The sequence below is a fragment of the Haliotis rubra genome, unplaced genomic scaffold (genome assembly GCF_003918875.1).
Source record: "Haliotis rubra isolate DU_JTF1 unplaced genomic scaffold, ASM391887v1 Scf1015, whole genome shotgun sequence".
Lineage (NCBI taxonomy): Eukaryota > Metazoa > Mollusca > Gastropoda > Lepetellida > Haliotidae > Haliotis > Haliotis rubra.
Genome location: NW_025764910.1, coordinates 97517 through 169605, shown reverse-complemented (window position 1 = coordinate 169605; position 72089 = coordinate 97517). Strand labels below are relative to the sequence as shown.

General features: G+C 40.2%; 1 long non-coding RNA gene across 1 annotated transcript; it reads right to left on the bottom strand.

Moving 5' to 3' along the window:
• Positions 1-35700: 35700 nt before the first annotated feature.
• On the bottom strand, positions 35701-53360 carry LOC124269565. Its single transcript, XR_006896540.1, has 3 exons — positions 53280-53360; positions 41159-41161; positions 35701-35710 (listed from the first exon to the last, which is right to left on the bottom strand). It is a non-coding gene; the product is annotated as an uncharacterized LOC124269565 (long non-coding RNA).
• Between the last annotated feature and the right edge of the window lie 18729 nt (positions 53361-72089).

Genomic DNA, 72089 nt, shown 5'->3' with positions numbered 1-72089 from the left:
GAATCACTATACTTTGGTAGAATCAAACAGAAATATGAATTATTGTAAATGCAATACATTTGTCGGGATTGTATTTTCAGAGTAAACAAGCTTTGACTTTTAATCAGATAAGGAGTTATGAGCAGCATGGCATAGAATTCGATGTAGAATGCTCAAGTCATGTTAAAAAGTAAAATTGCACAACTCGGCAACATTCGTTTTACTTAATGTAGAAACGTAAGCTTTGATGCTAAATCTGGAAACCCATGAACACCAAGTATTCCCTGTAATAAAAATTGTTTATCTTAAGCATGTGATAAACTGTTTCTAAGCTTATTTTAAATCATGGAACAGCACTGAGTGAGTATTGTTTTACGCCGCCTTTAGCCATATTACACAATATCACTGCGTTGGACACTAGAAATGGGCTTCACACATTGTACCCATATGGGGAATCGAACCCAGGTCTTTATCGTGACGAGCGAACTCGGTACCTATTACTCTACAACACTACCCCGAAACACCAGTGATGATGACTCTTTCAAATGAGCAGAAACGTCGTGGACTGCATGGCCTAAATATCCTATTTCTCATTATACACTACACTGTTCGTTTATTGCTTGGGGCGGTAGGGTAGCCCATTGGTAAAAGCGTTCGATCGTCACGCCAATACCCCGGGTTCGATTCCCCACATGGGTACAATGTGTGAAGCCCATTTCTGGTGTCCCCTGCCGTAATATTGATGGTTCATTGCTAAAAGCGGCGTAAAAAACAAACCCAGTCAGTCAGTCATCTTCCCAAAACTTTATACATTTTACAATCAAGTGATCTTTGTTCAACAACTCACTTCAGTTCTATAATATTTTACATTAGGTAGATACATTTTAAATCTTACATAACAGTTTTAGATATACTACCCATCAAAAGTTTAGACTCACTAGAGTAAATGTAGCCAATTGCTACAGTCAACTGTTACAAACTAGATTTTGCAAAATACTCCATACTGTTTAAAAGGCCCCGTTTACACATGAGGGGTTCTGGACCACTTTCAACCAAAGCCTCTGCAAAGCCTTATTTCACAAGTAAGGCTTTGGTCGGGCCCTTAGCTCTTGCTACCATTACCCCTACTATGAAAAAGTTTGGGGGGCCTCCTAGCCGCGCCGGGGTATGGCTGGAGTGTGTTGGTATCCTGGGATTGCCGCTATGCTGGAGGTAACACTGTGCCGTACGGTACGATCAATAATTCCGCTCTTACAAACCCCCTACCTGGCCCATCCCTCAAGTAGTACAAGTTAGGCTCGTCTGCTTTGATGTCCACTTTATCTATGTTGTAAGTTTTGACTGACCATATAGGATCGGTGGCTCGCTTACGGCTATCACCCTCGTGTTCCCCCGGCTGGTATAGATACCTCACTAGGGCCCTATCTGGTATCTGTTTCTCCTTCCCACGCAATGGAGCAGCCGGCTCTGCAACTATTGATTTTAGTTTGATAGCGTCTGCCGGTTTCTTATCAGTGAGCCGGGTGACTTCATGGTTGATTGCCGACACCACCTTGGGTAACCTCACGACCCATTCAGTCGATCGTTTTCCCGGGGTTGCCATCTCCCTAGCATACTGATGTCCGAATAAGCGCTCAGCCAAAGTCCTATTAAATCTCTCAACTATGGCTTGGCTGCGATGGGCTCCAGCCGTGCCACGCCTGACCTTTGTATCGTGTTTGGCTAGCAGTTGTGACATCGCCACCCATGAACTCCCGTCCGGGGTCAACTTGCAGCTCTGTTGGCCACGCCAGCGGACTGCGCTTGTATATGCGCTCGAATCCTCTGGCTACCTGGGCCGAATCTTTCGCGTCAAGGGCTCGGCTTCCTTTGTAGCGACTGGCTACGCCCACTACGGTTAAGGCATACTTGTACCTCTTGTCGTGGGTAGGAACAGTAGGTCTGCCTGGTGAACGCTATTAGGTATGTTAATACCGAACCTCCTTCTAGGCACGTAGCGTGGTGCCGGCAAATAGATCTGCCACAGGGCTTGTTTTTCAAGCCACGCTTTGGCCTCCTCCGGGGGTACTCGCGCCATTTTAGCCAGCTTATCTACAGCGCTAGCTCCTTTCCAGTACCCACGCGGGCTATAGTAAATAGCCTCAAACTTTCTCTGATTCCGTGACATGTTCAATTTTCTCATGCCCATACGCGTACGTGTTTATCCCATCAATAGCTATCCAACGTTTAGTGTCCATAGGCGACAGGGACGTCTTGTTTATAGTCAGTCCGTATATCTTATGCCCATCACTTCTAAGCGTGTTCATTTTATGCCTAAAGGTACGGGTCTTGAACAGGGCTTCCTTTGAATCTGGCGTGTTTGATGTGTTGTTTCACCACGTACTTCTTAACACCCTTAGCCTTCCGGATCTCACCATTGTCGGCCTTCAGTATGGAGTACATCTTAGGCCTCAACCCTATGTACTGGCTATGGGCGTGCCAGCACACTCATCCTTCATCTTACCTAGGACCTTTTTATTTACCGTATTCGTGTATGGCATGGTCCTTGGGGTAGTCGCTGGTGTCATACAAATCGAGGTGTTTTTTCATGTCCTCGTACACGTCCTCGGTTCGAATCTCCATCAGCAGGAAATCCGTGTCAGTGTACAGAACTTCACACCTGTCGCCGCATTGTTTCTTAAGTTCGTTGTAGTAAAAGTCGTACATCAGGTGTTTGATAAATCGAGGATGCTCATCCCCACGTAAACAGGCCGGTTGAATTTTATGTGGCTTTTCTTCATGTGTAGGGCAACTAGGTCATCGGTGAATATTTTGCTACGGTTGAATGCCGGACTGGCTATCAGTCTCCTGAGCTTGTCTTCCTCATTCGACCGAACCAGCTTCACGGTCACGCTGCTTCCTCAGGTTTTCCATAGTCTTACCAAACACCGAGTTGTTCATGAGCTTGTAGAGATTTTTCTCAAAGTCACTGGTAGCAAGCTTTCGGAGGTCTGTGTTCATTCTGATGTAGTATTCCATCCAGGGGCTCTGGTTGAACACGAGCACCCTGTGTATTTTGGTCAGCCTCATACCCAACGACAGGTACAGCTGTAGGTTGCGATAGTGAACGATGTACTTGGTCTTATTCATTAAGTTAGGCACGAGTTTTTCAACGTCCTGCCACCCGCCCACCTAATAAGTTATGTTGGTACTCAGACATCCAGTTCTGCTTAACCCTCATACGTTCGGGGCCAGGGGTAGCTGTTGTGTGATGTGTATAATGCCTTGGGGTATTCCAAGTCAACCTCGAGGATATAACCTTTATTCGAATCTGGTGCGATGCTCATAATATCGACCTCCTGTGACGCCCATTCGAACCCCCCTGTGGGTAGATACTGGCTCATGGCCCAGCCGTACAGGTTGTTGGCGTCGAGGTAGAGAATGTGATTGGTTGGCTTGCGAGGGTCGTAGCCCTTCAACGTATTGATTATTTGCTTTCGCAGATCGCTTTGGTTGCCATGGAGATCCCACCTCGCAAGCCTTTCTCAATGAATAGGTGCATGTCATAATCTGTGAGTAATTCCAACTTAACTCCGGTCTTTTTAAGCAAGGCATCCCAAGACAGACCTGGGCTGGTGTAATACCATGCGGGGTCGAGTTTATACTGCTTGAAACACGTCCGCCTAAACGTTTCAAACACGTCGGCTAACAGCAGTACATCTGTCCTCAAGTACAGGTCGTGATAATCCCCCAGGTTCTTACAACCCAGTTTATTCCATACATTAATAGCGTGTGAGTAATCATCTTGGGATATTGCTGAGTCGGTCAGATTGCTGTAAAATTCTCTGATGGGGGGTAGTCTGGTCTCGGCGAACTTGACCCAACTATCCATGTACTCATAGGGGTACACACCCTTCCTCATAAGCAGGGGTCTAGTCTCGGCGTCTGTGTATCGGTCGGTGATAGGGAAGGTATCGTTGGCCTTGACCAGACTGTCTAATGAAGACAATAGAAATTGTACTGAATCTATGAACCTAAGGCCGTTTAAGCTGAAGGAGATGTATCTCTCCATGTTGTTGGGGATGCACGCTATATTACCATCGATTTTCGCGATGGCCTGCATGATTAAGTGAGAGTCGTACCCTCTCAAGTTGTGAAAGACCACGGGGATGTTTATTGTCTTAGGGATGATTCTAAGCTTGAGGTTACACGCTCTGTGAGCTGTGAGCGGCACCTCTATACTTACCGGTTACGTGGCAGTGATCTCTCACCGAATCACCATTCAGTGGTGAGTCACACACGTGACAGTTAGTGCTACAGGCGTGAGCTAGCCTGTCGGCTCGGGTCATACGCATGGGAGCGACTCTATACAGTGCATTCCTAATAATTTTTTCTTCTTCCTGCAAACACTTTAGAAACCTTTCAGCCGCGTCAGGGCCCCTATACACTACCGGAGCTTTCGTTTCCCCATCACAACGGACGACAATGTATCCAAACCCACAGGCTTCATGCTCTTGTGTTTTGAGTGTGGTTGGGGTACCCCCAACAGCCTCAACAGGTTTAACCAAGGCTTCAAAGTCGGCGTATATGATATAAGGCACAGACATTTGGTGCTTGTGGTTGCCGAATTTTAGGATATTGTCACCTTCCTTAGGCATGTCGACCCGTATAGCCGTCTGCCCCACACCTTGGCAATCCTCCCGGTGGGATTCTAATAAATCAGCTCGTGTGAAGCCATGTAGGCACCTTTCGCAGAAGTGGGTCTTTTCTCTGTGTGCTGATTGGTCATACAACAGCCTGCTAAAGTGTTTTATCCATGTGTAGTGATACTTGTCACCTCGCTGGATCATGAATATATTGATAATGGGTTTCCCCAACACTGGGCTGCCCCTGTGTATTATTGTTGTGTTACCTTCGTGCCCAAAAACATTTATAGCTAGATTATTCTGTTTTTCGATTTTAGTGATCTGGGATATGGGGGGTTGGTTCATCTATACCATCCCAGTTGAGCCCATCGTCTTGGGGATAGCTAGAAAGCCTGTCTGAATGAGTGTCAGCTGGAAACAAGGCTGACCTGATAGCTATCCTCAGGCAATCGTCTCCTCTATTCTTGACATTGACCATGGCATGTTTTTTCCTATAGTAGGGAGGCAAGTCTAGGTATGACCCGCCTCTGAACGGCACGTAGTTAGCTATGTCTAGATAGACATTATCGATTTTATCTACAGTCCACCCGACCCCAGGTGTGTAGCGCTCTAGGTATTCCCGTATTCGCTGAAAACTGGTATCGATTGATGCGTCAATGGTCTCTATATGGGTCACGACCTGTTGTTTGCCACGGAAGTAAGGCTGAACGTACTCAGTGACACCTCCCCCCACCTGCTTATCGAGCGACATTTTCACTGTGATTTGAAATTTGATACTTCCCAGACTGTTTAGTTCCTGGTTTATTTTATCAGCTATCAGAGGCTTGATATCAGTAATGTTTATATTCCTATCAATATGCATGCGCCAGCCTCTCAAATAGTTGCCTACAGCGCGCTCAGTGGGTACGAACTGTAGGTCGACAGCTCTATTCTGCCGTAATAGTTCTACAAGCTGTGGCTTTCTCATTCGGGAATATCCCCCTAACCCCAAATCACGTGCCTGAACTTTCAGTTCTTTTACAGTGGGAGGTTTTGCTACGGGGGCATGTGATAACAATGCCATTAACCCGGCTCTCCCCAGGTTTGAATAACCCGTGAATCCAAGCTGTTTTGCTTGAGCTTTTAATTGTTTTACCGTGGAGGGGCTTCTAAACCTAGTAATCTCAACAATGCTGGCTTCCGTGATTCGAGAATACCCGATCACACCTCTGCTGCCTGGCGACCCGCTTTAAGTTCACCAACAGTGGTCATAGTTGCGCATACACACCTAAGAGAACCAATGTCTAATTGGCCCACCGTGAAGGTAAAAAATCAAGATACACCTTATCGATTATTCCCTCAACCCACCCGAATATGCGCAGCATAGTAGGGTGTTTTGTATTACTTGCAACGAGTCGTCAACAAGTATATCTATATCCCCATGCACATCTACTCGCCCACCATCAAAGTAATTCCAAGTGTGCCCAGCCCATGGCACATCAAACCCTACTTTTACAATGATTGTAAACGAGCACCCCTTATATAGTTCCCTAATAATCATGGGTTTGAGGACACTGATATCTATACTTTTCCCCACATCCATCTGCCAGCTGCTCAGGCAACCTTCCCTGGGCTCAATTTCCACAAACATAGCTATACGTAGGTGTGTATAATCTCTAATTGGGACACTACACTGCTATCTTGAGAAGTCGCCTACGCTCTTTTATGTAGGCCTTTTATTCTCGTAGATGAGGTGATGTCTGACTACGTCGCCTGCGAGCTTTACATAGACAGTAGTGCCCTTTAACCCCTATATACGCACACAGAACACACGTAGTTAGGGCTTCCCATGTGGAAACAACAGTACCCCTGAGTCCTGCATTTCCTACCACAGGCTCGGTCTTCCCATAAGTATGTATTCGCATCGGTATGGAGCAGGTCTCATGTTTAGCATACTTATATGGGTATTTAGTCTAATTGTTTCAAGCAACCAACACAGTCGCTGCTATACCCAGCGCTTATGAAGCCCAGTTCACGGTCCATTTGCCCCTTGGATGGTGTGTAGTACTGAGCGAGTGTGGGTTTATTGAGTGGTTGCAACCGCTTACCAGTTAGTAAGTAGTATTCTTTTCGCAAGGCCGTCAACATCGTGGAATGTTTGAACGGCATGGTTTTCACGCCTGAGTTGTTCGTTAATGTAATCGATCCTCTGGAGGCGTTTTTAGCGCACTCAGCCTGTGCTGTTTGTAAGTTCTCAATAGCGAGATCATGCCGCTTCCTCTTCCTGTATTTCAGCCGCGGTGACTCTCGTAGTTTCGAGAAGAGGAAATTACTCCCGAAAATGCTAGGGCATTTACTAACGCCCCACCAACCATCATAGCTATCGTGGCCATCTTTACTTCATAATATTTTCAGGTAGTATCCCTTGTTTTACTAGGATGTCTTTTGTAGCCATCGCCATACCAAGGTTCATTATGAGCATACCCATATCCTGCAGGTTGAAATCTAGCTTGATAGTTGGTTGTTTAAGCACCATTTTGGTCAACCGAAAGCGTATCCTACGGCTAGACTGGCGACCACTGTGGCGTGGTATGCGTCGTTGACGAACGTTTTCCCCTCAGACATTATGTATATGATATAAAATATTAAATTATAACATGATATGCGGGTCGACCTCTAATTGGGGGACCGGATCACCGGGATTGTGAGGATTTCCCTCACTGTGAGGGCCTCCCTCCTTTGGATTCCTGTGTCGTGTATATAACCACGAGATAGCCACGGCAGCAGTTACGCATACAACCAACAAGAGTCGCTCCGGGTGAGTCACCCTGATAATTTTATGTTGGTTACACCACCGTTTTTTACCGGCAGCTACTCTCTTAGGATTCTTCTGCCTGGTTACTGTTTCCCCCAACTTTGGGGTCTCCACCGCCACCTGTGAAGGGGTCTCCTCCAGTTGGGGTTTCCCAACGTGGGTGGGGGTTTCCCCCTGGGGGTTTCCTCCAGTTGTGGTGTCTCCTGTGCAGCATCCATCTATACTATTATTATTATTTTTCCTCTCAAATTGACAATGCTTTGCCGTGATAATCGCCGCCGTCACTGGGGCTAACAACATACCATATTTGTGGTACAGCTCGCAGCTAATAGAGCTCAAGGCGTGTTCGATAAAAGGGTCGTTCTCGAGGTCTTCCCACAATCGGCGTTCCTGGGGAATGGGAAGGAAGTATGACGCAATACCAGTGTATATCTGGGTCATAGCCGATCCTATTGTCTTTGTCATTTCTGCTCCGAGCCGGGACTCGTATCTAGCGTACAGCTTATCGATTTCTTCGGCTGACATTTTGTGAATTTTATCATGAGTGTAGTCTCCAAAGTAATGTTTGGCTTTGCCACCAACAGCCAACGCCACCAGTTTCTCTCGCTTATCATCATCCACCTGGGGTGACTGGGGTACCAACAATTGTTCAAGCAATTCCTCACACTCCATCTTATAATGTAACAAGTAAGTTTTAGTTTTAACAATATAATACCCGATGCAGGCAAAACACAGCGAAATAAAGGTTAAGTTGCACACGACGAACACTTCAAATATCATAGCTATAACTAAATGCTAAGCATTATACTAAGCTTTTGCTAAGCTTTGCTTAGCTTTGCTAAGCATTACTAAGCTTTGCTAAGCATTTACTAAGCATTGCTAAGCATTGCTAAGCTAAAACACCCTATAGGCTACTGGTTGATCGGTCTTGAGCACGAGCTTAGCGTGTTTAGTTTCAGCGAGCTGTTTCTTCACCCGCTCCCCGCTCTAAATTTACTCATCACATCGTTCTCTCTCAAACACTCTTCGAACGAATCCCTGTCCTTGCAGTGAAATAAGGCCACCCATCGCGTCTGCTCCCTGAGGTCTTTCAACACCGAGTTGAACTTCTGCGTCAGTACCCATACGCTGTGATTTGCGTGCTCGGCCGGAGAAGGCCAGGTACGATAGCATGTCTCTCTTTTTTGTTATCTCGCGATTAGCGCTGCAGTCATCCAGTATGAACAGCGTAGACTCCCTTTAAATTTCATATGGTAAGCTTTCAACCAGTCCTGCAGACGTGGTCCCGGTCGACTCTGTGTACGTCCGGGTCCGTCATCACCCAAGGTCTTTCCGTACGCGTTTTATTCATGCTCAGAGTAGGGCACATGATAACGATGTTATCAAACACATCCCTGTAGTACCCTCCAACATATCCAACACGAAAACGGTCTTCCCACAACCAGTCTGCCCGCACACTATGGCACAGTGTGGGTCGCGGGCAAATCAATGCCACTGGGCAAATCAGTAAATGGCTTGCACGAATCTCCCATTGTCTATATTAAGTTGCGCTGTCCATAATCACGCATAGATATAATTTCAACTTGCCAGCGGGTTGAGCCTTCTTGGTAATCTGGATGGTTATCCCCGCTGCCATTGTCTATGCGCGACGGCCGCTACCATGCAGTTTATCATCATCTGTGGATCGCATGTCCAACCATAGGGCTGCATTTGGTGGTCAGGTATTCACCGATCTTCACGGAGGATAGGTCCAGGTCCTTGGTTATGTGGTGTTGTTTGGCTGGTAGCTTTTTATCTCATCCCACTGCTGGTATGGCCTCATACCATGACTGAACAGCTGGTTGGGCACGCCCTCGATGGTCACTTCCACCTTTTCAATCTCGGGTTGAAAACTTCGCTGTCCCTCTCCGAACGGCTCGTAATCCTCCACGGGGACGACCAGGATGCCTTTCATTGATCGCTACCGCACGCTCAGGTTGATATTCCACACAGTGTCGCTTTTATCTCGCACGACTGATCTATGCCTCAGTATGCGATCGTATTGCGGGATGGCCATCTTCCCAGAGTACTGGCTTCGAACCTGCCTGGCCAGCTCCGGCTAGTGACCATGTCGAACTCCAGAGAGATGTTGTCTATGGCGTAACTGGCCTCATCACCGCTCGCTCGCGCGACGCACTACTTTGCTGTAGTCGCTAAACGCTAGCTCGTATTCAAGCCTATCACCCAGCTGCCTGGTAAAACGGCGCGTCCCCGTGAGCAACTCGGTCGAGCGCACGCAGAACCGGTTCCCGTGACGCTTTGAGCGATGGCCTTTCACCGTCCGCGTGATCTTGTCTAGCTGTTCTTGCGTGAAGGCATACCCTATGCGCCGACCGGGTTGATTTGTTGATACCCTGGTACACGCCATTGACACGCTCTCCCTCGCTTCCAGAGATCCCCGTAGCAGTGAAACACGCCGCTGTCGCCGATGCTCAGCACCTCGCTACCGCTGATCTTGATGGTGGTTTTCTTGATGATGGCTCGACCTACGCTCCGCACTAGCTCACGCTTTGTCGCTGGTGGAGGTCAACGTGAGGTTGAACGCAAGTCGAACCGTGCCTGGTACAATGAGGTCATTCTCGCCAAGGTTTGGAAATCTAACCAGCAGAGTTTGATTCTGGTCTATCTTGCTGGGATTGTTGGTGATGGTCACCGACTGGCGCACGGCTCTGGCGCCTAGAGGCTCTCTTTGATCTTCTGAAAGGATCTAGTTTTCTACCGTACATTGTTATATAAATGAAATATATTTTAATACTAAATAATGGCAGAGTACATACCTATGGATGATATGTGGGATGATAGTGCCCAGGCATTCGAGGATGACACCACATTCACTACCCCCTTAAGTACTGAACTTGTACAGCCTGCTGTCGACGATTATTACAACGCAGTTGAAAATAGAGACAACATCAAGCCGCTGGGAAGGGACTATGCCAAGTTTACCGTCCGATAAGAAGGGCACGCTGCGATTGAAGGCTCACCCGGGGTCGATATCATAAAAAGACGGAAGCCGTGATGCTTTGTCAACACTCACCAGTCGCCATGGGGCCAGCTGATCCGTGATGAACTAGGCTTCATAGATTACGGTGGCGCGCGGCCAAAGCTTCCCCGGAAGGCCAGCCCAAGATCTGCAAGCAGCCAGGGCCAATACTGGGATGCTAAAGAAACGCCGGACAGTATCGAAAATATTGACCACGCACCATGACAAACCCTTGCCGGTCTCGAATTTCCCCTGAGGGAACTGGCGAGGCCTAGACGGCCTTGAAACATGTACGCTGAGAACTCGTGAACAACATGGGGAAACTTAATGAAATCGATGAGCACATCGCCATGAGAAAATAAAACTCACCGGGCGGATGGTGATATGAAACGTCGATCGAGGATAGAATAAAAACTTGGAAGACGAGACGGACTCGTTGGAATCCGCTTCTCTAACCGGAAGCCCCCGATCACAGATCAGTAGAGTACGGGAAACCATCGATCGAGTCCTAAATGAAGACACCACGCTTAGCTGACAGGATTCGATCCTGTTCCGAGCAAGGCATCACCATCGCCAGCATTCTGACTGCATTGGGCTTCATCATATCAACCCTGGTGGTGTCATTGACGCCTGCCGGCAGCGGGGGGTAGCCCCACACCAACACCCACAGGTGGTGTCAAAGAGTGGATAAAAACTCGGGAGGCCCTGGCTAAACTGGCTGGTAAGGCTGCCGGGCCCTACCCGCATCCTGGGTAGCATCGCCTCGCGGGTTGCTGGGCTCTTGCTAAAACTGCCACGCGGCTTAGTCAAAACCTGTGGGCAGCCATCATCGCCGCCGGCGGGTCTGGTGTACGAAGCGCTAAGGAATTTTAACCAAATAAGCCCCAAAGCTACCCCACCAACCACCAGGGCTGTTTTACGATCGATGTGCTGCTGATTGATTGTGGGGTGACCCCACAGGGGCGTTGGTTGAGCCCTAGGCCCGGGGTGGCGCCACTATACCCGTTTCACCGGGTCGGGTGGTGGGACGTGGGGACGTTGACATCGAGGTTGACGCCCAACTTTTGGTCCGCCGTGGGCTACAACTATTTCGTTGTTGTAGCCCACCACTTTTTTACCTCAGTTGCATATCACTGGAGCCATGTACAGCCCCACATCGAAGACGTAGTCGACTTTCGACCTGGCATATTCCAACACGCCTTGGTAGCGCTTTGATGGCACTCGAGATCAACTGGAGCATTGATAGCATCCTCAACGCTGGCAACGAACTGTTTCTGAGCCGCCGTAGCAGTCCCCTTTACCGATAATACTGGAACGCGTTTGCGTCTGCGCACCCAACACCGCCCACACGTACGTTCGAATCGAGTCGCTTAAGCGCTCAGTGCCGCACGAAAGTAAACCCTTTCGACGCGGTCCAACATAAACTTTTTCCAGTCATCCGCTGCCCCTCCCTGATCAAACCTCCAGACTCTGTACTTTTGTTGGCATTGAAAGCCATGTAACGGTCATCCCACTCGTTGGTTGTGAAGAGATGATACGACTTGTATCCCCAATCTTCACCAGCAGTTTGCTGGCTTCCACAAGGGGCATTTGGTGAACGATGGGGATACCCAACCCGCGGTTCGCCCCGCAAACGCCAATCCGCCTTCGGGTTTAGTTCGAATTCGTTGCAAATACGTTCAGAGGCCCGCCTATCGTACTTGTTGTTTAATGGGTTCCATGCATTGTCCTGTGGGAGCGGGACGCTGATTTCTTTAAGGATACGCCTGACCTGGTAGTACACGGGAACTTGAACACAGACTGACTCAGCGTCCACGCCGCAAGTGTCGGTCAATGTCACACCACACCCCGCTGTAGCGCACCACACGGCGAAGTTGAGTTGATTCTGCCAGAACTGCATCGGGTTGTTGAACCAAGCATGAACTACCTTAGCTTAGTCACCGAAAATTTATACAGGCTGAACACATCTAAAAGCTGGGCGTTGAAATACATCCCATCAGCAACCGCGATCTTCATGGGTGAGAAATCTATGTCCAGTTTAGGGTAAAACACTCCAGGGAGTAAGACACTCCTTGGCGAGGATGCTCCTCCTTGGGAATACATTTTAAAACTATTATATAATGAGCATATATACTCTAACATGTACATAACACTTCCAGGAATAACGAAATGCGGTGAGGCCGTTCAGCTGACGACGCCGATCGATAATACGTCCGTCAACTCGAAGTCGCGACTCTGCGATATCACCTACCTACCGCAAATGGACTAACATCAACGCCAGCAACAATAAGCTGTTCGTTAGTGGAACTCGCAGCCAGATAACTGACGGCTACTACAGCGCAGGTGCTCGCTAAGCGATGAGGTCTTCAAACCCTGGGGAGCCGAACTCAAGATGAACGACTCAAACGGCACAGTGGTGTTAATCAACAACGGAAGAAACTCCTTGAGGCTCGGCCGCCATTGGCGAAGACACTCGGTATGTCACCTGACGAGATAAAACCAACAACAACCGTCCACAGGCATCGAAGTTACCCGACCTAGTACCGCACCGAGAGCTGTACATTCATCTAGGTCAGGTGAGCACAACGCATAAACATTCAAGGGGTCACCCTTCCACTATACTGAGAGCCGCGCCGGTGAAAACGGAGAAATACAACGACGGTAGAACCGAGTCGCTTTCACCGCTGCAGTATAAGAGGTTGACTCAGGGCAACATACCTGAGCTGATAATATCGGTGTTAGATATAAATCATAATCCCGCGAATATAGGATACCTCAGCTTAACGCTTCACATAAAATGACCAGCGACAAGGGCCCGGGTGAAAAATGCGCCAATGTGGGGATCTCCGACCTCGGGGACACACGCTGCTTTCGACGCCCCGGAGTAGATGGTAAATTGTACGCCTTGCAACTGAAAACAACATTTACAAACGCTGCTGTCCTCTCCGGGGAGCCCTAGGTGATATAGTAGATACCACAAGAGCGTAGTCAACACTAAGTACACCCTAGTCACCACCGGGATGATAAATGGATAATATACCCATCGCTCGGGGGTAAGCTGTTCGACTTAGACGATGTTGAGAGCACTACCGTCGCCCGAAACAAGCCATATACGCTTAGTCTTCACCGAAGATGACAAGTGGGTGTTGATACCAGATAAAGACGACTGGTTTCTCAATATTAGGCTCGGCTCCCCCCTACGTGTTCACGGATAACAAAGACAACCACCTAAACAAAGTCGCTAACAACGGAACCCTGCTCGTGGCTTACGCCCGACTCAGAGACGAAGCGTAGTCATCAGCCCAGTCGCCAGTATGGCAGCCCACATGCTATCGAGTAAAGCGGCATGCAAAACGTGACATTGCAGTTGGTGTCTGAATTCGAAGGCGGGTCAGGATACTAGAGAGTCTACCGCTTAACTCAACACTGATCATCAAAGTCTACCTAGGGAACCATCGGGAATAATGTCGAGATCGTGAAGGGGTTAAACTCGGGTGGGTGAAACGACACCAGTATCACGCTTGCACAGTTTACGCGGCGGATGGGTGTCGGCTCCAACACCAGTCTGCAGGGTGTCACCGTGATCGTGGAAAACACGATATCACTAACCAAGATCTTCCTACCTGACAACATACACTTCATGGGGATTAAGTTCACCCCTGAACTATTATCAGAAAACCAGTTGGAAATTATATCGTAATAGTATTATAGCAATGACCAGTCATCGTCCCAACGCTACACTTAACGACCTAGGGGACACGGAGGGATTCGACCAGCCTGGTGAGGAAGGTGGCTCATACATCCTACACTTGAAAGACAACGTGTATAGGCGGGCAGCAATAGCCGATCATCTACCCAAGCCCACACTCGAGGGCCTAGGGGACACGGAGGGATTCGATCAGCCTGGTGAGGAAGATGGCTCATACATCCTACACTTGAAAGACAACGTGTATAGGCGGGTGCCGTTATTTTATTTTAAAGAGCCTGAATGGTTACTCAACTTAACCCTCACCACCTTATATCTCATTAGACAAAGATGGTTATGTCTCTGAAATTAAGAACAACGGTACCTTGATCACGCCTTTCATTCCAACTGGAAAAGTGATACTTTCTGACTCCGACTATTTACCTAGGGACACCCTGTTAATTTCACCCAGGCAATCCCAGTTAATAGCCACCCACCATCATAACATAGTAGGGTTAGGGCTATGGAACCAGGCTCCACACTCATCGTAAAAGTTGCTCACAAGGGTAAGTTTAATTCGAATGAACGTGTCCCATCCCCAAACTTGCAGATTTTACCCGTGTAACAATACGCTGGAGTGACTTAACTGCAGAAAGTGGTTTTACACGCTTGCAGATTCGTTATAATGATTTGAAGCTCCCAACAGGGATTACTACCCCCAATAATATACGGCTTTGGTGTTGAGATATACCAAAAGTTACCTATTGACCCTTCCCTTATCTACACATACGAGAATCTCAGTTTTATAAACCCTCAGGTACATTGACCGACTACTAAATGAAACCCAATTAAAATATCTTTTGTAATATATATTATAGGATGGGGCTATACCCAGTCGTAGAGGAAGTAGCGAAGACACTGGAAACCGTGATGGGTTCCGCTTTGAGGCAGTTATGTGATGTAAAACGTCAACTAGAGCAAGACCAAGGACACGCCGGAAAGCACTATGTAAAAGTACCATAGAGCTTTCAATATCGTGGACGGGCTGACACTGCCCTTATGGCAACCAGCATGGGGCTGGGAGCCGCAGGTGTTGGGTTGTTAGCTACCATCGTGGCTACCCCCGTAGAGTGCTAGGTATCGAAATAACAGCTGGGGTGGCAGGTGTGTTAGGGTTGGCGCTTAAGTGGGCATCACGAGACTGCATCGTAAGGCATTGAAACACGATGAGATCAGGGTTCTGGCCGGCAAAGCTGAACACAGTAAGTGAGCCGTATTTCCACGGCACTCACTGACAGTAAGATCTCAGAGGAGGAGTTTAGTTCAATCCTCTCTGAACTCACAAAATATAACAAAATGAAACAAGATATTCGGTCCAAGTCTCGTAAGTCTACTATCAGCGAGGACGAGAAAAAAAAGTACATAGAACAGGGAGTACAAAAAGCCCGGCAAGCCTTTATTACAAACACCAAAGAGATTATAGGCGATTCACATTAAACTGTTTCATCGAAGTAAACATGGCATAGTGCCATAGCGGCACGTTAGACGCAGCCCATGCAATCCCAGGATACCAACACACTCCAGCCATACCCCCGGCGCGGCTAGGAGGCCCCCCAAACTTTTTCATAGTAGGGGTAATGGTAGCAAGAGCTAAGGGCCCGACCAAAGCCTTACTTGTGAAATAAGGCTTTGCAGAGGCTTTGGTTGAAAGTGGTCCAGAACCCCATTGTATATACTACCATAACATACCGTGAGTGCTTTAAGTGAGTCTAAACTTTTGCTTGATAGTATATATACTTCTTCTTATATACAGTTCGTCACTGTCCTGAGCTCAGGTTTAATACTTTAAAACGTATTATTAATGCATAACTTGTTTTAGTCACGATATGGCTGGAATATTGCCGGTGTGACAGTGAATATTGACTCACTCAATGTTGATGTGGTCAACGTTCTTGCAGACTCAATATATGTCATAAATAGAATATCACTTTCAACCCAAACAGATTGGTAATAATGCAACCAATGTCTACAACGATATGTTTCCCACGGCTGTCTATAGACACACTGTCGATGTAGAATTGGTCTGGCATTCAACATTCCTCAGTCAAATATACTAACGAACTTATAGGATGGGGCTATACCCAGTCGTAGAGGAAGTAGCGAAGACACTGGAAACCGTAGATGGGTTCCGCTTGAGGCAGTTATGTGATGTAAAACGTCAACTAGAGCAAGACCGCGACACGCGGAAAGCACTATGTAAAAAGTACCATAGAGCTTTCAATATCGTGGACGGGGCTGACACTGCCCTTATGGCAACCAGCATGGGGCTGGGAGCGGCAGGTGTTGGGTTGTTAGCTACCATCGTATAAATTCCCTCGTAGTGCTAGGTATCAAATAACAGCTGGGTGTGGCAGGGGTGTTAGGGTTGGCGCTTAAGTGGGCATCACGCAGACTGCATCGTAAGGCATTGAAACACGATGAGATCAGGGTTCTGGCCGAAGCAAAGCTGAACACAGTAAGTGAGCCGATTTCCACGGCACTCACTGACAGTAAGATCTCAGAGGAGGAGTTTAGTTCAATCCTCTCTGAACTCACAAAATATAACAAAATGAAACAAGATATTCGGTCCAAGTCTCGTAAGTCTACTATCAGCTGAGGACGAAAAAAAGTACATAGAACAGGGAGTACAAAAGCCCGGCAAGCCTTTATTACAAACACCAAAGAGATTATAGGCGATTCACATTAAACTGTTTCATCGAAGTAAACATGGCATAGTGCCATAGCGGCACGTTAGACGCAGCCTATGCAATCCCAGGATACCAACACACTCCAGCCATACCCCCGGCGCGGCTAGGAGGCCCCCCAAACTTTTTCATAGTAGGGGTAATGGTAGCAAGAGCTAAGGGCCCGACCAAAGCCTTACTTGTGAAATAAGGCTTTGCAGAGGCTTTGGTTGAAAGTGGTCCAGAACCCCCATTGTATATACTACTGATGAAACTCAGCAAAAATTGGAGAAGTCTTAACAAAGCTTTACACCAAAACGCAGCTGTTCACATGCACGATGTTTGCACGTGCTTTTCAGGAATTTGATGCATTATCCTCGTGCTCTCATCTACATAAGGTCATGCAGGTGGTTTCACCCAAGATAGAGAAATTCATCTTCGATGTATCCACACATATATGCATAACATACCGTGAGTGCTTTAAGTGAGTCTAAACTTTTGCTTGATAGTATATATACTTCTTCTTATATACAGTTCGTCACTGTCCTGAGCTCAGGTTTAATACTTTAAAACGTATTATTAATGCATAACTTGTTTTAGTCACGATATGGCTGGAATATTGCCGGTGTGACAGTGAATATTGACTCACTCAATGTTGATGTGGTCAACGTTCTTGCAGACTCAATATATGTCATAAATAGAATATCACTTTCAACCCAAACAGATTGGTAATAATGCAACCAATGTCTACAACGATATATGTTTCCCACGGCTGTCTATAGACACACCAAGTCGATGTAGAATTGGTCTGGCATTCAACATTCCTCAGTCAAATATACTAACGAACTTATAGGATGGGGCTATACCCAGTCGTAGAGGAAGTAGCGAAGACACTGGAAACCGTAGATGGGTTCCGCTTGAGGCAGTTATGTGATGTAAAACGTCAACTAGAGCAAGACCGCGACACGCGGAAAGCACTATGTAAAAAGTACCATAGAGCTTTCAATATCGTGGACGGGGCTGACACTGCCCTTATGGCAACCAGCATGGGGCTGGGAGCGGCAGGTGTTGGGTTGTTAGCTACCATCGTGGCTACCCCCGTAGTGCTAGGTATCGAAATAACAGCTGGGGTGGCAGGGGTGTTAGGGTTGGCGCTTAAGTGGGCATCACGTAGACTGCATCGTAAGGCATTGAAACACGATGAGATCAGGGTTCTGGCCGGAAGCAAAGCTGAACACAGTAAGTGAGCGTATTTCCACGGCACTCACTGACAGTAAGATCTCAGAGGAGGAGTTTAGTTCAATCCTCTCTGAACTCACAAAATATAACAAAATGAAACAAGATATTCGGTCCAAGTCTCGTAAGTCTACTATCAGCTGGGACGAGAAAAAAGTACATAGAACAGGGAGTACAAAAGCCCGGCAAGCCTTTATTACAAACACCAAAGAGATTATAGGCGATTCACATTAAACTGTTTCATCGAAGTAAACATGGCATAGTGCCATAGCGGCACGTTAGACGCAGCCTATGCAATCCCAGGATACCAACACACTCCAGCCATACCCCCGGCGCGGCTAGGAGGCCCCCCAAACTTTTTCATAGTAGGGGTAATGGTAGCAAGAGCTAAGGGCCCGACCAAAGCCTTACTTATGAAATAAGGCTTTGCAGAGGCTTTGGTTGAAAGTGGTCCAGAACCCCCATTGTATATACTACTGATGAAACTCAGCAAAAATTGGAGAAGTCTTAACAAAGCTTTACACCAAAACGCAGCTGTTCACATGCACGATGTTTGCACGTGCTTTTCAGGAATTTGATGCATTATCCTCGTGCTCTCATCTACATAAGGTCATGCAGGTGGTTTCACCCAAGATAGAGAAATTCATCTTCGATGTATCCACACATATATGCATAACATACCGTGAGTGCTTTAAGTGAGTCTAAACTTTTGCTTGATAGTATATATACTTCTTCTTATATACAGTTCGTCACTGTCCTGAGCTCAGGTTTAATACTTTAAAACGTATTATTAATGCATAACTTGTTTTAGTCACGATATGGCTGGAATATTGCCGGTGTGACAGTGAATATTGACTCACTCAATGTTGATGTGGTCAACGTTCTTGCAGACTCAATATATGTCATAAATAGAATATCACTTTCAACCCAAACAGATTGGTAATAATGCAACCAATGTCTACAACGATATGTTTCCCACGGCTGTCTATAGACACACTGTCGATGTAGAATTGGTCTGGCATTCAACATTCCTCAGTCAAATATACTAACGAACTTATAGGATGGGGCTATACCCAGTCGTAGAGGAAGTAGCGAAGACACTGGAAACCGTAGATGGGTTCCGCTTGAGGCAGTTATGTGATGTAAAACGTCAACTAGAGCAAGACCGCGACACGCGGAAAGCACTATGTAAAAAGTACCATAGAGCTTTCAATATCGTGGACGGGGCTGACACTGCCCTTATGGCAACCAGCATGGGGCTGGGAGCGGCAGGTGTTGGGTTGTTAGCTACCATCGTGGCTACCCCCGTAGTGCTAGGTATCGAAATAACAGCTGGGGTGGCAGGGGTGTTAGGGTTGGCGCTTAAGTGGGCATCACGTAGACTGCATCGTAAGGCATTGAAACACGATGAGATCAGGGTTCTGGCCGAAGCAAAGCTGAACACAGTAAGTGAGCGTATTTCCACGGCACTCACTGACAGTAAGATCTCAGAGGAGGAGTTTAGTTCAATCCTCTCTGAACTCACAAAATATAACAAAATGAAACAAGATATTCGGTCCAAGTCTCGTAAGTCTACTATCAGCGAGGACGAGAAAAAAAAGTACATAGAACAGGGAGTACAAAAAGCCCGGCAAGCCTTTATTACAAACACCAAAGAGATTATAGGCGATTCACATTAAACTGTTTCATCGAAGTAAACATGGCATAGTGCCATAGCGGCACGTTAGACGCAGCCTATGCAATCCCAGGATACCAACACACTCCAGCCATACCCCCGGCGCGGCTAGGAGGCCCCCCAAACTTTTTCATAGTAGGGGTAATGGTAGCAAGAGCTAAGGGCCCGACCAAAGCCTTACTTGTGAAATAAGGCTTTGCAGAGGCTTTGGTTGAAAGTGGTCCAGAACCCCCATTGTATATACTACTGATGAAACTCAGCAAAAATTGGAGAAGTCTTAACAAAGCTTTACACCAAAACGCAGCTGTTCACATGCACGATGTTTGCACGTGCTTTTCAGGAATTTGATGCATTATCCTCGTGCTCTCATCTACATAAGGTCATGCAGGTGGTTTCACCCAAGATAGAGAAATTCATCTTCGATGTATCCACACATATATGCATAACATACCGTGAGTGCTTTAAGTGAGTCTAAACTTTTGCTTGATAGTATATATACTTCTTCTTATATACAGTTCGTCACTGTCCTGAGCTCAGGTTTAATACTTTAAAACGTATTATTAATGCATAACTTGTTTTAGTCACGATATGGCTGGAATATTGCCGGTGTGACAGTGAATATTGACTCACTCAATGTTGATGTGGTCAACGTTCTTGCAGACTCAATATATGTCATAAATAGAATATCACTTTCAACCCAAACAGATTGGTAATAATGCAACCAATGTCTACAACGATATGTTTCCCACGGCTGTCTATAGACACACTGTCGATGTAGAATTGGTCTGGCATTCAACATTCCTCAGTCAAATATACTAACGAACTAACCAAGTAAGCCAAGAGCGCTCGTAGAAATCTATTCATTTTGATTACACGCCCTCCGGTTAATGCACGAAATACATACTGACTCTCCCAGACTCGGTGTAAACGGAGGACCCCGGAACATGTTTTAGCATCAGTGTGAATAGTGAACCATTTGATTGGCCGCAGAAAGGAGAGATACGTCTTCACACAGATTTCAGCAGGGAGAGGCGGTAGGTCGGACATTCTGGCAATGGTGTAATTAAACCGACTGGTGGTCATCGCCCCTAGATATTTGAGAGAAACCCCTAGTGATACAGAAAACAGTCCAATCTAGTTTGCATCTCTACAGCTAACTGTTCTGTTTTATTTTACGTTCATTACATTCTCAAACCACCAGATAACTACACACCAGCTGGAAGTGCTTTTGAGAAAAAAAGGACAAACATAAATTGTCGTCGCACCGCATGTTGGTTGTACGTCTGCAGGATGTGAAGGCTCTAATGAGACAGATTGATGGTGATCCCCACTGGGGATGCAGGAGACTATCCCCCGTAGATAGACTACAGCACAGTCGTATCTTGTTATCAGCTATGTACTTTCCTGACCTAGTTCACACTCAGTAAACTACTGAACCCTTAAACCACTAAAACTATACAGCTGATATAATTACTTTAGTGAAAAAGGCAGTGCAACGTGGCAAGCCTATTAAAGCGGCAGGTCCGACCGCCTCGTAACATCTTTCACCATTACAATTGGGGCGTGGTGGGCGAGCTGTCTAAGGCGCCAGGCTAATGATCCAGCGAGCTTGAGGTGCCGGGATCGAGCCCACTTGTGACAGGGTGTAAAAACTTTGAAGTCAACTTTGTGTGCAGACTCTTCACAACCCCTAGTGTACAGTACACAACGCTGTGCACTTAAAAGAACCCACGAATGCGTTGGTAGATGACCAGATGGTGGCCACATGAATACGTACAAACACCTAGTTGCGGGTACAGTAACGTGCAGTAAACTTGGACAAGGTGCCGTGACTATGTGTCCCAGTCCACCCAGCTGTGAATGGGTACCTCGCAAGCATGGGAAAGCCACATTAACTCGGTCCGCCTAGTGGCTGCAAGAGTTGTATGATCCCCAGGGAGTTGAGATTGATAATACGATGAGCCGTTTTAAATGGACATCCAATGCTCGAGGTGAAGGCAATAGAAATGATTGTCTAGAACGGTTCAACTGAAATATGTGTTGACTTCGTGAGAGTGAATGGTTCTTCATCCACAAAGTCTCCAAACCCATGCAGTGATGAGCAGAAGAGGTACGAGATTTAAGACGATGACTCGCTTATGACTATTTTCCACGTATAAAGAAACAGGAAGATGAAGCTTGGTCCCGCCAGAGTAAATACATGGCTTCTTTGACAGCAGTCATGATTGGCAAAGACCTGTGACCACATTTTCAAAGTCTCTCTAAATTGCCTGTCAAAGGGCACTTGGTGATAGACGTAATTGTCGATCATCAATTAGCGGTTTCAGTAGATTGTTATGCATATTCTAAAAGTATTTCCTTAGGGGGCGGTGGGGTAGCCTATTATTTAAAGCATTCGCTCGGCCTGCTGATGATCCGGGTTCGAGTCACCATATGAAGCCCATTTCTAGTGTCATCCGCCGTGATATTGCTGGAATATTGTTAAAAGCGGCGTAAATCCATATTCACTCACTTACTCTTTCCTTAGGCCGTTAAATTCCGTCATCGCTACAAGTGGGCTTAGATTTAACATGAATTGGTCTTTACGAATCTTTAGATACACCGAATATTACCGAATAGTCTCCAATGTACGTTTTCACGTACTTTCAATGTGTTATTAACAAGTGTATGAAAACACTGAGAGTTTTAGTTAGTCATACAGCGAAAAGCTATTGACATTTTACACCAGATTCACACATTTTGTGGCAAAACGGGATTGTCAATTTTTATATTAACTCTATCATATAATAACTGTTGCAGAATTAGCTGATTGTAAACACATAAAGACTGAAATTGAAATTGTCAATATAATAATCCGAAAATATGTTCATGGCCTCCATAATACAGTTTTGTCATGCATAACAAGTACCTTGTTTCTCATTGGATGGTTCACACACGTGCATATGTACATATACGTATGTGTCCAATGTACGTTAGTGTCCAATGTACATTAGTACGTACTTTCATTGTGCTACTAACAAGTGTATAAAGACACGCAAAGATCTGGGAATCAAACAGGGACAAGCTATTGACATTTTGTATCATATTCACACCTTTTGAGGCAAAACGAGATTGTCAATTTCTTTTCTAACTTTTTGATGTAATAACTCTTACAATATTAACAGGTTGTAAACACATAAAGATTGGAGACTGAAATTATAAAAATAATAATCCGAAAATAGGTTCATGATCTCCATAATACAGTTTTGTCATACATAACAAGTACCTAGTTTCTCATTGGATGGTTCACACACGTGCATATGTACATATACGTATGTCTTTAAACAAATAGTATTTACAAAATATTGTGGAGCTGAGGATATCAGTATGGTGATCTACCTTCAGTTGTTGGCAATCTGTAGCCTGTTTTTTATATCGTATTGTCTTCTATAGTTAAAACGTTTAAGATTTTCAAGCTAGTTTTATATCTATATCTGTGATCTTTTAGTTGTGTTTCTGTCCTTCGTGGACAGCGTTTAATTTTTTACTTCATTTATTATGAATCTGTTACATGTTTTAGTCACGATACCGTTGATGTGGCTTAAAATTTTAACTCACTCATCCACTGAGGATAGCAGGTCAGAGGCGTGTGTGTGTGCGTGCGTGCGTGTGAACAAGTGATGGAAAAGGGGGGATGCGATTTTGTTGTGAAATTGGATAAGCGTGATGTAGGTTTGTTGTTTATGTTGCATTCAACAGTATTCCCAAAATATGACGGCGGTCTGTAGATTGTACCAGACAATTTAGTGACTGTCATCATGAGTATATGTCTGCGAGAGTTACGATGACATGCATATAAAAGTCAGCGAACCTGACCACCCGATCACGTTAGGTCACTGAAGATCAATTCTAACCCGAATCCGCACGTATGGTCAATAGTGTCACGTTCTACAATAGACGGAAAATAGCTAGGAGTGTGTCCTAAACCACTTACACTAGAAATGGTGAAGTACGTAGACCTGCAACCTCTTCAGACGTGATTCCTTGTTGTCAAGACCCAATGATAATTGGGTTCGTTCATTATTGCATGTTCTCCTCATGTTCAGACGGGATATAAATCTTCCAACACGTTCATGCTCACTACTTATCATTTTTGTTCCTTCCAGTTGATGATATGGTCCAATGTCATTTGTACAAACTTCCTGTACACGGTTTCCCGGTGTTTTGCATTTATCGAAACTAAGGTAACATTGTTTTTATTCCATTCATATTGGCATAACATTATTATGTTGTGTAGATCATACGAAGCGTGCATGTATGTATTTGAGCAATATATCAATTTCAGAAACTACAGGCCAGTGTCAAATTTGTCCTTTCTGTCTAAATGTCTCGAGAAGATTGTTGCAAACAGAATTGTGGAACACCTTCAGCAACATGACTTGATGGAGCCCTACCAATCAGCGTACAGGTCAAAGCACAGTACAGAGACTGCGCTAGTCCAAGTACACAATGACATCATGACTGCCATGGACCAGCGTCAGGTGACTCTCCTTGTTCTTTTGGATCTCTCCAGTGCTTTTGATACTAATGATCACCAAATTCTTCTGCAGCGTCTGAAGGTCAGAGTCGGTATCGATGGAATTGTCCTTGACTGGGTACGTTCTTACCTATCTGATAGGTCACAGTCCGTCAAAGTGGAATCTGTACTCTCCACTGCATCACCACTCCACTATGGCGTTCCCCAAGGATCTGTCCTTGGACCTTTACTGTTTAGTCTGTACATTCTTCCCATTGGTGACATTGTCCGAAAGCACTCACTGCAATTTCATCTTTATGCTGATGACAATCAGTTATATCTGTCAGCGGAACCTAACCTTGCTTAAGGTTGTGCACTGATGATACAACAATGTATTGCTGAAATAAGAGACTGGATGACCTTGAACTTTCTGAAATTGAATGACACAAAGACTGAGTTCTTAACCATCGGATCCAGGCATCAACTTTCCAAAGTGCCTGACAGTTTATCTCTTGAAATTGGACAAGATGTTATCACGCAGTCCGACTCTGCAAAAAATCTTGGTGTCATCTTTCAATCAACAATGTCATTAGAAAATCAAATCAAATCACTCAGCAAAGGATGTTTCTACCATATCTTCAATATTAGCAAGATCCGAACCCTCTTAGACTTCAACACCGCCCAGCTTCTAACGACCAGCCTTGTTCTCTCTAAACTTGATTACTGCAACTCCTCTATTACAACATTCCTCAACAGCTCCTTTCACAACTCCAACGGATTCAGAATTCAGCCGCCCGTGTTGTTGCCCGTGCACCACGCTACCAAACTGTGACACCTATCCTCCAAACTCTTCACTGGCTTCCTGTATCAAGCAGAATTCAATACAAACTTCTTCTTCTTACACACAGCTGCATCTATGAAAACATGTTTTCTCAATATCTTAAAAGCCTCATTCATCTCCATGTTCCAAGCCGATTGCTCCGCTCATCAAACTCCCTACTGCTTACACAGCCTCACGTCAAAACAGCCATGGGATCAAGAGCGTTCTCTGCTGCAGCCCCCTATCTCTGGAACATTCTACCACTCACCCTAAAAGAAATAGAATCTGCTGATGCTTTCAAAACGGCCCTCAAAACTCATCTGTTCAAACTCTCTTTTCCATAGACATTGTCTACAATCTTTTCTCTTCATAACGCCATTGAGCAATATCTTTTGGAAATAGGCGCTCTATAAATCAATTATTATTATTATTATTATTATATGCAACAAGTTGCTGTATTATAGAGTAGTCAATCTTTATTTCAGTACTTAAAAGGCCACAGGCCTGTAGTACATTTAGAGTTTACATGAGTAGATAGAAATCATTTATAAATTCTTTTCTGTAACAATACTTTTTCTTAATCTCATAGCGAAATAGATGTACATTGCCAGATTCTGTAATATTGATGTGGTAGTATATGTTAATAGTGAAATTAATGTTCTTATACTTGGATGCTTATAATAGTATGGCTTTAGGTATTTTGTTCGTAGAGTCGTATAAACAGGACAGATTAGAAGAAAATGTAGTTCATCCTCAACAGTACTCATATTACATAACTGACATATTCTGTTTTCTCTTTGTATACCTGCATACCTGCCAGTTTCAATACATAATTCATGGGAAGAGCAACGAAAACGAGAGAGAGCTATACGGAACTTCTTTACGCCGATTTTTGCTAAATAGTCTTCAAAACGTATGTCAGATTTCCATTGGTTATAGTATAAACATTTTGTGGACAGAAGTAGTGATTCCGACCAAGACTGGAAATAGATATCTTTCATTCTTTGTGTAAATGATATGATAAAATTGGTATGCAACTGAACATTGTGATCACACCACACATAACCATAACCAGTTTTGTACAACAACTCCCTAATATCACTCACCCAATTCCTTTTCCCATTTTCGTCATACAATTTCATTATGTCATAACATTTTTGCGGAAACCTATGGCATGGCATATGCAGTAATCTTACCCAATACTTTATGGCTTTAATGGAAGAGTATATAAACAAGGGGAATCTACCTAATTCTCCGTAAACCATCCTGTTACATGTGTTCGGTTTTACACCAAGAAACTTTTTGCATGCATATAAATGAACTCTTTCAATACTGTTATATTGTTGTAATCCCCATATTTCAGAGCCATATAGAAGTATTGGACTTATCTTCATATCGAATATTTTAAAGAATGTGTTAAAGGACATTTCACCCAACGATCTCATATTTTTACAAACACCGATAAGGATTTTCAGGGCTTGTGCTGACGCTTGTTTTGTGTGTTTGGACCAGGAAAGGCTATTACAAAAATATACACCAAGATACTTATAAACACTGGTAGTTTTGAGTAGTTGCCCTTTATACTACCATTTTTCTAATTTAGAGAGCTTTCCACCTTTCTTAAAGACGATAATTTTGGTTTTGTCTCTGTTTACACACAATTTATATTGGTCAGAAAATTTGTCTAATTCATCTATTTGTTTCTGTAAAAACGCTAACAGTACTAGAGAATAGTACAATATCATCGTCAAAGAGTAGCAGAAATAGTTGTATTGTATCTGGGTGTAGTTGAATCCCATTCGTATATGTGTCACATATTTGTATTGCTAATTCATTAATGAAAAACGTAAAAAGGAAAGGGCTTAAAATACAGCCTTGTCTAACACCTAGTTCACTAATGAAAGGTTCAGATAATTCATGCTGATTCCTTACACACACTTTAACATCTTCGTATATACTCTTCAACATTTTATTCATTTTACTACTAAGACCGTGCGATTGTAGAAGTCTCCATAGTTTATCCCGCTGCACAGAATCGAAAGCCTTTGCAAAATAGTCATTAATGCGGTCGATTAATTTTCCGTATACCACCTCAGGCAGTCATGTTCTATTTCATATAAAACTAAAAAATGTATATGTCGAAGGGGACATAAACCTTTAAACATCAAGTGTAATTTGCATATTGATCAAGGATGTCAATGTAGATTGCAATGTGAATAACCATTCGATATTGCCATTGTTATATCAACATGACAAAATGTTCTTATACTACTGCAATATTTTGAAACTCAACATCTATTAATAGATCTTGTGCTTCTTAATGCAAAAGATACTATTTTCTTGCGGCCAGAATAGACTTAAAGGTTCCCATGAAAGCCATGGTCGAGAGGGTTAGGCATAATGTGCATTACAGAATATGTATTTATTTAATTTATTAGTGACAAAAACATGAACGCCACATCTCAAGTTGATAACAAGGACGGAGTCTTTCTATAGATCGTTATAGCAGTTACATAAATGGGAGATAATCATCGTCCACTAGAATTCATAAATATTGTCATTGCAACTTCACAAGGTGTTTTTCAATGTCCCCTCTGTTATAAACAATAATCTATCACCAGGCCGCAGGGAAAGCCATGAAGCGTCTTTAATCAATGCTTTGGCTGATTCCTTTAACCATTATTGCCATACACAGCCTGATATTATTTTATGCAGACATTGATGTATATGTTAGACACCCAATACGTGTTTCTTACACTGAAGAATAATATTCCTCACTGTATTCAAATATTCTCTTTATATGCCGTGATATAAGATAATTCAAACGCTACGTTCTGAATTTTTCTACCTAAATACATCTCACATCAATCCGAGAACGCTGTAGGCATGAATATTCAAACAGCTAGCTATTTTCAGTTTCATGCTACCGACTGGGCATAAGGTTGGCAACAGAGGGCCAGGGATTGCATAGTGATTGTACAAAAATAATGAAAGGCGTAGAAAGTTGGAGAGATGTAAGGTTCCATCCAACGTGTTTGAAGTACTGTAGTTTGGGATTGATGCTTGTCACTCTATCATAGCACAGTGAACGGTGGTGTAGTCTAGTGGATACAGCGTACGCTCGTTACGCCGAAAACTCGGGTTCGATTCCCAACATGGGTACATTGTGTGAAGCCCATTTCTTGAACACTCACTCACTCACTCATTATCATAGCACAGGTTGGACATGGATCAGTTCCAAGTGAAGATACGGAATGTGGATGTACTGACAGAAGTGAGAATCTGTTTTACTTGCATTCGCGATGAGGAGCACCATTGGTCCCCACTTCTATATATTGTAACAGTAGATATTGTTCCTTGTCTGCTGAAAAGGAAATGCATCTATGGTAAATAAATACTTAGCTGTATTTTTATAAGCAATATTACTTCTGCAACTGAGTAGGAATCATAAGCCGATGGCTTGCACTATTGATTCCGTCACAGTTGAAGACCATAATGGTATGAATATCGAAGTAGGAAACATCATATAAGTTTGAATGGGACCATGATCGTGTTGTCATGGCCTCTTGAAAATGTACAAAAGACAGAACAGAAGGAAATATACTGAATACAATCACATCAACTATTTAGGATGACACTTCATGAAATGGAATAATTTACTAACCTGTTCAGTAGTTTGAGTGAGTGAATGAGAATATTGTTACTGTTTTAGTGATATATTACCTGGGACATCATAATGGTGAGTCCAGAAATTGTTTTCACACAATACAGCAATGTGAGAAATCAGGTCATGCTGAGCAAACGCTTTTAGTACTAGGCTCCCCAAATACCGCAGATAGTTTAAGGATATTCTGAATATACTCTTTTATAGATTAATTGACAGAATACGTTGGCTCTAAGCACAAGCGATGCTAACCGTGATCAGGCAATGGTACTGTGGCCTAAGGGAGACTACAGTATGATCCTGTTGGCCGTAACATGAATCTGTGACAATTGTAGGGGTTCCATATAGGGCAGGACACAAACCTGATATTCCTTCAAAAACCATTTGTTTTTTATATCTGAGAGAGGTATACACAATCTATACATGAAATGAAAGCTTGTGATCTGAGCATTAAGAAATAAAATGATGTGGTGAAATTTATGTGGACATTTTCTTATAAAAACGTTTTTATGTCACACCAATGAAGTCTGTAGAGAAACTCTGCCGTAAAATGAGTCATCAAGAAAACAGTACTACCAGTACTCCCTGCAGTCTGCTGAGACCACTTCCTGTCCTAGCAGTGTTGACATTTGGAACTTGACAGCTTGTTAAATCCTTTTCCAAAGATTTTCATTCGAAGCATTGACAAGTCTTCAGATTTCTTCAATATCATTATTGAGGTAAGTTGTTTTCTAATTGTGTACATTTCCACAGAACCTTATGTTTCAATGATAGAAATTACAGAAGATTACCAGTGGGTTAGTTATGCACTAATCTTGTTTGATCATCAAATTTTGAAATGCATTTTAAATAGGTAATTTGTTATTTTACCTGATATTCTTAGGTATTTTCATGGCATTTTACATGTTTAAAGTCAACTGTTTCATTGACAGATTTCAAGATAACTAACTCTAAAGTTTTAACTGATGAAACTCCTTGAGAGGCCATTTTAAGGATGAAAATATTCATCAAATCCTATTCAGATAATCTTATGCTTTATCTTTCTATTATTGGTCCAATTATATTTCAGATATTATAAAATTATGATTTTATTAGGTTTTTGATGATTCTTATCAAAGAAGTTTTGAAAAAATGTACAGATAACATTCTGAAACCCTGAGAGGGCCACCCTGTATAAAATGCCTTGTCAGTGTAAGCAATATTTCCCTACAACTTAATATTACCCGATTGTGATCCTCAACTAAAAAAACCCCCCAATTTTAGCAATAAATATGTTTTGAAGTGATTTTTAAAGAAGATATGTTGATTATAAAAATTTAGAAATGAAATAATTTCTTTCTTAACGTATATAATTTCCCCAAACATAATTTTGTTATATATGTATTTTTTTTTCCACCAAAATATAAACACTATCTTATAACTTGACAGGACAATTTCTTCAATAGATTGAATTATATTTATAAACATAGATATAATTCAATATGTGCATGCTGTCCAAAATTATTTTCACTAAAACACCTTTTAATTTATATTTGAATTTTTTTGGTAAAATATAACAAGAACATTGATTGCAAAGGTTTTTTCAAAACTGCGCATTAGATTTCTTTATTTGTTAAACTTTTACCTTTAATAGTTTCACATACATTCTTTTTTTTATTAATAATATCTTGATTTTTTTAAATACAATGTACATATTTAAAAAAAATTGCTATCATTTTCATGTAGCATCATAATGAAAGCTTGTATTTTTTAAAAAGACATTTCCGTTTTTGAAATAGTTTTTCTATTGTTTTTATTGATACTTTACGAATGTAAACAAATTTAATGATTAAACTTAAACTTATACAGATACATAAGTGCCCAATTCTGTCAAGATAGGTCAAGTCCAAAATTGAACACTTTCACGTACCTTTTAGGTATGTATGTATTTCACAGTAGTTTCGCATACAGTCACATATATTCAGTGAGGAGATCCCAACTTTTTTTTATAATGAATATTAAACATAACAAAAAGCTCTTATTTGGTTGTGTCAAAATGAAATTTTGTGTTTAAGAAGGGCATTTCTTTTCATGAAATGTTTTCATCCCTGAAACAATGATATATTTTAAATCTTTGAAGATTTCATGTTTAATTTTTTTTTCATTCAGGTATATTTCTGAAAATCTTAAGCAATGGAGCCAAAGCCAGTGCAGTATGGACAAGTCCAAAAAAGATCACTCTCTCATGAGCCTTTTAGATATGTATATCTCTATATATAATATCACAGAAGTTACACCTACGTTGACTTATTTATTGATAAAATCCTACCTTTATTTGTAAGACGTATTTACTTTAAATGTTGCTCTTAACCCAAATCATAATGACCTTTCATGTTTAAGAAAGGAATTCTCTTTATGAGTGAGTTTAGTTTTGCACCGCTTTTAGCAACATTTCAGCACTATCATGGCGGGGGACACCTGAAATGGACTTCACACATTGTACCCATGTGGGGAATCAAATCAAGGTCTTCAGCGTAATGAGCGAACGCCTTAACCACTGTACTACCCCACCACCCACTCTCTTTATGAAATATGTTCTACTGTTAATAAATGTAAGAAGATTTAATGATGAAACTTTCCTTATTTCAGGTTAACTTCAAAGAGAAATGGATTTAAAAGGACCAAGTCCAAAAGGGTAAACATTCATCTGCCGAGTACTGCATCATAATTAGTGCTCGAACAAATTTATCACCTGGAGAATTACAATCACTCCCCAATTGAGCCAAGACGATATTTTTACCAGACTTGTGCAGTTGTTTGGAAATGACCTTTGTGGTCAGGATTTGCTTTATCATAGATGTTTCTTAGTGAAGATGGAACTGTTCGACTTTGGACGCAGAAATGGTCTTTAGAAGACCATTATGTCTGACAGATTGTCGTGATGATGTCACAATGGCTAAGGTTCTCGCACATCCCACAGGATCAGTTCCTACATTACTTTTCAATGAAGATGGATCAAGGAGGAAGACATCCAATGCCGATTTGACAGACAAATTAGAAGAAATTGTACAGAATGTTGACACTTTACCAGACTTTGACAAAAAGACACTGTCCACATTCGCGATAAAATGGCAATATTGATAAGTATGAAGCCTGCCATTCCCTCCGCGTTGGATAGTGTTGCTGACAGTTATATGCAAAATATGAAGCAGTGTTTCACAAGGGCTGATACTGTCATAGATATGTTCGACCAGTATGACAATCGCAACTCCACTAAGTCTGCAGAACGTTCACGAAGGGCTGACCTCAACACCGGCAAGAAGTATCAAGTGTCATCAGGCAGACAGATTCCACAGTGGAACAAGTTTCTTGGTGTATCTGAGAACATGTCACAGTTAACAACGTTTTGTGTACCAAAGTCCAAGTTGCTACAATGTCAACAGAACAACAAGGAGGATTGTATCTCTCAGGAAGATATGAAGATGGAATGGTGACCAAGTTGATCCCTCCCACTGGCGATGCTTGCATTGATGCACTTGAATGTTCTCAAGAAGAAGTTGATACATGCATGCTCTTCAACGCCATGTACTGCAATGGTGAGTTTGAAGAGAGGCATTTGAAGGAAGTATCATCATCAAGTCCCCTGATACAGATGTTCTCATACTATATATCTGCTGTTGTCCACAAATGGAGCATGTCCGTGAAAACTGGAGTGTCTTCTGAAGTCACGGACAAGCACTGGTTCAATCATGTCCATAACATCTGCCATCTTCTTGGATCATCAATGTCATTTGCTTTGCCAGGAATCCATGCCTTTACTGGCTGAGAAACGTCATCAGCATTATTTTCATGTTGGCAAGAAGACAAAGACAAAGATGAAAGACAAAGATCTGTTTTCAAGTCATCAAGTCTTATCTTCAGGAAACCTTGATGCAGCAGTGCTGGTCTGCAGGCAATCTAACGTCAGCCTTGTATGACCCCAGGAAGAAGGTTAAACCATGTCACTCTTTGAATGACATGAGATTTCAACAGACATTGAGCTTGCCAAACTTCCCTCATGCGAAGACAGCTTTCGACAGCTTTCGAAAGCGTGTGATGCGGCAAACTAGCATCTGGACAAGTTCTCATTGTTGTAAACCAGAGGTTGGTAACCTTGAAGATTTTGCCTGGACTAGGGTGAATGGATTGCTCAACCCCACATTGTTTGAACATCAAACTGCTTCGGAAGTTCTTGACTGCCTTGTTTGCACCTGCTGCAAGTCCCCATGCTCCTCGGTGTGATGCATTTCTAGACAGAGCAATCTGTATTGAACTGTGTCCTTGCAAGCGTGGACAGAATTACACTAACACCATGAATGATCTTGGTGAAGATAACCAGTGACAATGAAGAATGGCTTGTGTAATAATCATATTCCTTTTCCAAGTTGTTAGTTATTACAATAACCTTTAACACAAGACATACTATTGCTTTACAAAAAGAACAGCAAGTGAATCTAGTTTGAAGGATTGTTGGTTCCTAACACATTACACTTATATTTCAGTATCTTTAACAATGTTCTATTTTAGAGATATTAATGTATCTTTACCTGTAATATGATGATAGTGATGAGTGATTAAAAGGTAATTTTGAAATTATACCAATAAGATTTATTATTCTTCTACTGTATCATACCTGACAAAAAGGAGGACCGAAAATTACATTTTTTACCCAAATTTTCAATCATGCAATGAAAATTTTATGTCTAAATATTGCAATCACTATTATTTTTCTATTGTACAGAGAGCAACCTTTCATTTGATGGTGAATTTGTTTGAATGGGGTCAATAGTTTGAAAAAATAATAAAGATATTTGGAAAATTATGATTTTTAGTGTTTTTGACCCAAAATCCGGTTTTACCAGAAAGTGTCCTCGCGAATATTTCCACATCATGTCTAATATTATTCTATAGGTCTTCAGCTTTAATTTGATATATAGATGTATACCTCTCAATTTGATCAAATCACTCCCCAAAAATGGGTTTGTTACTTCCCCAATAATAGTGCAACGAGTACGAGGAATGAAGAAAGTTCAGATAAAATTACGACATTTTTGTTCCCTTAATACAAAAGATCGCAATAATCAATCCTATACCGTGCATAGCTATGATACTTGTGGAATGTAATCCCTGCGTTAATCAATCTTCTGTAGCGCATTAAAATCGACCACACTTTCAAATAAAAAATGAAGTTTCCATCTCTTTGTTTGCTCGCATCAATTCAGGACAAAACAAAATTAAAATCGTGACATGCAGGGTTTATTTAGTCCGAATACTGTTTCCTCCCCCGTAAATGACGCAATGCATTTACAAGCGGACAAACGATGCCATGCGATTAAAGTTTGATGCTTCCAGATTGAACATCTACTTCAGAAACAGGCAAGAGTCTGAAACGCATCTGATATAAGGAGCTCACTGTTCAATTGTCCCTGGCGATAAGGCTTCAGATAAGAGAGCGTCAATTCTATGAGATATATCGGATATTATGAGATGCCTGTTCCGTAAGGCCTGAGGGGGTGGGTTTCGATTCCTCTTGTTGGGTCCTACATGCACCAACAGTCTGCCCAAAGGCGTACATTGCAAACAAGTGTGTTGAAATAAATCTTAAACACTCGAAGAATTGTTATTTTCAAAGTGGTTCTAAACAAGTAGTAGTGTATTTGATTTTAGTATACAAATGTTAAACTTCTTCTCCAAATCAATTCCAGAGATGATAATGAAACTGAGCAACATAAAGGGTATTTTCGCGATCAACTCTCACTTTTATGATGCTCAGACCACAGGATAGCATATTCTTTGACACAAGGGTAACACAAATTCAAAATAATACATGTATGAGTGAACAGTGATATTTGCAAATTTTGATTGCCCCCATTTAAGGCTTCTCATCAAATCTTTAACAACTTTATAATTGTTAATTACAATCGCAATTGAAAAGTTTAGGAAATTTAACACATTAAAACCATCGTTAGTTGTAGTGAATTACGTAAATCGTGATGTTTATCATTGAAATGATAGTACTGGGCATTCAAATATGAGGGGTTCATCCTCGGTATACTTGCTGTCAAACCCGTGAAGGTCCCGCTTAGCATTGGTCTTCGGTTACCTATGCTTGTCGTAAGAGTCGACTAACGGGATCGGGTGGTCAGGCTGGCTGACTTGGTTGAAACATGTCATCGTATCCCAGTTGCGTGGATCGATGCTGTTGATCTCTCGAGTGTCTGGTCCAGCTTCGATTATCAACAGACCGCTGCCATATAGCTGGAATATTGCTGAGGGCGGCGGGAAATAATAAACCAACGAACTTGCTTTCATGCATTTTACATAGATCGCTCAATCGTACAAAACCTTATTTTGTTGTTACATCGCAATAATACAGAATGTAGCGTAAGGAGACATATACATCATCTAACAGTTAATTTGTTTATAATGTTAGAACTGTGGAATATCGATGTTATTCATCTTCCCAAAATGTTATGCATTTTACAATCCAGTGATCTTTGTTCAACAAAGATTGATGTTGTTTTCCACTGGCTACTTGTTTAACCAGAAACCCCACACCATATGAATATAATGATTTAAACCAGGTATTTCTTTCTGCAGTTAACATTGTTTTGGATAATGATCCTGAGATACGGTCAATAATTTACATCAATAAGTTACACATTTCAAAGTTGTTCCTATATGTGTTATGTGGATAGTGGTGAAATCTGGTGTGGAAATATTGTGTTGATTTACATGCTCATGACTGGAGACGGTGGACACTATCCCTTCCATGTACGCTCGTAGCTTCATTGAAATAAACCATATCACTTAACTGGGTACTTCCTGGTCAAAAGAAAAGGTATTGGGAGTATTGAAGCAAGTTCTTTTTGTATCCAAAAAAGCCTAGCCAAGAAGCTTCAGAAAGTTTTCAGAAGAATAACCATTATCGTTAAATGTATGTATATTGCAGTGATGAGAGGCTCTTATTGATGTGGCTCGGGCAGACAGTTACCATCTCCAGGACGCAAAAGAGCATAGACAGTCAGAAGCAGTCAATGTTTCAGGTCATGGTGACCAGTGAGCCCATTATATAGAAGATATATGTCAGGCTACTCTCAAGTAGATGTGACGTCTTCCTGCGTTTCTTGCCATATAAAAACGCACGTCTTGTGGATGCATTTTGTCACATTGCCATATATATAATGACGTATCAGTAAAGGATTGAATATAAACTGCATATGACAAATATTGATCTTATTTTGAATTGGTGATTCTGTATATGAGATTCGGAAACATTCATCTCTGACAAAAATACGGTCGATATTGACTTGAAAGTGTGCAGTCGCTACATCATTTGTATAGATAATGAGGCTTTATTCAAAGAGTACGATACATGCTAACGTTTAGTAATGCTCTGATGGTTTCTTTGAAAATATAAACTTTAGAAAATCATTGAGGGAGTGTGTTTAGATTTAAGCCGCACTCAGCAATATCCCAGCTCTATTGCGGCGTTCTGTAAATAATAGCGTCTGGACCAGACAATCCACTGATCAACAGCATGAGCATCCATCTACGCAATTGGGATACGGTGACATGTGTCAACCAAGTCAGCGAATCTGACCACCGGATCCCGTTAGTCCCTTTTTCACAGCAAACATGGGTTACTGAAGACCAGTTCTAACCTTGATCTTCACGGGTCTTTAGGAAATCAAATATCGAAGCTCAGGATTTCTCGAAATACTTTGTTGTGTTAATGGCTTTATCGTTGAATCAATGAGTAAAGTGTTGTATAAATGCATACTATGCCAAGATATACCACACTACCAGCTAATACAGACAGTAAAGACCTGTGGTGAGTTCATCAAGTCAATGAGGTGAGGTGAGGTGAAATTGGGTTTAACGTCGCGCTGGAGAATATTTCGCTCATATGACGACGTGCATGAGTGTGTATGTGTAGGTGCAGCTGCTTGTACTAGCCCAGACTGAGGCTGGTTTTATAGTGCTAGCCCACTGAGATACCAAGCCGCAGTGAAGCATGAATACCCCACTCAGACACATTATACTGACTCCGAGCCGACCAGTCCTTGTTGTACCCATTAATGCCCTCAAGTCGCTCATACTACATGATAATGGTGATTCCAAAAGTAAACACCCCTCTTGGCGTGTTGTAGCTGAAGTTCTCCTTATATCAAAAAAACAACACATGACTATCTGTACAATGTATTAGTAAGAACCATCACAGTGATATAGCTCGATTTTTTTTATATATCAATAAATTAATATGAATAGGTATTACTCCTTAATGGAAATAAGGTGTCGCAAGAATTCATACATGTAAATAGCCCTTGCACAAAACTGATGTATGTGTTCAGCATTCACAAACACAGTATAAACCATATTAACATGTGTAATACATTTGTCACTAGAATGCCATTGCTTTTATGCACATCAATCCAGTTACCTTCAACTTGATTATGTACACGTTACAATCCTAAGATATTAATAGATGGATGATTTATGCAAACGTCCTGCATATAGCTCCTTATGGCACAGAACCGTACGTTACACTTGGAATAACGTAGAATTAACAAAAACTGAATTAACATGAACATTTTTTTAACAAAACTATTTTCAGGACTACTGATCTCATATAAGGATTCATATATATTCTTCCCTTGGAAGCAATCGATACTGCTTTCAGCAGGTATTGGTTATAATTATGGAAAGAAGTTGTTATTCATAAAGTTCAATATTGGAACATATAACACTACAGCAAGTGGGAGCTTATTATCAAATACCTGCCATGACAGTTCCGGTTCATTATTTGCGATTGTGTACAATATGTCAGGTAGAAGTGTTACGAGTTTGTAATTCTTATTATAAATGACATATACTAAACGAGCGGTTATTAATTAGATATATGAAGTCATCAGTGGCGTCAGAACATAGATGTCTCGCTGGGTAACTGTGTTCGATGCTTGCAAGTGTAGTGCATAATGTGGTTTGTAGAAACAGCCGCCAGTGTCCATAACACAATTGGGCGACGACATTAATATTAATACATACAAACTGAATTAACATGAACATTTTTTAACAAAATTGTTTTCAGTACCACTGATCACATATATATACTGATCACGTGTAAAGGCACGTCTGAAATGATGTTATATGGAATGGAATGTAAGATATTAAATTTCCTACAATATACGTCCGTTGAATATACAGATATTATAACTCAAGTCGTATGTAGAAAGACGTGCATGTGATATATGTTGGCATAACTGAAAATTATTAGTGTTACGTTTGAAATTAGACTACGTATAACATCACAATGGCAAACTTATTATTTGCTGTCCTTGTAAGTTAATCTGTAGAGGTGTATACAGATTCTCATTTGTATATATATTGTATATCAACCATTCACTATTTTGTCAAACAAGGGCCCAGAAGTAGCCCTGGGGCGTTGCAGTTGGCATTGGAACATTTTATACATATGTACAAAAATCGACATCTTCAAGTCATTCTTTAGGTCCATCGTGTACTTATAGATTAGATAGATAAAGTCATCAGTGGCGTCAAAACATACATGTCTCGCTGGGTAACTGTACGCGATGACTGTAAGTATGGCTCAAGATGCAGTTTGTAGACACAGTCGCCATTATCCAACACGATTCGACGACGACTTTATCAATGCCTCGTAAGTTCGCAAAGCTAGCGGACAAGAAACAAAGTATTCTCCACACAGAAAGTATATTGGTAGTTTCATGGGAGTTCAGGGTTGAACTAAGAATATTTTTGATAGTTGAGGGTAGGCTTCAGGTACAATCACCAGCCAGAAATGTGAGATGTTGGGTTAAGCATATAATTATCATATGAATACAAATAGTCCCGACGCTGAAACAGCAATAATACTTCACGTAAGTTATCATGTTTCATTTCCATTTCCAGGTTCAATACATATCTGGCATCCAACGTGTCTAGTCACCTAAACTCAATACAAGTGGTGGCGATGGACATGAATGTTCTCTTATTCAACAGTATAATGGAAAACAGATGGAGTTCAGATCCAGACAATAATGAATTTCCACTTTCTTGCCACCATATTTACATTTGATACTCAAACAGCTTAACCTTTGTTACTCCCAAACCTTAATCAAATTCTTCTATTTGTACAAGAAATTGCGTAAGATGTAAATAAGATACCAGAATCCTTCTTCAAATATGCTTGTGATCAATCTTCAGAAAGCTCGAAGCATGTGTATCTAGCATCTCCATTGTATTTACCATATTCGTCTCTTATTCACGAAGATCCCATCCCCCTACAGTTATTTTAACGTACACAATCTTTATTTACGGGTTATTTCTGAATGGTTGTAAAGTATGAGAGTGAATCTGTGAATTTTAATCTGTGAATGTGCTTATGAATCACTAGAATTAGCAATAATACGATGTGTTCGTGAAAAGGTGAAAGTATCGTGCTGAACCAGTGGTACTCTTGCTTCACGTGGAAGGGAAAGTTCCAGGCTAGTGTTGTACGGACTACTCTCTCGTACTGACAAATACGATATAATCTCTCCGGTTAGACATTCTCTGATAAAACAGAACGCTGAACATTACTACGATCTCAATGATGACGCCTTTGGTCCCTTTAGGATCCACGTAACTTTCGAACATCTGAGGTTCATCGAGTGATAATAGATTCGGCGTTATTTCTCCCTTGCGTCTGTACATTATTACCTCAAATGAAACACAGAGCACAACCAGACCCGGAAAATCAGCACCGTCGACAATCAGGTCTGCAGCAACATTTGAGCACACTTAGACCTTTCGAGTAGTTTGTGCCCGTCACTATGGACACACGTTATGTGTTGAATCTGATTCCATATTCTCATCATGTAGGAGTGACTTGGGCAGACATTGTCAGTTTTAGTATTGATTGCAGCACTTACCACAACGCTATATCAAGATCAGTTTCACCAATTTCGGAAGCTACTGGCATGTTTGTTCCAATGATAGGCTGACCAAGCCTAAATAGTGTGTTGTATGAATAGTCATATACTCACTGTCAAGGGGTCTAATGGAGAGAAACGAGAGCTTTAGGACGTGGTTGCCATGATGAAGTAAAAATACACCTCACTGTCTCCTTTGGGTTCGATCAAACATGCTAAATCAACGCGACTATTTAAATGGACATTTTATCAAACTGTTATCTGATAAATTTGACTGTTTCGTTCTTCAAAGACCCATTATGGAATTGGTTGTACAACCCAAGAGGTCGGAGACTGATCTGGCAGGCTATTGTTCTGCTTCGATGGTCTGAATAAAGACGGGGTGGCTGATACGGGAAAACATAAAAATGCTTTTGGTAGATTGTGATGGGAAAGGTCATGGTGTGGCATACAAATACAAATCATTGTTGGCAGGTGTAGTCTGTTCGTCTAGTATTTTGTGAAAGGCCCGTTCGTTCTATAAGCGTTCACTTATAGGTTACAATGTTTCATCAGATTGTTTGGATGTATAACGGTCATGTTCAAACATGCAATATAGAATCAAGATACAGTAGCCCCACATTCAACTCAAACAGCTACTAGTATACCTAAGTATTTCACGTTGATATCTGTATTTTTCCTATCTATGGAGACAGCTGAGGAAACGCTCGGACCAATGATGTCAGCAATTAGCCGTACTCACGGAGGTTGTTGAGTTTGACTGGTGCTGGGTCCGCGACTTTGTCTTGAAAAAGAATGTCAAGAACTCGCAGCTATTTAGAAGACGTAAGTGAATATCACTCTGACCACTAAAACGATTCAATAGCGTCTAGGGACCCACGAGGCAGACGCCTCTTCTTAAGACCACGTTTTCTAGACGCACAACGTCGTTAACGCCGGATTAATACCCCAACTAAGGATCAATCAGACGGTTTGCTCGTGGCTGTTCCAGTGACCGACTGACATCAGGAAACCATTTGTGATACTCGTAATTATTTCCCATGCCGTATTTGGTGATGGGTACCTTCTTCAGACAATCTGTGATAATTGTGATGAAAAGTCAGTTACTGTTGAATTTATAACAATTAACAAGTGAATTATTTGAACAAAATGCATGCTTCACTGGGTTACTATTTATAACAATACAGCTAATGAAATGGAACTATTCCTGTACGTTCTTCTGTACCTAATGCTCGCATTGCAAAATATAGGACTGGAGTTTGTGATACTTGATGTGAACATTTTCACACTTTGTGCTAAGGTGTCTAGCGAAGGTTGAAAATTTAGGAATTGAACACACGTATCACTAAAGCAAATAATGAATAAACTAAATACCGAAATTGGAAAATAGATGCTGTTGACATTAGAAAGAAACCGTATTAATGGATGCACGTGTCACTATAGTTAGATGGAACCAATCCACCATGATAAACATTTTTGAGGGGAGTAGAAAACACCCTTATCTTCTACCTTACTGATGTTTTCATGTAGTTTTTCATGTATGAAAAAATCAACACCTCACAAAGGTTTTTGTTTCGTATACGTTTGTACACCTTACACAAGATCAACACAAACGTGCTTCAACTCATCGCCCATGCACTTTCATGCTGTAGTTGCCAATCTTCGTTTTTTCAGACTGACACATCGATTTCATTGGTGAAAAAACAGGAACAGAAATGTCAAACCATCTTTACATCGGCAAGGAATCAAAATCAAATCATCAGCTGTCATCGTCATAACTTCTTCACAGTTCGCAGTTTGTTTAGGTGATGTTATTTAAGTTACCATGAAAACAATCATGTTGCATATATCGAATTCACATTCAAGAGGTTTATCTGAGACACCCAGCCCAGGTAAACATTTTGATATTCAATACTGATATACATAATTGTAGAATACATACATGCATGCATACATACATACATACATACATACATACATACATACATACATACATACATACATACATACATACATACATACATACATACATACATACATACATACATACATACATACATACATACATACATACATACATACATACATACATACATACATACATACATACATACATGGTATAAGCCTCAAAGAATGGAAGTAACAAATTATTCAACTTTTCCACTATCGTCCACACATATTTCACGTGTGGCCGATCTTCACTGGCTCAGTTATATATAGAGTTTAATGTAAAAGGTAAATCTAACCAGTTTCAGTGGCAGAGAGACTAGTGATGTCATTTAGTTGTGATGTCATGATATCCGATGAAGTCATATTCGTTGACATATTCACGTGATGTAGTTTCTTTGCAGCAATATCCCAAAGGAAATATCGATTTATCTTATTAATGAAATATCTTCTGTGACAGAGGCGTTTGGGTTGCATATGTAGTTAAATATTTACAACGTTCACTCTGACGACAGGTCACCTTTATATTTCATTAAGAGTAACGTTATTGCACCTAATGATTGAAACATGAAGTTTCATCCTAAATGTGAAGCTTTCTGGCTCTCATGGTGATATTCTTTTCATGTTCTAAAGCTCATTTTGGTACACATGTGATACATTTGAGATTCAACGAATTATAAAATAGAATATTCTTATGGCTTTCAATACAGTAATAAGCCAAAACTATTTGTTCACGATTCACCAACTATTTAGCTGCAACGTTCATTGACTCTAATTCACACTTCACTCCTATTGTAGTGATTGTGATACACGGCCTTTTCACTTGCCGCAGTGAATACGGATTATATTACAGTGACAATCAATGCAGATAAGGAACACCATCCTGATTCTTTAGCACTTTGAGAAGATCCATCGTGTGGCTCTGTAAAACTTCCCCTACCATTACTGACATTTACTGCACAAAAATGTACAATAACCCAAACATATGTCATCTACAATGACATTGCTAACCCCCCACACGAATATATATTCAGAGTGATTGAGTTTAGTTTTACGCCGCACTCAGCAATATTCCAGCTTTATGGCGGTGGTCTGTAAATAATCGAGTCTGGACCAGACAAGCCAGTGATCAACAGCATGAGCATCGATCTGCTAAATTGGGAACTGATGACATGTGTCAACGAAGTGAGCGAGCGTGACCACCCGATCCCGTTAGTCGCCTTTTATGACAAACATGGCTTACTGAAGATAAATATTTTAACCCGGAACTTCACAGGTTAGATATATTCAGACGGTGACTAAATGTGCACTGCAAATATCCAGTTTCAGTTTGGTTGAACAAACTATTTGTCTCAATGGCCTCTGCCGAAAGAACATATTGGGTTTCATCTGCTGGAACTGTATATACAACAAAGTGGGGCTCTGTTTCAATATACTGCAGCTATTCCTCGCATAGTATGACTGTTATTGATTAAATTGTTGAACTCGTGGTGCCTCTTTTATAATTCTATTTTGAGAAGCCATTTTTCAGATGGACAAAAAGCGCATTAACAACAATAAGACATCTTTTCGCAGAGTAAGTTCAACCACTATAGCATGTATGGGCCATCATACGTTCCGAGTCCAGAGTAATGTCTTTATCATAATGGTTGTGAAGGGACAATAAATCTGGCTTATTTCTACAGAGTTTTTTTGTGCCTTTATAGCATATCAAAATCGAAGCAATCTTGGATAGTACCACAATGTCAGTCACAGTATCGTCTCAGAGGCTAAAGGAGCGGAGTGTCACCTTTCACCTCCCAGTATATATTCTATTAATCTACTATCTTTTGGTTATGGTAAAACAGGGTCACTTGTAGAAAAAGACATATCAGTCTCAGCAATATAGCATTAAATGGATTACTGGACCATGTTTCTCTGTTTTGTTTTCTTCATAACTAAAGACATACGTCTTACTGAATAAAAATTCTTTTTTGAAAGTGTTTAGGGTAGACAACCTTGTCTCAGCAAGTTAATTGTTGCATTTTCGCGGACGATGAAATTTCTTTATGGAGCTCACAAGATGTTTTTACATGAGTCCATTTTAGGTCGTGTAATACGTGTATTTTTCTAATACGTCATCTGTACTCTACCAATGGCACATTTTAAAATCTATATTGTATTGTCATTAACAAAACGATATTTGAAATAAATGCAACCCTTTAATATAAAGCGCCCACATTTGTCTGGAGACGTAAAGATCAGTTTTTCTTGATAACTTGAAAACAACACTTTATTTCCTTTGCTTAAGGAACGTGTGTAGACTTGGCGTCTCAGGAGCAGCTCACTTGCTCGCTCATTAAAGAAATAACTTGATGTTTAGAACTAGTTTTGACGCAATGACACGTAAACCTTATCAGTATCCGGTTTACGTTAAATCATCAAGGCCATTACACAAATCATTCAAAGTGCCTTGCATTTGATTATGTACAAATTACACACTTAAGATGTAAAGTGATTGATGATTTATTTAACTTTCCTGCATAACTTTTTTTACGAGAGGACACAGAACGTTACATCACATACACAAAAACAACGTTGAGAGGCAGCTGAGATGTAGAATTCAATTGGATTGATATTAATACCTCCTTCATCTGAAATATATTTTCAAGACCACTGATTACTACTGTAAATCATCATGTAGGCTTAAAAGTGGCATTGATTTGGATTCGGCGAAGGAAAGCAATCCTAAATCAAGAGAGAATACTGGATGTGTAAATACACCACTGACAGGGTGATGTGAGAAAAAAAGGGGGATAAGTAGGGCCTCTTTTTCTGTCTCCTCATGAAATGTTCATGTTGAAAGTTTTTACATTGACAGCTGACAATTTTAGTATCTTTTAATGATAAAGGTTTCCGATTTTTCAAACCAAGTTGAATCAGATACGGTTCTGATCGCATGTCTTCGGCTGAATACATCGTTGAACCTCACACGTTTATTGTAGATTGTCATATTGATAATGAAGGACGGATCATATTTCCTAAAGAACTCAAACGAAGAGTTTGTAATGTCTACTTTGTTAGTCTGGCGTGAAATATATATATTACAGTCAGGATGTCCAAAAACAGAAATAAATTGTTCCTTGTCCTAGAAGTCTTAAACACTTATACTGTATTTATCAAAGTAAATGCCTGACCAAGAGTTATTGATATGAAACTCTAAACTTTACACAAATAATGGAAAAGTCTGTTGTGGATTGTACATGACAGGTATTATTCTTGTGGTATATCTACAAATTAAAATAAAAGGGATATGTTGCCTTTAAACACTGGACACACTTGAGACTGAGAACACATCAAGTGCTTGCAAAACTATCCCGCGATGATCCGGGTAAGAAGTGATGTTCAGCAAACCGTGCTTGTCGTAAGAAGTGACCAACGGGATCGGGCGGTAGTACTGAATTGGTTGGCACATGTCATCGTATCACAATTGCCTCAGATGCTCATGCTAGTGACCACTGGGTTGTGTGGTCTAGGCTAGAATATTTACACACTAGCGATACGATGCTGGAATATGGTTGTGTGCGGTGTTGAACCACAAACAAATAAAACAAAACAAAATGGGCTTAACAGAAAAGAACGCTCTTAATGGACAGGTGAGAGAGAGATGACGTTATGTGTGCCAAGTACAGTCTGACAGACTAATGACAACTTCATATTGCAAGTTCCGTGGCAATGTCTTGGGCTCCGAAGATGTAAGAATCTCGATTCTAACCCTGCGTGGACCAGCCACTCGAGACACTTGGGGCAGACGCTGTCAATGTCAGAATTGATTGCTGCACTTACCAAATCTTTATATCAGGATCAGTTCCACCAATTTGGGAAGTAACTGGCGTGTTTGTCCCAGTGATAGGTTGACCCAGCCTAAACCGTTTGCCTGTATGAATAGTCATATATTTCTTAACAAGGTTTGCTAACGATGGAGGGAACGTAGGAGACAGGGCTTGACTGCCATCCATCAGTAATAGGTTATACTAATGGTTATTTAAGAAACAATAAATGCCTTTATGCATTAATGTTACGGTGAATGGTCAGTGGGTTTTTTAACTCGTAAGCATTGTTTGACAATAGAGCAGAATAATATTGCAACATATACCAGGTCACTGAGGCTAGGATTGTCATATGATATATTTCTCACAATTCAAACAATACACAGGAAAACCCGTTCCATAATCACAAGAAACATCTGCAATATTCTGTTTCAAAAGTATGTCGTGATTCTGGATTTTGATTCATATAATTATCAAACACAAACGATTAACCGCGGAAACGAATCACTAAAACTCAGTGAGGACACCGGCAACTCACATAATTAACAATAAAAATACGTCTTGCTGGCTAACTGTGCTACACAAACAATCAAGTGCCGACTTGACGCTCTTGTAATAATGGACGTCATTGCTTCAATGAAAGGGCTGTCCTAGGACCTTGCCACAGAATTACCGAAATCTAGTACACTCTGGTGTGCAATACTTAAAAGTACAAAAACTCCCAGAGGCACTAAATCCAGATTGGGGCTAATTTTCAAGCCGAATTAGGTTAAATATATTGTTTGTCTTTCATGACAGATATATTCCTGTTTCTCCCATTGTTATGTGGAACTCAAGAGAGATGTTTCACTAATGTGAAATGTTATTGTTTATAAAAGGAATGGTGGCACCGTGTTTTCGTTTTATTACAGGAAGTTAGGTAACCAATAACAGTAAAATAAAATAGAAATTCCCTTAACGTAATATTTTAGTCCCTATCTCGGTGGACGTTCCTTGCAAATGTAATATGTTCTATAACGTTGTTGTGTGGGAACATGCGATCGTTCCATTTCGTAATGATTTTCTTTTCTTGTATTATCCTGAAATTGAAGCATTCCTGGGTAACGCAAGCTGACACCTGCAGTATTTACTCAAGGTTAGGGAAACGTGGTTTATCACTGATTCACGTGAATTATTTGTCCATTGATCATTGAGGCTGTTAAGAGTATGAAAGTGGATACATCAGTTAAAACTGGACATCACAGCACGTTACGGATGTCTCAAGATGCGCGTTGTTGTAAAACATACAGTTATGGTGCTGAGGTACTGAATGTTGTTTTCATCAGTGGAGGTAATGAGTATTTATCCCATGCCATTGTGTGACCCCCTTTTCATAATACTCAAGCAGAAAAGCTTTCAAAAGGTTTATGTTAGATATGTGGATGATTAACAAAATTGCCAAATTCAGTGACAAAATTATACAATGTCCTATTTTGACTTGTACCATGTGTGAGCGTGCCAATTCTATTGAAGAATTGATTTGCCTTTGCACGTGTTTCTAACAAGAGCCGCATTCGAGGACATCTTTACCTTCTTGTAAACAACTGACATCATTTCTGTTTGACAGCGATGTATATACACGTGCTCCTGATACAGTCGGAATATTACAATCAAGACAATTATACCTTTTGCCAAGATTTCTGTTATGAAGGTGTATGTAAAGCATGTGAAATTTGATACGCACCTGAGATAGATCGTCTGTGTATCCTAATAAGATTGATAACAAAATCATTTCCTGAGGTTAGCAAATATATGTAGTTGCAAATTGGTGATTTTGCAATTATTTTCCAAAGTGCAATCACATTATTCAAACGTGGTGAGCTGTCGATAGAGCAAATTAGAAATGACATGATTCCTTTCTGGGACATGACAGAGCGCTTTAGGTTCCATGGAAACAAACGCTTGGTCGAATGTAACGAAATATGCATAAATTCACAGTCATGTATGACTGTATACTGAAATGGCGTGGCAACAGGTCAGGACTTCTGGGACATTTTCTGAAGAAACACCAAGATCGCATTCAAGAACATGTACAGTTATTTCTAGTATGTCGATCTAGCTTCAGTCCTTGGGGGTCGATCGTCCGTTTTTTAATATGTTGTGTATAATACGGTTTAAAGGTCACGTGCTGGTTTTAAAAGTAAACCTTCGGTTCATTGAGGCATGAATGCTCATCGGTGTTTCGATTCACACCTCAATGAACCGAAATACATAGTCAATCCTTAATTGACTGAGGCAAAGATTTGATATTCACCCTGCAAACCATTGAAGAGAGATGTGTCAGTTGAGAGAGTTACCTTAATATATAACAGCCGTCAACATTGGCATGTTTCTTATAAGGGATTGGTCTTAATAACCAAACTTTTTATAATCTTTCATGTATTTGATGTGAGCAACATAACAGTCAACCTTAAGGATTTGGTCATGATAACAAAATATTTCATAACCTTTCATGCATTTCATTTCAGAAACTTGTCACTCAACACTAAGATGAACTATATTGTCTGTTATATAGATCTCTTTTTGTGCCCAGATGGAGAATAATGCTTATTTGCTCACTTCTTTGAAAGGTATTTTAGAAGTTTTATAGATGAAGGAAAACCAAGTTCTATGACGTTTCGGTGTATGTACTAACAACCGTTATCAAGCACGTGATACAAAGAGTTGTAACATGGAGAATATATAAATAGCTGCATAGTGTGTATATAGAGATTCTCACCATAGTGTCTTTTGACACCTACACCGCACTCATCGCACTCATTGCAATAAAGAAGTTGACTATCCATAGAACTTGGTTTTCCTTATTTGCTTGCATCGCCCAATGTCCAGCGCGAAACCGTCGTCGCTATTGTCGCCGTAAACATTGCCACAGAAACCAGAGGAACAGTGTAGCTTAAACTTTAGATTTATTTCTCAACAAAAATGACTTATTAATTATGCAAGAGTTTTGAAATCCTATTGTCAGTGTAGACAATACCCCAAACTAAGCTATGGATATTTTCCAATCATGAGATGAAAAATGTTTCAGATTTGTGTTCCCATATTGCAATACTTGGCAACCGTGACCTGGATTAGGCCGTTGCACTTTGATAGTGCTCTTAAATAATGATATAATACATTCACAATCCTGTAAAATCTGATGTCAGCAGAAACCATGGGAACAATGGAGCTGCCTTGTTCCCATCGTACACTTCTTCATGGATTATTTGGAGTCATCAGTGTCCCACATATTCACACATTCTTGGCAAAAAGGCACATTCAGTAAAATATATTTATTTGTGTTTTCATGATTTATCTTGGTTGCATTTTTCTGTGCAGGTTATTTTCACTTGTCCAGGTTTTCCCCTGTCCGTGTTCCCTAAACCCTGGAGCCAATATGGGTACTTTCTTCTCCCCTTACTTTGGATTATGTACAAATTTTAAACTGAAATTTCATGATTTATCTAACTCCCCTGTGGTGATCATGAGTGTTTTACAATATGGCACAGAATCTAACATTAAACTCTAAATAGGATATTGAATTTAAGTCGAAAGACATTAATAAATCTGTTTCTGACATATACTTTTCTGGTTACTGCTTTAAATCAATGTTCAGGCTTAAACGAGCATTGTTTTTGTTTCGGTGAAAGGAATTCTAATCTATTGTAGGGCGGACTACTCTCCCATATAGACAAATGAGATGTATGAATCTACATATAAATCTGTTAGGTTGGACATTCTGTGAGATAAACGAATGATGAACATTACTATGAAGTCCTATAATGACGTCTTATGTCCCTTAACGATCTGAAGTTCATCGAGTAACAAGGAACTTTGAAGAATCTTTTTAATAATATACGTTCTCATTTAATTATTGCATTTTTAAAGGAATTAGATTTGTTAACTGATTTGTAAATAGATACATATTTTATGATTGGAAGGTTAAATTAATAACTCAGATTGTTAGTGGCTGTTCCAACAAGGGGGTTAAAGTATTGTAAAATTATTGTCCTCCCGAGAGGGTATGTAAGTCCCAAAACTCTCAAAGTAACTTACCAGGATTTTAAGCGTAGAATTTTTGTGATTTTAATTATGGCTAAGATTGACTACAATCGCCGGCTGCTGAAGGGATGATGTAAATCCAACTAGGGTCCATGTAGGTAGCAAAGGTACTGTAAGTCCCCATGGTCCTTAGTATGCTGATCAACCTTCAGTTGCTGGTGATCTATATACCCGTTCTTATATTGTACTGTGGTCTCTCGTGATATATTTTTATGATAGCGTACTAGTTTTAAATCAAGAACTGCGATATTCTAGTATTTTCACTGTCCTTCGATGACAGGTTTTTACGTTATACATTTATTGATTTGAATATTGATATCAACTGTTCTCGTCACGATATGGCTGCAATATTGCCGATGTGACGTTAAATTTTAACTCACTCTTTCGAGTAACAAGGGCAATAGATTTAGCGTTATTCCTCCCTTATGTCTGGTTGTCATTACCTTCACTATGGGCACATGGGATGTATTGAATCGGATTCCATATTCCCACCATATCGGAGGGATTCGATAGGCTAGGGGCAGACACACTCAGTTTTAGTATTGATTGCAGCACTATATCATTATATCAAGATTGATTTCACCAGTTTCGGAAGTTACTGTTCCAATGATAGGCTGACCCAGCCTAAACGGTTTGTTGTATGAATACTCATGTACTCTGTCAATGTGTCTAGTGGAGGGGAGCACGAGGTGGGGCATGTGGCTGCCATGATGAAGTAATAGGACACATCGCAGTCTCCTTTAGTTTCCATCAATATGACGAAACTGACGCAACTATTTATATGTTTAAATGGACATTCATGAATGGTGTCTCATGAATTTGTCCTAACCATCGCTGATGGTTCAGACTAAACTTGTCAAATAACTCTGACTGTTACGTCCACAAAAGACCCATTATGACTGGTGGGATTGGATGGATTGCTTGTACATGCCGTGAGGCTGGAGACTGGTCTGGGAGGATATTGTTCTGCTTCGATGATCTGACATAGGACATTTGAATGTGTTTGTAGATTGTGATTGGAAAGGTCATTTTGGGGTATACAAATACAAACTAAGGTAGACCGTCTATGTGTTATGTATAATTTGAAAGCCCCATACGCTCTATAGGTGTTCAATTGTAGGTTACAATATTTCATCAGATTGTTTGGGTATATGACTTCAGATGTAATATGGACTCGAAGACACAGCTTCCCCACATTCAATTGAAACAGACATACCCAAAACATTTCAGGTTGATTTCAGGTTTCTACCTATGGAGATAGATGAGGAAACGCCTTGGACAATGATGTCAGCAACTAGCCGTACTCTAGGTGGTCGTTGAGTTTGACTGGTGTTGGGTCCGCGACTTTGCCTTGAAAAGAATGTCAAGAACTCGCAGCTATTTAGAGGACATAAATGAATATCACGTTTCTCACTGAAACGATTAAGAAGCGTCTAAGGACCCACGAGGCAGACGTCTCCGGTTAAGACCAAGCTTTCTAGACGCACAACGTCGTTAACGCAGGATTAATCCCCCCAACTAAGGATCAATCAGACGGTTTGCCCATGGCTGCTCCAGTGACCGACTGACATCAAGAAACAATGGGGATACTTGCAATTATTCCCCATGCCGTATTTGATGATTGGTACCTTCTTCAGTCACTGGTGAATATATAACAATACAGCTATTGAAATACTCGCCTTGCAAAATTTAGGACTGGAGTTTGTGATACTTGATGTGAACATTTTCACACTTTGTGCTAAGGTGTTTAGCGAAGGTTGAAAATTTAGGAATTGAATACAATTATCATTAAAGCAAATAATGAATAAACTAAACTGACAGTAGAAACTAGATGCTATGGACAATACAAACAAACTTAGTTTACAGATGCACGTGTCACTATAGTTATATGGAACCAATCCACCATGATAAACATTTTCGAGGAGAGTAGAAAACTCCTTTTTCTTCTACCTTACTGATGTTTGTACATGTAGTTTTTCATGTATGGAGAATCAACACCTCACAAAGGTTTTTGTTTCGTATACATTTGTACACCTTATACAAGATCAACACAAACGTGCTTCAACTCATCAACTCATCACCCATGCAATTCCAACCTCCATTCTTTCAGGCTGACACATCGATTTCTTTGGTGCAAAACAGGGACAGAAATGTCAAAACCATCTTTGCATCGGCAAGGAATCAAAATCAAATCGTCAGGTGTCATCGTCATTTCTTCTTCACACTTCGCGGTTTCTTTAGGTGATGTTATTAAAGTTATTTAGTTCAGTTATTTAATTATTTAAAGAGACAAGCGTGGGTCCTGAAATTTCTTTATTGAGCTCACAAGATGTTTTTACATAAGTCCATTTTAGGTCGTGTAATACGTGTATTTTTCTAATACGTCATCTGTACTCTACCAATGGCACGTTTCAAAATCTATATTGTATTGTCATTAACAGAACGATATTTGAAATAAATGCAACCCTTTAATATAAAGCGCCCACATTTGTCTGGAGACGTAAAGATCAGTTTTTATTGATAACTTGGAAAGTAAACTTTATTTCCTTTCCTTAAGGAACGTGTGTAGACTTGTTGATGGATTAGTTAGCATCTCAGGAGCAGCTCATTTGCTCGCTTATTTACAGAAATAACTTGATGTTTAGAACTAGTTTTGACGCAATGACACAAAATCCCTAGAAAAGATATAGACTGTCATGATTTACGTTTCCTTATCAGTATCCGGTTTACATTAAATCATCAAGACCATTACAGAAACCATTCAAAGTGCCTTGCATTTGATTATGTACAAATTACACACTTAAGATGTAATGATTGATGATTTATTTAACTTTCCTGCATAAAATTATTTACGAGAGGACACAGAACGTTACATCACATAACAAAACAATGATGAGAGGCAGCTGAGATGTAGAATTCAATTGGATCGATATCAATACCTCCTTCATCTGAAATATATTTTCAAGACCACTGATTACTACTGTAAATCATCATGTAGGCTTAAAAGTGGCATTGATTTGGATTGGGCGAAGGAGAGCAATCCTAAATCAAGAGAGAATACTGGATGTGTAAATACACCACTGACAGGGTGATGTGAGAAAAAAGAGGTGATAAATAGTGTCTCTTTTTCTGTCTCCTCAAGAAATGTTCATGTTGAAAGTTTTTACATTGACAGCTGACAATTTCAGTGTCCTTTAATGATAAAGGTTTCCGATTCTTGAAACCAAGTTGAATCAGATACGTTTCTGATTGCATGTCTTCGGCTTAATACATCATTGTACCTCACACGTTGATTGTAGATTGCCATATTGATAATGAAGGACGGATCATATTTCCTAAAGAACTCACACCAAGAGTTTGTCAATGTCTACTTTGTTAGTTTGGCGTGAAACATATATATATATTACAGTCAGGATGTCCAAAAACAGAAATAAATGGTTCCTTGTCCTAGAAGTCTTAAGCACTTAGTTTACTTATTTTGTTAGTTTGGCGTGAAATATATATTTTACAGCCAGGCTGTCCAAAAACAGAAATAAATTGTTCCTTGTCCTAGAAGTCTTAAACACTTACACTGTATTTATCAAAGTAAATGCACAACCAAGGGTGATTGATTTGAAACTCTAAACTTTACACAAAAATGGAAAGGTCTGTTGTGGATTGTACATGACAGGTATTTATAATTGGGGTATATCTACAAATTAAAACAAAACGGATATGTTGCCTTTAAACACTGGACAAATTTGAGAATGAGAACACATCAAGTGCTTGCAAAACTATACCGTGATGATCCGGGTAAGAAGGGGTCTTCAGCAAACCATGCTTGTCGTAAGAAGTGACCAACGGGATCGGGTGGTAACGCTGAATTGGTTGGTACATGTCATCGTATCACAATTGCCTTAGATGCTCATGCTGGTGATCACTGGGTTGTGTAGTCTAGGCTAGAATATTTACACACTAGCGACATGATGCTGGAATATGGTTGTGTGCGGTGTTGAACCACAAACAAGTAAAACAAAACAAAATGGGCTTAACGGAAAAAAACGCCATTATTGACCCATGGGAGAGAAATGGACAGGTGAGAGAGACATGACGTTATGTGTGCCAAGTACAGTCTTACAGACCAATGACAACTTCATATTGCAAGTTCCATGGCAATGTCTTGGGCTCCGAGGATGTAAGAATCTTTATTCTAACCCTGTGTGGACCAGCCACTCGAGACACTTTGGTCAGGCGCTGTCAGTGTCAGAATTGATTGCTGCACTTACCAAATCTTTATATCAGGATCAGTTCCACCAATTTGGGAAGTAACTGGCGTGTTTGTCCCAGTGACAGGTTGACCCAGCCTAAACCGTTTGCCTGTATGAATAGTCATATATTTCTTAACAAGGTTTCCCACCGATGGAGGAACATGGGAAGCAGGGCCTGACTGCCATCCTTCAGTAATAGGTTTTACTAATGGTTATTTAAGGAACAATAAATGCCTTTATGCATTAATGTTACGGCGAATGGTCAGTGGTGTTTTTTTTACTCGTAAGCATTGTTTGACAACAGAGCAGAATAATATTTAACATATTCCATGTCACTGAGGTGAGGATTGTGATATTGTAAATTTCTCAAAATTCGTACAATACACAGGAAAACCCGTTCCATAATCACAAGAAATATCTGCAATATTCTGTTTCAAAAGTATGTCGTGATTCTGGATTTTGATTCATATAATTATCAAACATAAACGATTAACAGCGGAAATGGGATCTTCTCGGTAAGGAAGAAGTGACGTTAAGGTAAGAATTATATGAACGAATCACTAAAACTCAGCGAGGACACCGGCCACTCACATAATTAACAATAAAAATACGTCTTGCTGGCTAACAGTGCTAAACAAACAATCAAGTGCCGACTTGACACTCTTGTAATAATTGACGTCATTGCTTCTGTGAAAGGGCTGCCCTAGGACCTTGCCACAGAATTACCGAACTCTAGTACACTCTGGTGTGCAATACTTAAAAGTACAAAAACTCCCAGAGGCAATAAATCCAGATTGGGACTAATTTTCAAGCCGAATTAGGTTAAATCTATTGTTTGTTTTTGATGACAGATATATTCCTGTTTCTCCCACTGTTATGTGGAACTCAAGAGAGATGTTTCACTAATGTGAAATGTTATTGTTTATAAAAAGAATGGTGGCATCGTGTTTTCGGTTTATTACAGGAAGTTAGGTAACCAATAACAGAAAATATCATAGAAAATCCCTTAACGTAATACTTTAGTCCTTATCTCGGTGGACGTTCCTTGCAAATGTAATATGTTCTATGACGTTGTTGTGTGGGAACATGCGATCGTTCCATTTCGTAATGATTCTCTTTTCTTGTATTATCCTGAAATTGAAGCATTCCTGGGTAACGCAAGCTGACAACTGCAGTATTTACTCAAGGTTAGGGAAACGTGGTTTATCACTGATTCACGTGAATTATTTGTCCATGGATCATTGAGGCTGTTAAGAGTATGAAAGTGGATACATAAAGGTCAGTTAACAACTGGACATCACAGCACGTTACGGATGTCTCAAGATGCGCGTTGTTGTAAAACTACAGTTATAGTGCTGAGGTACTGAATGTTGTTTTCATCAGTGGAGGTAATGAGTATTTATCCCATGCCATTGTGTGACCCCCCTTTTCATAATACTCAAGCAGAAAAGCTTTCAAAAGGTTAATGTCAGATATGTGGATGATTCTCAAAATGCCAAATTCAGTGACAAAATTATACAATATGCTATTTTGACTTGTACCATGTGTGAGCGTGCCAATTCTATTGAAGAACTGATTTGCCTTTGCAGGTGTTTCTGGCAAGAGCCGCATTCGAGGACATCTTTACCTTCTTGCAAACAACATATATCATTTCTGTTTGACAGCGATGTATATACACGTGGCCATGATGCAGTCGGAATATCACAATCAAGACAATTATACCTTTTGCCAAGATTTCTGTTGAATGTGGACGTTGTATGTAAAGCATGTGAAATTTGATACGCAACTTAGATAGATCGTCTGTGTATCCTAAATCCTAATAAGATTGATAACAAAATTACTTCCTGAGGTTAGCAAATAGTTGCAAAAGGTGATTTTGCAATTATTTTCCAAAGTACAATCATATTATTCAAACTTGGTGAGCTGTCGATAGAGCAAATTAGAAATGGCATGCTTCCTTTCTGAGACATGACAGAGCGCACTAGGTTCCATGGAAACAAACGGTCATAATAACGATATATTTTATAACTTTTCATGCATTTGATTTCAGAAACTTGACACTCAACAATAAGATGAACTATAATCTCTGTTATATATATATCGGTTTTAGTGCCAAGATGGAGAATAATGCTCATTTGCACACCTGCTGCCCAGCGCGAACCGTCGTCGCTATTGTCGCCGTAAACATTGCCACAGAAAGCAGAGGAACAGTGAAGCTCCAACTTTAGATTTATTTCTCAACAGAAATTGTTAATTAATTATGCAAGAGTTTTGAAATCCTATTGTCAGTGCAGACAATACCCCAAACTAAGCTATGGATATCTTCCTATCATGAGATGAAACTTGTTTCAGATTTGTGTTCCGATATTGCAATATTTGGCAACCGTGACCTGGATTAGGCCGTTGCACTTTGATAGTGCTCTTAAATAATGATATAATACATTCACAATCCTTGGAACCTGACTTCAGCAGAAACCACTCCAACAATGGAGCTGCCTTAATCCCATTGTACACTTCTTGATGGATTATTTGGAGTCAGTAGTGTCCCACATATTCATGCCATTTCTAGCGTGCACACATTCTTGGCAAAAAGGCAAATTCAGTAAAGGTGATTTATTTGTGTTTTCGTGATTTATCTGGGTTGCATTTTTCTGTGCGGGTTCTTTTCACTTGTCCAGATTTTCCCCTGTCCGTGTTCCCTAAACCCTGGAGCCAATATGGGTACTTTCTTCTCCCTTTACTTTGGATTATGTACAAATTTTAAACAGAAATTTCATGATTTATCTAACTCCCCTGTGGTGATCATGAGTGTTTTACAATATGGCAAAGAATCTAACATTAAACTCTAAATAGGATATTGAATTTAAGTCGAAAGACATTAATAAATCGGTTTCTGACATATACTTTTCTGGCTACTGCTTTAAATCTATGTTCAGGCTTAAACTAGCATTGTTTTTGTTTCGGTGAAAGGAATTCTAATCTATTGTAGAGCGGACTACTCTTCCATATAGACAAATGAGATGTATGAATCTACATATAAATCTGTTAGGTTGGACATTCTGTGAGATAAACGAATGATGAACATTACTATGAAGTCCTATAACGACGTCTTATGTCCCTTAACGATCTGAAGTTCATCGAGTAACAAGGAACTATGAAGGATCTTTTTAATAATACAAGTTCTCAATTAATTATTGCATTTTTAAAGGAATTAGATTTGTTAACTGATTTGTAAATAGATACATATTTTATGATTGGAAGGTTAAATTAATAACTCAGATTGTTAGTGGCTGTACATTCAAGGGGGTTAAAGTATTGTAGAATTATTGTCCTCCCGAGAGGGTATGTAAGTCCCAAAACTCTCAAAGTAAATTTCAAACAGGATTTTAAGCGTAGAATTTTTGTGATTTTAATTGTGGCTAAGATCGACTACAATCGCCGGTTGCTGAAGGGATGATGTAAATCCAACTAGGGTCTATGCAGGTAGCAAAGATACTGTAAGTCCCCATGATACTTAGTATGCTGATCAGCCTTCAGTTGCTGGTGATCTATATAGCCCGTTCTTATATTGTACTGTGGTCTCGCGTGATATATTTTTATGATAGCGTACTAGTTTTAAATCAAGAGCTGCAATATTCTAGTATTTTCACTGTCCTCCGATGACAGGTTTTTACGTTATACATTTATTGATTTGAATATTGATATCAACTGTTCTCGTCACGATATGGCTGCAATATTGCCGATTTGACGTTAAATCACTCAATCGAGTAACCGGGCAATAGATTTAGCGTTATTCCTCCTTTATGTCTGTTCGTCATTACCATTACTATGGGCACATGGGACGTATTGAATCGGATTCCATATTCAAACCATATCGGAAAGATTCGATAGGCTAGGGGCGGACACAGTCAGTTTTACTATTGATTACAGCACTACATCATTATATCAAGATCGATTTCACCAGTTACTGTTCCAATGATAGGCTAACCCAGCCTAAACGGTTTGTTGTATGAATACTCATATACTCCCTTGTCAATGTGTCTAGTGGGGATGTGGCTGCCATGATGAAGTAATAGGACACATCGCAGTCTCCTTTAGTTTCCATCAATATGACTATGACTATTTATATGTTTAAATGGACATTTTATTTTATTAAATGGTGTCTCTCGAATTTGTCCTAACCATCGCCAGCGACAATATGTCTTTTGCAATCGTATACATGGTAACACTGAATCGAATTGGAAAAGTTGGTATTATGTTAGGTTGGTATTAATGACGAGAACACTTGAGGCATCAGACACATGAAACGTATATTCTCTTTCGCTGTGCTATGGGTGATGGTTCAGACTAAACTTGTCAAATAGCTCTGACTTTTACGTCCACAAAAGACCCATTATGACTGGTGGGATTGGATGGAATTGGTTGTACATGCCGTGAGGCTGGAGACTGATCTGGGAGGATATTGTTCTGCTTCGATGATCTGACAAAGGACATTTGATTGTGTTTGTAGATTCTGATTTGAAAGGTCATTTTATGGTATACAAATACAAACCATGGTAGACCGTCTATGTGTTATGTATAATTTGAAAGCCCCATATGCTCTATAGGTGTTCAATTGTAGGTTACAATATTTCATCAGATTGTTTGGGTATATGACGTCAGATGTAATATGGACTCGAAGACACAGCTTCCCCACATTCAACTGAAACAGACATACCCAAAACATTTCAGGCTGATTTCAGGTTTCTACCTATGGAGATAGGTGAGGAAACACCTTGGACAATGATGTCAGCAACTAGCCGTACTCTAGGAGGTCGTTGAGTTTGACTGGTGCTGGGTCCGCGACTTTGTCTTGAAAAGAATGTCAAGAACTCGCAGCTATTTAGAGGACATAAAGGAATATCACGTTTCTCACTGAAACGATTAAGAAGCGTCTAAGGACCCACGAGGCAGACGTCTCCGGTTAAGACCACGTTTTCTAGAGGCACAACGTCGTTAACGCAGGATTAATCCCCCCAACTAAGGATCAATCAGACGGTTTGCCCGTGGCTGCTCCAGTGACCGACTGACATCAAGAAACCATTTGTGATACTTGCAATTATTCCCCATGCCGTATTTGATGATTGGTACCTTCTTCAGTCACTGGTGAATATATAACAATACAGCTAATGAAATGCTCGCCTTGCAAAATATAGGACTGGAGTTTGTGATACTTGATGTGAACATTTTCACACTTTGTGCTAAGGTGTTTAGCGAAGGTTGAAAATTTAGGAATTGAATACAATTATCATTAAAGCAAATAATGAATAAACTAAAACTGAAAGTAGAGAATAGATGCTATTGCCAATACAAATAGTTTACGGATGCACGTCTCATTATAGTTATATGGAACCAATCCACCATGATAAACATTTTCGAGGAAGTAAACTCCTTTATCTTCTACCTTACTGATGTTTGTACATGTAGTTTTTCATGTATGGAGAATCAACACCTCACAAAGGTTTTGTTTCGTATACATTTGTACACCTTATACAAGATCAACACAAACGTGCTTCATCTCATCAACTCATCACCTATGCGATTTCATGCTGTGCTTGCCAATCTCCATTCTTTCAGGCTGACACATCGAATTCTTTGGTGTAAAACAGGGACAGAAATGTCAAAACCATCTTTGCATCGGCAAGGAATCAAAATCAAATCGTCAGGTGTCATCGTCACATCTTCTTCACAGTTCGCGGTTTCTTTAGGTGATGTTATTAAAGTTATTTAGTTCAGTTATTTAATTATTTAAAGAGACAAGCGTGGGTCCTGAAAACAATCATATTGCATATATCGAGCTCACATTCAAATGAATATTATCTGAGGCATCCAGCCCAAAAGAGTGAGTGAGTGAGTTTTATGCCGCACTCAGCAATATTCCAGCTATTTGGCGGCGGTCTGTAAATAATCGAGTCTGGACCAGACAAGCCAGTGATCAACAGCATGAGCATCGATCTGCGCAATTGGGAACCGATGACATGTGTCAACCAAGTCAGCGAGCCTGACCACCCGATCCCGTTAGTCGCCTTTTACGACAAGCATGGGTTACTGAATGAAGATCAATATGCTAACCCGGACCTTCACTGAATGTACACTTCAAATATCAAGTTTCAGTTTGGTTGAACAAACTATTTGTCTCAATGGCCTCTGCGGAAAGAACATAACCTTCGGTTTTACCGGCTGGAACTGTATATACAACAAAGGGGGGTCTGTTTCAATATACTGCAGCTCTTCCTCGCATAGTTTGACTGTCATTGATTAAATTGTTGAACTCGTGGTGCCTCTTTTATAAATTCTGTTTTGAGAAGCCATTTTTCAGATGGACAAAAAGCGCATTCACAACAATAAGACATCTTTGGGCAGAGAACGTTCAATCACTATCGCATGTATGGGCAGTCATACGCTCCGAGTCCAGAGTAATGCCTTTATTATCATGGTTGTGAAGGGAAATAAATCTGGCTTATTTCAGCAGAGCTTTTCTGTGACTTTATAGGATCCTAAGATCGAAGCAATCGTTGATAGCAGCAAAATGTCAATCACAGTATCGTCTCAGGGGTTAGAGGAGTATAGTGTCGCCTTTCACCTCCCAGTAAATATTCTATTAATCTGCTGTCCATTGGTTATGGTAATACAGCGTTCCGTGTGGAAACAGACATATCAGTCTCGACAATATAGCATTAACCATGTTACTTTTACATAAGTCCAATTTAGGTCATGTAATACGCGTAGTTTGTGCAGATTTCGTTTTAATATCCTGCAATCCATTTCTTTTATGGCCCTGCCCGACTTTTCTTGACCCGACTTTTAAGCCATCCCCCTCTTTAAATGTATTTAAGTTAGACAACCTTGTCTCAATTTAATTGTTACATTTTCGCGGACGATGAAATTTCTTTATGAAGCTCACAAGATGTTTTTACATAAGTTCATTTTAGGTCGTGTAATACGTGTATTTTTCTAATACGTCATCTGTACTCTACCAATGGCACGTTTCAAAATCTATATTGTATTGTCATTACAGAACGATAGTTGAAATAAATGCAACCCTTAAATATAAAGCGCCCACATTTGTCTGGAGGCGTAAAGATCAGTTTTCATTGATATCTTGGAAAGTAAACTTTATTTCCTTTCCTTAAGGACCGTGTGTAGACTTGTTGATGGATTAGTTAGCGTCTCAGGAGCAGCTCACTTGCTCGCTTATTTACAGAAATAACCTGATGTTTAGAACTAGTTTTGACGCAATGACACAAAGTCCCTAGAAAGGATATAGACTGTCATGATTTACGTTTCCTTATCAGTATCCGGTTTACATTAAATCATCAAGGCCATTACAGAAATCATTCAAAATGCCTTGCATTTGATTATGTACAAATTACACACTTAAGATGTAAATTGATTGATGATTTATTTAACTTTCCTGCATAAAATTATTTACGAGAGGACACAGAACGTTACATCACACACAAAAAAACAACGTTGAGAGGCAGCTGAGATGTAGAATTCAATTGGATCGATATCAATACCTCCTTCATCTGAAATATATTTTCAAGACCACTGATTACTACTGTAAATCATCATGTAGGCTTAAAAGTGGCATTGATTTGGATTGGGCGAAGGAAAGCAATCCTAAATTAAGAGAGAATACTGGATGTGTAAATACACCACTGACAGGGTGATGTGAGAAAAAGAGGTGATAAATAGGGTCTCTTTTTCTGTCTCCTCATGAAATGTTCATGTTGAAAGTTTTTACATTGACAGCTGACAATTTCAGTGTCTTTTAATGATAAAGGTTTCCGATTCTTGAAACCAAGTTGAATCAGATACGTTTCTGATCTTCGGTTAAATACATCGTTGTACCTCACATGTTGATTGTAGATTGTCATATTGATAATGAAGGACGGATCATATTTCCTAAAGAACTCACACCAAGAGTTTGTCAATGTCTACTTTGTTAGTTTGGCGTGAAACATATATATATAATACAGTCAGGATGTCCAAAAAAAGAAATAAATGGTTCCTTGTCCTAGAAGTCTTAAGCACTTAGTTTACTTATTTTGTTAGTTTTGCGTGAACTATATATTTTACAGCCAGGCTGTCCAAAAACAGAAATAAATTGTTCCTTGTCCTAGAAGTCTTAAACACTTACACTGTATTTATCATTGTAAATGCACAACCAAGGGTGATTGATATGAAACTCTAAACTTTATACAAATAATGGAAAAGTCTGTTGTGGACTGTACATGACAGGTATTATAATTGGGGTATATCTACAAATTAAATAAAAGGGATATGTTGCCTTTAAACACTGGACAAACTTAAGTGCTTGCAAAACTATCCCGTGATGAACCGGGTAAGAAGTGATGTTCAGCAAACCGTGCTTGTCGTAAGAAGTGACCCACGGGATTGGGTGGTAACGCTGAATTGGTTGGCACATGTCATCGTATCACAATTGCCTTAGATGCTCATGCTAGTGATCACTGGGTTGTGTGGTCTAGGCTAGAATATTTACACACTAGCGACATGATGCTGGAATATGGTTGTGTGCGGTGTTGAACCACAAACAAATAAAACAAAACAAAATGGGCTTAACGGAAAAAAACACCCTTATTGACCCATGGGAGAGAAATGGACAGGTGAGAGAGAGATGACGCTATGTGTGCCAAGTACAGTCTGACAGACCAATGACAACTTCATATTGCAAGTTCCGTGGCAATGTCTTGGGTTCCGAAGATGTAAGAATCTTGATTCTAACCCTGCGTGGACCAGCCACTCGAGACACTTGGGGCAGACGCTGTCAGTGTCAGAATTGATTGCTGCACTTACCAAATCATTATATCAGGATCAGTTCCACCAATTTGGGAAGTAACTGGCGTGTTTGTCCCAGTGATAGGTTGACCCAGCCTAAACCGTTTGTTTGTATGAATAGTCATACATTTCTTAACAAGGTTTCCCACCGATGGAGGAACATGGGAAGCAGGGCCTGACTGCCATCCTTCAGTAATAGGTTATACTTATGGTTATTTAAGGAACAATAAATGATGCATACGGTGAATGGTCAGTGGGGTTATTTTACTCGTAAGCATTGTTTGACAATAGAGCAGGAGAATATTGCAAAATATACCATGTCACTGGGGCTAGGATTGTCATCTGATATATTTCTCACAATCCGTACAATATACAAGGAATACACGTTCCATAATCACAGGAAATGTCTGCAATATTCTGTTTCAAAAGTATGTCGTGATTCGGGATTTTGATTCATATAATAATCAAACACAAACGATTAGCAGCGGAAACGGGATCTTCTCGGTAAGGAAGAAGTGACGTTGAGGTAAGAATTATATGAACGAATCACTAAAACTCAGTGAGAACACCGGCCACTCACATAATTAACAATAAAAATACGTCTTGCTGGGTAACAGTGCTAAACAAACAATCAAGTGCCGACTTGACACTCTTGTAATAATGGACGTCATTTCTTCTATGAAAGGGCTGTCCTAGGACCTTGCCACAGAATTACCTCACTCCAGTACACTCTGGTGTGCAATACTTAAAAGTACAAAAACTCCCAGAGGCAATAAATCCAGAATGGGACTAATTATCAAGCCGAATTAGGTTAAATATATTGTTTGTCTTTGATGACAGATATATTCCTGTTTCTCCCACTGTTATGTGGAACTCAGAGAGATGTTTCACTAATGTGAAATGTTATTGTTTATAAAAAGAATGGTGGCACCGTGTTTTCGTTTTATAATAGGACGCTAGGTAACCAATAACAGTAAAATAAAATAAAAAATCCCTTAACGTAATATTTTAGTCCCTATCTCGGTGGACGTTCCTTGCAAATGTAATATGTTCTATAACGTTGTTGTGTGGGAACATGCGATCGTTCCATTTCGTAATGATTCTCTTTTCTTGTATTATCCTGAAATTGAAGCATTCCGGGGTAACGCAAGCTGACGTTAGGGAAACGTGGTTTATCACTGATTCACGTGAATTATTTGTCCATTGATTCTTGAGGCTGTTAAGAGTATGAAAGTGGATACATAAAGGTCAGTTAACAACTGGACATCACAGCACGTTACGGATGTCTCAAGATGCGCATTGTTGTAAAACTACAGTTATAGTGCTGAGGTACTGAATGTTGTTTTCATCAGTGGAGGTAATGAGTATTTATCCCATGCCATTGTGTGACCCCCTTTTCATAATATTCAAGCAGAAAAGCTTTCAAAAGGTTAATGTTAGATATGTGGATGATTAACAAAATGCCAAATTCAGTGACAAAATTATACAATGTCCTATTTTGACTTGTACCATGTGTGAGCGTGCCAATTCTATTGAAGAATTGATTTGCCTTTGCACGTGTTTCTAAAAAGAGCCGCATTCGAGGACATGTTTACCCTCTTGTAAACAACTGACATCATTTCTGTTTGACAGCGATGTATATACACGTGCTCCTGATACAGTCGGAATATTACAATCAAGACAATTATACCTTTTGCCAAGATTTCTGTTATGAAGGTGTATGTAAAGCATGTGAAATTTGATACGCAACTGAGATAGATCGTCTGTGTATCCTAATAAGATTGATAACAAAATCATTTCCTGAGGTTAGCAAATACATGTAGTTGCAAATTGGTGATTTTGCAATTATTTTCCAAAGTGCAATCACATTATTCAAACGTGGTGAGCTGTCGATAAAGCAAATTAGAAATGACATGATTCCTTTCTGGGACATGACAGAGCGCTTTAGGTTCCATGGAAACAAACGCTTGGGTCGAATGTAATATGATGCATAAATTCACAGTCATGTATGACTGTAGACAGAAATGGCATGGCAACAGGTCAGGACTTCTGGGACATTTTCTGAAGACACACCAAGATCGCATTCAAGAACATGTACAGTTATTTCTAGTATGTCGATCTAGCTTCAGTCCTTGGGGGTCGATCGTCCGATTTTTAATATGTTGTGTATAATACAGTTTAAAGGTCACGTGCTGGTTTTAAAAGTAAACCTTCGGTTCATTGAGCCATGAATGCTCATCGGTGTTTCGATTCACACCTCAATGAACCGAAATACATAGTCAATCCTTAATTGACTGAGGCAAAGATTTGATATTCACCCTGCAAACCATTGAAGAGAGATGTGTCAGTTGAGAGACTTACCTTAATATATAACAGCCGTCAACATTGGCATGTTTCTTATAAGGGATTGGTCTTAATAACCAAACTTTTTATAATCTTTCATGTATTTGATGTGAGCAACATGACAGTCAACCTTAAGGATTTGGTCATGATAACAAAATATTTCATAACCTTTCATGCATTTCCTTTCAGAAACTTGTCACTCAACACTAAGATGAACTATATTGTCTGTTATATAGATCTCTTTTTGTGCCCAGATGGAGAATAATGCTTATTTGCTCACTTCTTGTTTCAGATTTGTGTTCCGATATTGCAATATTTGGCAACCGTGACCTGGATTAGGCCGTTGCGCTTTGATAGTGCTCTTAAATAATGATATAATACATTCACAATCCTCTAAAATCTGATGTCAGCAGAAACCATGGGAACAATGAACATAGAGATTTTTTCTGGGTTACAATGGAGCTGCCTTGTTCCCATCGTACACTTCTTGATGGATTATTTGGAGTCATCAGTGTCCCACATATTCACACATTCTTGGCAAAAAGGCAAATTCAGTAAAATATATTTATTTGTGTTTTCATGATTTATCTTGGTTGTATTTTTCTGTGCAGGTTCTTTTCACTTGTCCAGGTTTTCCCTGTCCGTGTTCCCTAAACCCTGGAGCCAATATGGGTACTTTCTTCTCCCCTTACTTTGGATTATGTACAAATTTTAAACTGAAATTTCATGATTTATCTAACTCCCCTGTGGTGATCATGAGTGTTTTACAATATGGCACAGAATCTAACATTAAATTCTAAATTGGATATTGAATTTAAGTCAAAAGACATTAATAAATATGTTTCTGACATATACTTTTCTTGTTACTGCTTTAAATCAATGTTCAGGCATAAACGAGCATTGTTTTTGTTTCGGTGAAAGGAATTCTAATCTGTTGTAGGGGGGACTACTCTCCCATATAGACAAATGAGATGTATGAATCTACATATAAATCTGTTAGGTTGGACATTCTGTGAGATAAGCAAATGATGAACATTACTGTGAAGTCCTATAATGACGTCTTATGTCCCTTAACGATCTGAAGTTCATCGAGTAACAAGGAACTATGAAGGATCTTTTTAAAAATATAAGTTCTTATTTAATTATTGCATTTTTAAAGGAATTAGATTACTGATTTGTAAATAGATACATATTTTATGATTGGAAGGTTAAATTAATAACTCAGATTGTTAATGGCTGTACCCTCAAGGGGGGTTCACGTATTGTAAAATTATTGTCCTTCCGAGAGGGTATGTAAGTCCCAAAACTCTCAAAGTAAATTCAAACTTACCAGGATTTTAAGCGTAGAATGTTTGTGATTTTAATTATGGCTAAGATTGACTACAATCGCCGGCTGCTGAAGGGATGATGTAAATCCAACTACTGTTCATGTAGATAGCAAAGGTACTGTAAGTCCCTATGGTCCTTAGTATGCTGATCAACCTTCAGTTGCTGGTGATCTATATAGCCCGTTCTTATATTGTACTGTGGTCTCTCGTGATATATTTTTATGTAAGCGTACTAGTTTTAAATCAAGAGCTGCAATATTCTAGTATTTTCACTGTCCTTCGATGACAGGTTTTTACGTTATACATTTATTGATTTGAAGATTAATATCAACTGTTCTCGTCAGGATATGGCAGCAATATTGCCGATGTGACGTTAAATTTTAACTCACTCTTTCGAGTAACAAGGGCAATAGATTTAGCGTTATTCCTCCTTTATGTCTGTTCGTCATTACCTTCACTATGGGCACATGGGACGTATTGCATCGGATTCCATATTCAAACCATATCGGAAAGATTCGATAGGCTAGGGGCGGACACAGTCAGTTTTAGTATTGATCGCAGCACTACATCATTATATCAAGATCGATTTCACCAGTTACTGTTCCAATGATAGGCTAACCCAGCCTAAACGGTTTGTTGTATGAATACTCATATACTCCCTTGTCAGTGTGTCTAGTGGGGATGTGGCTGCCATGATGAAGTAATAGGACACATCGCAGTCTCCTTTAGTTTCCATCAATATGACTATAACTATTTATATGTTTAAATGGACATTTTATTTAATTAAATGGCGTCTCTCGAATTTGTCCTAACCATCGCCATCGACAATATGTCTTTTGCAATCGTATTCATGGTAACACTGGATCGAATTGGAACAGTGAGACACATGAGACGTATATTCTCTTTCGCTGTGCTATGGGTGTTGGTTGAGACTGAACTTATCAAATAACTCTGATTTTTACGTCCACAAAAGACCCATTATGACTGATGGGATTGGATGGATTGGTTGTACATGCCGTGAGGCTGGAGACTGATCTGGGAGGATACTGTTCTGCTTCTATGATCTGACAAAGGACATTTGAACGTGTTTGTAGATTCTGGTTGGAAAGGTCATTTTATTGTACACAAATACAAACCATGGTAGACGTCTATGTGTAATGTATAATTTGAAAGCCTCATACGCTCTATAGGTGTTCAATTGTAGGTTACAGTATTTCATGAGATTGTTTGGGTGTATGACTTCAGATGTAATATAGACTCGAAGACACAGCTTCCCCACATTCAATTGAAACAGACATACCCAAAACATTTCAGGTTAATTTCAGGTTTCTACCTATGGAGAGAGATGAGGAAACGCCTTGGACAATGATGACAGCAACTAGCCGTACTCTAGGAGGTCGTTGAGTTTGACTGGTGCTGGGTCCGCGACTTTGTCTTAAAAAGAATGTCAAGAAGTCGCAGCTATTTAGAGGACATAAATGAATATCACGTTTCTCACTGAAACGATTAAGAAGCGTCTAAGGACCCATGAGGCAGACGTCTCCGGTTAAGACCACGCTTTCTAGACGCACAACGTCGTTAGCGCAGGATTAATCCCCCCAACTAAGGATCAATCAGACGGTTTGCCCGTGGCTGCTCCAGTGACCGACTGACATCAAAAAACCATTTGTGATACTTGCAATTATTCCCCATGCCGTATTTGATGATTGGTACCTTCTTCAGTCACTGGTGAATATATAACAATACAGCTAATGAAATGCTCGCCTTGCAAAATATAGGACTGGAGTTTGTGATACTTGAGATGAACATTTTCACACTTTGTGCTAAGGTGTTTAGCGAAGGTTGAAAATTTAGGAATTGAATACCATTATCATGAAAGCAAATAATGAATAAACTAAACTGAAAGTAGAAAATAGATGCTATTGCCAATACAAACTAACTTAGTTTACGGATGCACGTCTCACTATAGTTATATGGAACCAATCCACTATGATAAACATTTTCGAGGAGAGTAGAAAACTCCTTTATCTTCTACCTTACTGATGTTTGTACATGTAGTTTTTCATGTATGGAGAATCAACACCTCACAAAGGTTTTTGTTTCGTATACATTTGTACACCTTATACAAGATCAACACAAACGTGCTTCAACTCATCAACTCATCACCCATGCAATTTCATGTTGTGCTTGCCAATCTACATTCTTTCAGGCTGACACATCGATTTCTTTGGTGCAAAACAGGGACAGAAATGTCGAAACCATCTTTGCATCGGCAAAGAATCAAACTCAAATCATCAGGTGTCATCGTCACGTCTTCTTCACAGTTCGCGGTTTCTTTAGGTGATGTTATTAAAGTTATTTAGTTCAGTTATTTAATTATTTAAAGACACAAGCGTGGGTCATGAAAACAATCATATTGCATATATGGAGCTCACATTCAAATGATTATTATCTGAGGCATCCAGCCCAAAAGAGTGACGTTCCGAGTCCAGAGCAATGTCTTTATTATCATGGTTGTGAAGTGAAATAAATCTGGCTTATTTCAGCAGAGCTTTTCTGTGACTTTATAGCATCCTAAAATCGAAGCAATCTTGGATAGCAGCAAAATGTCAATCACAGTATCGTCTCAGAGGTTAGAGGAGTATAGTGTCGCCTTTCACCTCCCAGTAAATATTCTATTAATCTACTGTCCATTGGTTATGGTAATACAGGGTTCCTTGTAGGAAAAGCCATATCAGTCTCGACAATATAGCATTAACCATGTTTCTCTGTTTTCGTTTCTTCGTAACTGAAGACATACGTCTTACTGAATAAAAGTGAGAATGGTGTGCAGTGAGCACTGAACATATCTTGATAAATTAGTTATCCTTAAACCAGAATTTATGTTGGTGGGCATAAGACTGAAACAATGTACGAAATGAGTTCCTCTTTGAAAGAATTTAGGTTGGACAACCTCAAGTTATCTGTTACATTTTCGTGGGCGATGAAATTTAATTGTATGTATGTGTGTGTGTGTGTGTGTGTGTGTGTGTGTGTGTGTGGAGGGGGGGGCACATGATACTTTTACATAAGTCCAATTTAGGTCGTGTAATACGCGTAGTTTGTGCAGATTTCGTTTTAATATCCTGCAATCCGTTTTTATTATGGCCCTGCCCGGCCTGATTTTCTTGGCCCGATTTTTAGGCCATCTCCCTCTTTAAAAGTATTTAGGTTAGACAACCTTGTCTCAAGTTATTGTTACATTTTCGTGGACGATGAAATTTCTTAGTGGAGGTCACAAGATACTTTTACATAAGTCTATTTTAGGTCGTGCAATACGTGTAATTTTCTAATACGTCATCACTACCAATGGCACGTTTCAAAATCTATATTGTACTGTCATTAACAAAACGATCTAGCATTTTACAATGTCTCTAAGATATCAATGTTTCAGTGAAATAATTCAACCCTTTCCTATAAAGAGCCCACATTTGTCTGGAGACGTAAAGATCAGTTTTCCTTGATTACTTGGAAAGTAAACATTATTGCTTGTGTTAAGGAACGTGTGTAGACTTGTAGATGGATTAGTTGTCGTCTCAGGAGCAGCTCATGTGTCCGCCTATTTACAGAAATAACTTGATATTTAGAACCACATTTGACGCAATGACACATAAACCATAGTCTAGATGTGGACTTTCATGATTTACTTTTCCTTATACTTATCCGGCTTACATTAAATCATCAAGGCCGTTACTCAAATCATTCAACGTTCCTTGCATTTGATTATGTACAAATTACACACTTAAGATGTAAAGTGATTGATGATTTATTTAACTTTCCTGCATAAAATTCTTTACGAGAGGACACAGAACGTTACATCACACAAAAAAAAAACAATGATGAGAGGCAGCTGAGATGTAGAATTCAATTGGATCGATATCAATACCTCCTTCATCTGAAATATATTTTCAAGACCACTAATTACTACTATAAATCATCACGCAAGCTTAAAATTGGCATTGATTTGGATTGGGCGAAGGAAAGCAATCCTAAATCAAGAGAGAATACTGGATGTGTAAATACACCACTGACAGGGCGATGTGAGAAACAAGAGGTGATAAATAGGGTCTCTTTTTCTGTCTCCTCATGAAATGTTCATGTTGAAAGTTTTTACATAGACAGCTGACAATTTCAGTGTCTTTTAATGATAAACCAAACCATGATGGAACCAAGTTGAATCAGATACGTTTCTGATCTTCGGTTAAATACATCGTTGTACCTCAGACGTTGATTGTGGATTGTCCTATTGATAATGTAGGACAGAGCATATTTCCTGAACAACTCAGTTTGGGGTGAAACATATAGTTTCCACGGATGTCCAAAAAGAGAAATATATTTGTCCTTGTCTTTAGGCTGAACTCATCAATTTTCTGAAAGGTGGAAGTCTTAAACACATATAATGGTATTTATCAAAGTCAATTGTGATGCACGCCCAAGATTGACTGATATTAAGCTAGAAACCTCACACAGAAGAAATTAAGAATGAGGACAGTTTTATAGATATACAACTTCTTTATTCCGAAACCTAACGTCGTTACAGGCAGAATAAAGAAGTTATATATCCAGAAAATGATTCTTCATCTTCTCAACTTCTAGGCCAATCAAAGACAGATTTGCGTTATGGAAAAGCCTGTTGTTGTCGACTTTACATGACGGGCGTCATAACTGGGGTATTCAAAATAAGTATTGGCCTTTAAAACTGGACGAATTTCCCGTAACATATATTCTAATGTCGTTATCAGGCGTTCTTCTCGAATAAAGAAGTTATATATCCATAAAATTGTCCTCATTCTTCATCTTCTCAACTTCTAGAATGCCAATCAAAGAAGACAGATGAAATTGCGTTATGGAAAAGCCTGTTGTTGTCGACTTTACATGACGGGCGTCATAACTGGGGTATACCTACAAATAAGATTGACACGAAACTAAAATATCAGACATCTGTTGCCTTTAAAAACTGGAGAAACCTAAAGAATGAGAACACACCAAGTGCCTGAAAAAGTATCACGTGAACAGCATGGTATGAAGTGGTCTTCAGGAACCCATGTTTGCGTATGATGCGACCAATGGGATCGGGTGGTAACGCTCAATTGGTTGGCACATGTCATGGTATCCCAATAGCGTCAGATCGATGCACATGATGCTGATCACTGGATTGTCTGGTCTCGGCTCAAGTATTTACACACTGGAGACATAATGCTGGAATGTTGCTTTGTGAAGCGTTGAACCAACAAAACGCCCTTCATGCCCCACGAAAAAGAAATTGACAGGTGAGAGAGAGATGACGTTATTTGATCCAAATACAGTCTGACAGACAACCTCACATTGCAAGTTCCCTTGCAATGACCTTGGCTCCGAAGATGTAAGAATCTCGATTCTAACCTCGCGTAGACCAGAGACTCGAGACACTTAGGGCAGACGCTGTCAGTGTCAGAATTGATTGCTGCACTTGCCAGATCATTATTTCAGGATCATTTCAACCTATTTGGGAAGTAACTGGCGTGTTTGTCCCAGTGATAGGTTGACCCAGCCTAAACCGTTTGCCTGTATGAATAGTCATATATTTCTTAACAAGGTTTGGTAACGATGGGGAGAACGTGGGAGGCAGGGCTTGACTGCCATCCGTCAGTAAAAAGTTATACTAATGGTTATTTAAGGAACACTAAATACCTTTATGCATTAATGTTACGGTGAATGGTCAGTGGGTTTATTGAACTCGTAAGCATTTTTTAACAATAGAGCAGACGAATATTGTAACATCTACCATGTCACGGGGGTTAGGATTGTAATA